A 72089-nucleotide genomic window follows, 5' to 3' on the forward strand; every position below is an offset into this window, starting at 1 on the left:
TCTGGAGCAAAGGTTCAGTTCAAATTTCAAATTGAAATTAGAAGTAGTAGCAGTAGTAGTGTTCATCACATATGGTTGAAATAATGTCAGACATTTATGGAAAAAAACAAAACAAAACCTCCCACTTCAAATTTATTCCCAAGTAATATCAGGATTTTCCTGGGTAGCACTGAGCAATCTGCCAGAGCTACAAACCTGTTTACACATGGACAGGCTACTAACCATAAATGTTCAACAGGATGAATACACATTGCTTACTTTCTGTTTTGCAAGCCTTCCCTCTCTCCCCCACCCCGCCCCATTTTCCCCCCAGCAGAAGTGGGGATGGATTTGCTGTCATTTGCATAGCAGGTGCTTGATTCTTGTTCATTCTTAGTTAAAGAAGTTTTAATATGGGATAAATTGCTAGGAATTAGGAGGAGACTGGAGACAAGAAAAGGAACTGTATAGTCTCTCAGCCTAGCTTGAAGAGAAGAAAGCCTAGAGTGAAAGATTCTACTACTACTATTACTACTAATAAAAAATAAATAAATAGATAAACTATTTTGCACTTTTCTTTTGGAGTGCAGTAAAAGCAACATAACTGTCCTCTAGTAGGCTATGAAATTCAGTTTTGGACTGGGTAAAGCAATGATCCCAAAGAAGACAGTAATACGATTACTGTCCCACAGATCTTTGAGTCAGAAACTCTGGTAGAAGAGTTTAAAATGTTAATCCCTGGAATAATCCCTTCCTCTGGCATTGTACAAGTGCTGCAGCCACAAGAGATTTTCTTATTTTTTTTTTCCACTCTTGTTTTTAAAGAACAGGGGGGTGGGCAGAGGGCTTGAAATCAAGCGAGGCAAAATAGGTCTATTGCTTGGAATCATAATGAATTCTCTACTTCAATGGTTCAATTGTGTTTCATTGCAACTCACAATTCAGGGAGGATTCTCCTTCATCTTGGTAGGTGAGGAGCGGAGAGGTATCCTTTAGTATTGTTTGATTTTGATTGTAAGACACCTTGAATAATGTCATAAAATTAAGGTATTGACACAAAAATTAATAAACAATAAAAAGAGTGTACCCAGTAGTGGGGACATGATCTAAAACATCTATGCTTTTATGAAAATGATGGTTGCCAATTCCTAAGTAATTATTCAGAATCGACAGTCTCATGCACACTTGGCAATTCCTGGAAAGTTCCATGCAAATAGAGGCTTCTTAAAAGGTAATGGATTTGATCAGACGTTACTTCTTCCTCAGTCTCAACCATTGCATGGAAGAAAGCAAAGCCACACCTGTTTCTTCTGTTTCGGCTCACATTCACCTGGTGTGAGACCCGGCTTCACACATCCATGTAGAGATGAAATGTCCAAATATAGTCTGCAAATGTAAACTTGTACACATGTACAAGTTCACATGTGTGGGCCATATTTGGAGAGTCCAAATGTACATGTGTGAGTGATATTTGACCATATTTGGATGTTTCAAATGACACATGTATGTCAATCTCATGCAGTCCATTGTGGGATTTTTTTCCCCAGGATATTGATCAAGCACTTTTGACTTAGGCCCAACTGATTTCATGTTTGTAGGTCATATTTGGATGTTCAATCCCCATGTAGATGCATGGAAGTAAGGCCAACAGTACTAGGGTTTTTGCATCCTGGACAATTGTGTACTGGTCAAATGCACCCTGGTCATTGTATGCCAGGACACTTGCACCTGTTGTTTTTAATTTTTTTGCATCCCCATTATTTACATCCTAGTGTAACCAGACAACAAAAAACTATGACAGGGCAACAAACCCTATGGTATATATCCTAATCCTCTTACAGCCCAATCCTGAGCTGCCTGGCGCGCGGGGCTGCAGCGGCACCGAAAATGGCTGCCATCATATCCAGTGTTCTCCAGGCAGCCGCTGCCTCCTCCTTGGGAGAAGGGGACTTTTGTCCCCTTCCCCTGGGTAAACTGAGCCCCGCAATGAGGCTGCTTGATTCTACGTCAACCCAAAAGTTGGCCTATAATGAACAGCCTCCATATCGGTCAGCCTGCCCGACACAGAGACTCTGGATCCAATGGAGCAAAACTTCACCAGTCCCGCTTCCTCCCCATCCTCTCACCACACTCCCTTCGCCTACCCCCACCTTGGAATGCCTTCTCCCTGCCTCCCCCCACACCCCCACCTACCTCTCCGCTGCTTGGCAGTCCATGTGACCACCGAATGGTGGAGCTCTGGCACTCCACAGGTGCCAGCCCGGCTGGCATCATTGGAGCACCAGTGCTAGGACATGCAACAGTGCTTTATGGCACGTTTGTGACTGTGCACACTGGTGATGAGCCAGTGCACAAAGTTTAGGATTGGGCCCTTAGCTCTAACCCTACCTTTGCATTTTAAAAATAAAGAAGTACATCTAATATAAATACACACATATTGGGACACAAATGTCTGGGACAAAAAAAAAAGATGCAAATGTCCAACACTGGGGGTGCAATCCGAACCCCTTATGTCAGTGCTTTCCAGCAATAGCATAGCGGTGCCAATGGGACATGTGCTGCATCCTGCAGTTGGGTGTTGCTCACGGAGACCTCCTCAAAGTAAGGGAATACTTGTTCCCTTATCTCGGAGCTGCATTGCCCTTATACCCATGCTGGAAAGCACTGACATAAGGGGTTAGGATTGCACCCTCAGATGCATTTGGCTGGGACACGAGTTGTCTAGGACACCATGGTTCTGTCACCTTTTCAAAATCTAATGTGCTGGGAGAGGTCATCTTAAGGTTTGGGCCACTGTGTAATCAATATGCACCCAGTTCTACTTTTTATTTTCATCTGATTCCAGGTAGGCAATGAAGGCCATGAACCCATGTCTAGGCACAGTGATGGACTGGATATGGGTTAATTAGTTGAAACTTTATCCAGACATGACAGCGATGTAGGAGAGCTGATTTAAACTTGAATGTATAGCCAGTTCTGGTTGGGCTGGTGTTATGTATGCAAATTATGTAGGATTGAAATCCTGCATAACTGATTGGCCCAGTCTTATGGCTGGCCAATTGGGTGGTGGATTGAAATCCCACCGTCTGATTGGCCCTCTAGTTTAGTGTTTCAACAGCAGCAATGCTGGGGAAACTGGGGTATAAAGCCAGGGCTGTTTGCCTTGTGTTTTCATTGCCAGATTCTGTTCTGCAGATGAAATAAATGTGTTGAGCTGTTATCTGTATGCCTTCCTTTATTCGCATGGACCCAGTATTTAACAGGTGGAATCCCACTGAAAGGTGAGTGCACAGTTTGGGGATGCTCCTGGACCTGGCTTTGCTCCTGATAGTGAGATGGTGGCTGTGACCAGGAGTGATTTGACAGTTTTGGCTTGTGCACCATCTGTGCTCCTTCCTAAATGAGGCAGTTCTGGCCAATGTCGCACCTACTCTAGTTACATGAATGTCAGACTACTGCAGGGCTCCTCAGTACAAAGGTGGCACTCACCCACTGCTGACTCCTGCTCTACTGTCTCTGCTGATTTTCTGTTTTTTTCTGCTTCCTCCTTCCACATGCCTTGTGCTTCAGACTGCTGGACATGTGGAGAGCAGAGGGTGGAGTAGTTCCTTTTCCCCTCTCCCACACTTCCACTCCTCCTCTTTTCCTCACCAGGCAGGCAAGGACCTCCTTCATTATCCTCTGCCTTCCTAAGGGCACAATCCTGCCCTTCACTTGGGATGGTGCAAGTCTCTTGCGCCATCCCAGAAGGCTTGCAAATGTGCCATAAGGAGGAAGCTGGGCTGGCACTCAAAGAAGCACTGACCTGCGGAGACTGACGCAAGCCTCTGTGCCTGCTTCCTCCACATGGGTTGCGTTGGCCTGGCCAGGCCAACACAAGGAGAAAAGGCAGTCACAGGACAGGAGATAAATAAATAGACATTCTTTCTAGTCATAAATTGGGTTTGTCATATGCAGATTGTCTGGGCATCAAAACAGGCAGAGTGAGAAGGCAGGCCTGGGATCTGTGGTAGGAAGACCTGTGAGATGTTAACTTCCATGGATTCCAGAAGCCAAGGTTTTTACATGGCCCCATTCATTAAGGCAGCAGGAGAGTTCCTTGCTGTTGTTCAGTTACTCAACTCCATCTGCCCAAAGATTATTGTCCTCACCTACCCCCTGTGGCATTTTAATGTGGATGCCATCTTATTTCAGAACACAATAGCTTCACAGTCTCTGTGAATTCTTTGAATTCTGATCAGACAGAAACTAAATTCAACTGGGCCAACGTGTGAGTTTCCACAGGCCCAGCCCAAACTGAAGCAGCAACCAAAGTAGTGCATGAAGTAGTTGTCCAGATTTTCCAACCACCTGGGGGGGGGGTGGAGAGGTATGCACCATCTTCTGCTCCCAGGCTCCTCCTATTTACAAGGAGTGGGTGGGAGGAGGAGGATGCGGAAGAGGTGAGAGGAGTGCTCCTTTTCCCAGTTGCTCTTTTGAAGAATAATTATTGGGAGAGGGACAACAGCAGCCTCCTACTTTTCCTCTTCCAGTACCACCATGATTTTTGGAGCAGTACTGAAGGATGAAGGTTGCTACCACCCCAGTTAGGAAGGCAACTGGGTGAAATGGCCAGGCAGGCAACAGGCAAGAGGATTCAGGGCATCCCTACCAGTTTGCCATCTCCCCTTAAATTTTTTATATTTCTAGTTATAACATGCTTCTCGTTGATGAATTCTGTTTTTCAGATCCCTCAGAATTTCCAACAATGTTTGTCTCTGTGTGTGACTGCGTTGTGTGAGGTGTGGTTGTGTTCTGAGGGTCTGTCGGAATACAAATGCAAACATGCTAAAGCAACAAAAATCCAGCAGTTGGATCAAGTTTTGTGTTAGCAGTATGCTTCAATTTTCTTTAGGTGACGATAATGTTTTTATGATGCTCAAGGAAATGATTCATATCTCACCATAAATGAAGTCAAGCAGGCCTGATGGAGATGAGGGATGGGAAGTTATTTTGAATGATGGAATCTCCTAGTTCAGAGGTTCTCAAACTTCTCAGGAGTAAACCACCCAAGATAAGTCTTTGCAGGGGATAGGGCAAAAGGGGCTGTTTGTACTTACTGAGGGCTGCTGCATGATCCAGGAGTTTCAGGGAGCCCCACCCAGCCCTCTGCAGGGCTCCGACCTGTTGAAAAAAGTGATCAGAAACCATTTCTGGTTTTGCATCCAGGAAGTGGTTTCTGATTGCTTTTTTCAGCATTCCAACACTCAAGGAGCCCTGAGGACGGCTGAGAGGGGCTCCCCGCAACTCCTGGATAGTACAGCAGTAAGTACAAACAGCCCACTTTGCCTCCCTTTAGCAATGCGATCCTGGGGATTGCATTGCTACCTTCCTCCTTAAGGGGCGGGGGAAGGGGGACTGTGCCTGTTGTGTCTCTGTTCTGCTTCTCCCCTCTCTGTGCAGTCAGGGAATGTTAGCTCTGCACTTGCATTCTTGACTGAACATGGGAAGCAAGCAGGATAACAATATCCTCACAATAACCCTGTGAGGTGGAATAGGCGGAGAGAGGGTAACATAGCCCAAAGCCACCCAGTGAGATTTGAATCTAGGTCTTCCCAGCTAAAGGCCAGCTGACTCTTCTATGGTGAAATATCATAATTCTCTGCATAGTACTAATTGTGCTTTTGTGCATGATTGCATCTTGATAACAACAACAACAACCTTGAACCTCTGAAACCCCAACAGCAAAATAAGTTGGTTCAGTCAAACCAGCACTTTACCTGTTCCATATCACTGGAACCTTTATGGCATTCTGCAATGAATGGACCAAACTTACAGGCCTTTTATGACAGTGGGACTGCTGTCCTGATGGCATAAAAGACCCTGTGATGGCATAACGATTGCACCATTACTGGGCTATTTGAGATCACTGCCACAAGACAGCTGCAGCAGCAGATCCCCCTCGCCACAGACTCCAATGGTACCAGGGCAAGTAGGCTGGCACAGGGGACAGTTTGTGGTCTGAGGATACCCATACAATAACATAAGAACAGCCCCGCTGGATCAGGCCACAGGCCCATCTAGTCCAGCGTCCTGTATCTCACAGTGGCCCACCAGATACCTCAGGGAACACCCAAGACAACAAGGGACCTGCATCCTGGTGCCCTCCCTTGCCTCTGGCATTCTGATGTAGCCCATTTCTAAAATCAGGAGGTTGTACATCCACATCATGGCTTGTAACCCATAATGGATTTTTCCTCCAGAAGCTTGTCCAGTCCCCTTTTAAAGGCATCTAGGCCAAATACCATCAGTACATGCTGTGGCAAGGAGTTCCACAGACCAACTACATGATTGGCCAGAAGGTGAGTAAATATTTTTACTCACCTCCTGCAAGCTCTCTGATTGCCCTTCACCACAGCATAGAGCACACACTCTGTTTGCATGGCTCCATGCTATAATGTGGAGGAGGATAGGATTGGGCTGTAAAACTGGCATTTAAGAAGATGATAGACCAGCAAAAACGCTCTTGGAAATACGCACAGTTATGTGTTCTCACAGCAAGTGTGAGCTTACTTTATAAATGCATATGGGGGGGGAAGAATTCTTAGATGACTCTTCAGAATCTGAAATAGCTCTATTCCTGATGTCATCTGTACGATATCATACAGTAATAACTGTTATTATCAATAACAATAAAGATTTTTGTTATCTTTTAAACTTTTAAAGACAGTTTGCCCTTAAGATAGTGCTTGAGATAGTAATATGAGATATGCTTTGAGACAGTAATCTATGATGCAGTTTTTCTTCAGGAAGTTTTCAGACTTTGCAAGTGAAATCTATGGAAACATTTCAAGATTGCTTTGTGAATTACAGCCATAGGCTTCAGTTCTCCAAACCAAATATATTTATTCACTATTTGTACCTATTCACAGTCACTGTTTTCTCTTTTTCCACATTACAGGAGACCACGTTAATGATTTAAAGATATGAGCATCATGAGAGCCACTGAAATCAGCAGCCTTTTCTCCCTCATTCCCTCTCCCTTGTACTTGGTGCATCAAAAATGTGCCTTAGTGCACCCAAATCCATGTTGTGTTTGTTCAGTCTAGCTTGTCATCAGAACAAAAACTGGTATTTTTGTAAGGTGAATGATGATGGTGATGAAATATTAACCACTAAACATGACTATACTTGCTCTGCTGAACTCAAGCAAGGATATGGATCAGGTGGGTAGAAGGTGATAGTTATTGCTTTGCCGTTACAATGATTGAGGTTCATGTCCTATAAGACACAGGAGGGGTGGATCAAAAGAATGGACCCCCCACCCCCTCTGTCTTGAAGGATACCCAGATCTCTGTGTTTTGAGAGCATTTTCATACCCAAGCTGCATGTGAAAAGTTTGGAACGAACCCAATTCAGACAGCATGGATCTTTTTCGCTTTATACATTTTTTTTTTTAAGTTCAGCTGAACCATATGGTTTGGAGAGCAATAACCAGCAATGCACAAACAATAGGGAAATTGAGAAGGAGAGGTCAGTGGTGCTGAGCGGGTGGGGCTGCGAGCCCCCCTTCCAGTCTAATGAAGCCGTTGTCTGGGGGTAATGAGGCACACGCCTCAACCCCTCTGCTTGGTGCGAGAGTCTCTCTCCCTAGGACGTGATTTGTCATACAATCCCAAACTTTGCAAGGAAGGAAAACGCCCCCCTCAAGATGGAGATGAGCCATATGTCCACTTGCTTTGCATCTGAAGGGCAGAGAGAGGGAGAGGGAGAGGGCACCATTTCTGGCAAAGCTTCAGGCATACTCTCCATTATCTACTCAGATTTCACATATCCCTTATTTGTTTTAAATCTCAGCTCCTATTTGGATGTGTGAGGAGGAGGCATTTCTCACATTTATTGTTTTCATTTGTACGTTTCTACAATTGTGTGTGTTTTTAGAGATGCGTGTATGAATGTATATTGAACAGTTCCAGAATGTACTCTTTCCCATCTGCATTTTTTGAATGAACAAACATAGTCGGGGACCTGTCCTCACTCGAACCCATCTGTTTTTTTTCTTTTCTCAGCCTATTCATCACACTCTCTGTACTGAACCAAGCTGCCTGCTTGCATGAGCATTTCATATTTGAGTTTGAAACTGGTGTTTTACGTCTGGGGCTGAGTGAATCGCCCACAGTGGAAAACAACACAGCAGGGTTATGTGTTGCTGAGGTTAAAAGGGAAAAAAAAAAATCAATATTAACATGTTATCTGCTGGATATCTTTTTTTAAAATTGCCAATTGTTTTTTATTGTAATCTCCTATATTGTAAGCTGCCTCAAACATGTTTACAAAATGACAAAAAGGGCTATACATATTTTTTAAAAAGGAATAATCTAAGTTTTTTATTCCTTGTTTTTATCATTATCATCCTTAAAACTTACATAGTTCACTTCAGTTGTTCTGAGTGCTTTACATACATTATCACGTAGAAAGGGAAGAAAGGGTTGAAGAAAAACAGACCACCTCTAAATAAGGGCTGAATTTACTACCCTATAACCTTGCATTAACCACTACTAGAAGCATCTGTTGTGTAATTTATGGAAAATGATGAGCCTCAACCAGTTTTACAATGAAGTGGTAACTATTGCCTCTACTCATCCCAACCTATCTCCTTGTTTGCAGTCAGTGGTATAAATGTGTCATAAACAGTTCCATTGCCTCTGTGGTCTTTAAAAGGCTGGCTCCATTAGTCCCTGGTGAATAATAGTCAGCTGTTATTTGTATGTCACCTAACCAAAGAAAGCAGTCCTTTGTGGGGAAGGAAGAGAGAGTGATGATCTGCTTTCACCTCCCTTGTAAAGCTGTCCGGCTTCCTCGTGCACAGCTTAGGCCAGGGGTGCCCAAACTTTTTGGCAGGAGGGCCACATCATATCTCTGACACTGTTGGGGGCTAGGAAAAAAAGAATTCACATTTCAAATTTGAATAAATTTACATAAATGAATATATTTGAGGTGGAACTTATATGAATGAATGAAAGTCTTGCAATAGTTCACGGTCTATAAAAGGCCTTGCACAAAGCAAGGCCGGCCTTTCTGTCACTGCCACTGCTGCATCACAGATGTGAAACAGCAAGCAGTGGAAGGAGCCCTCATCCCACAGCTCATGCAAGAGGTCGAACAGTCGTCCTCACGCTGAGAGCAGTTGTATCGGGCCAGTATGTATGACAACAAGTCTCCGGAGGGAGACTGGGGGTTCCCCACGGTCCGGATTGGAAGTCCCCGAGGGCCGCAAATGGCCCCTGGCCGGGGTTGGGGCACAACTGGCTTAGGCAAAGGGCTCTGTACTTTTTGATTGCAGATCAACACAGCAGCCATGACTGGCTGACTACTCCTCTGACTTACTGACTAGAAGTTCTGCAAAAGAAAAGAGTTGTGGCCCAATCCTGTGCCGGCTGGGTCCTAGCAAAGGCTGTTTTATGGCAGCCGTAAAGCAGCCTCCACCAGTATTCGCTGCCAGGCTGCTGGCGGGTAAACTGGAAAAGAATGCAAAGTGATTGTCTTTCTTTCACATGTTCAGGTGGAAGGGAGGGGTCGTTTGCTTCAGAGTGAAGCTGTTCTAAGTGCCTGGAGAGAGAATTATTGATGAATTGTCAGTTGGCTGCCCTCTCTGGGTGAAGGGAGTGCTCTGGGTATGCTCTGGGTGAAGGGAGGGGTCGCTGGGTCAGAATGAAGTGCCTTTCTAAGTGCCTGGAGAGAGACTGATTAATGGATTGTCTACCTAATGACTCTGTCTTACATGACAAAGGTCAGCAAGGCTGTTTTTAAATTGCTGAGCAAAGGAACATTGTTTTTTAAATGGATTTGCTTTAATGCAGTTTTTGCCATCCATGTGAGTTCTGGGAACGGAACCCTTGCAAATAATGAGACTCACCTGGTACTTGCTCTGCCATATTACCATTAGAGTTACTAAAATAATGGAAATCAGGCTGATGGGTTTGACAACCCCAGTATTAAGCAAACTCTGCCTTACCACATCCAGAATGCTTTCAGAAAGCTTCCAGAGCAATTGCTTCTGAATGTTTCGGTGAGTCCCCCCCAAATAATTGCAATGTTCACTTTTTATTCTATTGTGAAATTTCTCGAAAACCCTATACAGTTCATCAGCAGAAGGTCAAGCCCCTTGCATTCCCAACATTGTCCCTGAATATATTCCTATGCATTCTTCCACAAAAATGAACAGTTGTCGTCATTCCTATTGTAAAAAGTAAAATACAGCACCAAGGAATACTTTTGTGATGGTGCAAATCCACACCTCCCTATTGGCTAAGTTTCCATTGACAGGGCATATTCCTACAATACAGAGCCTTTTCTCTGCCCACCCCCACTGCCCATCATCAGAAGAATGTTGCTAGTCTTATGACATTTGGAATAATCTATGAGTATTGATTACTTCAGATCAGAGGTGCCCAAACCCCGGCCCTGAGGCCACTTGCAGCCCTCGAGGACTCCCAATCCAGCCCACTGGGAGCCCCCAGTCTCCAATGAGCTCTGGCCCTCTGGAGACTTGCTGGAGCCCGTGATGGCCCAATGCAACTGCTCTCAGTGTGACGGCCAACTGTTCGACCTCTCGTGTGAGCTTTGGGACGAGGGCTCCCTCCACTGCTTGTTGTTTCATGTCTGTGATGCAGCAGTGGCAGCAAAGGAAAGGCCTTTTAAAGGCTATGAGCTATTGCAAGACCTTCATTCATTCATACACGTTCCATCTTTAATGTATTCATTTATGTACATTTATTCAAATTTGAAATGTAAACTAACTCTTTTGTTTCCTGGCCCCTGACACAGTATCAGAGAGATGATTTGGCCCTCCTGCCAAAAAGTTTGGACATCCCTGCTCCAGATCACTGAAAAATATAGCACTCTAGCAGTCATCCTCAACAAACCAGTAAGGTCTGAAGTCCCAGGTGTATGTGGACTGAAGGGAATCATGCTCAATATGAGCGTCTTGTTCCCCAAATAATTGTCATGTTGATGTTCCCTTGGTGTACAATGGCCCTTATGATTTACCTATTAAACATAATAGTTTCATTGTTGATCTCTCTCTGATAGGGCTGTCACCTCTCCAAAATGGAAATGTCAGTTAGGTTTATTTTAATATGTTGAATTAAAATTCATGTACTTTCAAACTTCCTTTGAAACAAAGCACTTGCTTTGATTTTACGATAAAATCAAAACAAGGAACTATATTATTCTTTTGTGAGTATTTATGTATAGCTGAGAAAGCACAACAGGAATAGTCTGCTTTATATTTTCAAGCTTTATGTTGTTCAGTTCTACTGCATTATACTTGTTTCATAATGTCCACTGATTGCTCCATCTAAACTTTGTTAGGGCCAGTATTCTGCTGTTGTAAACAAGCTCCATAGTTTTGAGTTTCTCCTATTTTCTTTTTATAGAAGATAGCGCCATCTGTTGGATTGAGAGTAATAAAAGCAGCTGGAGGTCTCCTCAGAGGAAGGAGATTTTTGTCCTCTTCCCTTGGGGAAAGCCCCAAGCCCCGCTATTTTGCTGACGCAGTCTTGGGAGACTCTGTGTCCGGCTTTTCAGAATTTGATAGTATTTGATTACAGATATATGAACATGGTTTGTTTCATTGCATTCTGCATTAAATTACCCATCAAATGATATATATCATGATATTATTAAGCTATACCAAGATTTTGACAATTTTGGCCAGTAGTGATGTAACCCCCCTAGTGTGTCACCTGGTGTGTTCCGCCCCCACCCATACCCCCTAGTGCAGGGGTGCTCAATAGGTGGATCGCGATCTACCGGTAGATCGCGAGGCAAAATGAGTAGATCTCGGAGTGCCGACCCCTCCCTTCAGGTGCCTCTGGGAGGAAACGCCGGGAGTAAGGCCCATTGTACTCAATGGGGCTTACTCCCAGGTAAGTGTGGCTAGGATTGCAGCCTCACAGCCTAATCCTAGGCATGTCTACTCAGGAGTAAGTCCTGTTATACTCAGTGGGGCTCAAGGTACACCAATATACATTGTACACATAAATGTTATATGTTATTATGGCACGAACATTGTAAAAACAACTCTGGTAGATCTCCGGGCCTTGCTGGGTTTCAAGGTAGCTCTCGAGCCAAAAAAGTGTGAGCACCCCTGCCCTAGTGATACTACTGCTTCCATCTAACCCTGATCGTCCACCAGGGAGTGGAGAGGAAAGAAAAACATTATCCTGATTCTGTGTGCTTCTGAAGAAAAGAAACTTTCACATCTGGCTTAGAAATAGAAACAATTTCACCAACATACAGTATATTTCTTTAGTATACAGTACTTCTTTCCTGAACACCATACAAGAACAAAATCATGAACAACAATACTGGTGGGTTTTCTTATACTTTTTTGATCTTTGCCTCCTGATTCCAAAGCAGAGAAAGCATTTTCTGTTTGTGGTAACAGAAAAAGTACAAGCTGTGTAATATGACTGGGTGGATAAATTCTGTAAAAAATGTGCTAAGAAGTTCAAATTATTTTGCCATCAGTTACCAAGTTTTTCTTATGGCCTAGTCCTAACAGGTCTATTCAATGGTAGAACAAGCATTCTGCCAGTTGAGATTGCTTTATAACAGTCACAAAAGGGCCTCTATGAGTGTGCAAAGCACGTATGTACCTATTTACTTTGGGAGGCCACACCACATTTCCAAGTGTTATTACCAGACCAATTATGAGAAAGATCAGATAGAGTTAAAAAAAAAAATGAAGCATGCACATGAAGGTGAGAGCAGACTGACTGAACACGCAGATTGAACAAATGTGGCTCTCAACTCAACTCATCACCTACTCAAAGTTCTAAAAGCTCCTCTCAGTGTGAAATGAAAAAAAAACTTAAAGAAATACAATAAGCTGAAAGTACAATAAGCTGGCACTGATTCAAAAATAGCTTGTGTATACAATTTTATGGTGTCTTCGGGTGTCGGTGAACTACAAACTCTGAGATATCAGACTGTATATTTCATGCTATTACAGTATTCTGGAAACTCAAAACTGTAACACTTCCAAACAATATGCTGTTCCAATGAAATGTACAATTCTGTTCTACAGGTAGTAAATGTCATCCATTCTTTATCAGTATCACAGTAAACTGGCAGGATGTACCTTTGTGAAAATTAAGAAAAAGATTGTATGCACTAGCCACTAGATGGCAACCTTGACCAGTTCTATGAAATACTGTATACTATTCCACCACCACCACCACCACCACCCCACTGGTAAAATACGTCATACTTCTACAAACAGCTACTGGGTTGACTGAGTTGTAAGTTAACCAGTCATCTAACACAAAATTTCTTGTTTGGCAATGGAACAATCTACAAATGCACTCAAGGTCTGTGTTTACTTAGTATCCCATACAGAAGTACCCTCATATCTCTGTTCTGTGTCAATATGGCATAGGCTTTCACCCACTAGTTGTCTATTTGCAGTTACTAACAGGAGGTGAAATGCAATCATGGCCATTAGGCCTTTTCAGCTTCTTATGCGCACCACCTTTTTGTGCAGCAAGGTAGAAAAACCAGAACAAAGAGGTGTGCGTACCTACTGTAGAATCCAGATAGAATATAATTGTACGAGTGTCAAGCAAGAAAGGGTGGGAATGACCAGCATATGTATGTGGAAAGGAACAGGATTGACAGTACATGTCACAGGCCTGAGTGCTAAAAGTTCCTGCCTCATAATACAGCAATGAAGAAGCTAAGTGTACATGCAGCTCCATGGGGGGAAGTAGCAGAATGCTACTCTTGTATATAGCACCACGTCTTAGGTCATCTAACATTGTGCATTTTTCTTTTAGTTTACAGAATGTATTCTGTGACATACTGTACTATGTAAATGGTATGGAACTGAGGCTTTACAGCCCAATCATATGCCTGCCTACTCAGAAGTAAGTCCCTCTAGAATCAATGGGGTTTACTCCCAGGTAAGTGGGGATAGGATTGGGCTGTTAATACACTATGAGCAGATTATCCATCCCTGTACTCTAATGGGGGGCAGGATCCTGCCTTCTGCGGAAACTTATCTGTTTGCTGAGTTATTGATCTGAGGCAGTCGCACCTTTTTAGGGAGGTTAACTGGGTGTCTAATCAGCAACATGGCCTTTCCTGTGCAGGCCCACTGATTTATGGAATTTCCTCCCCACCTGCCTATGTTAAGTGGTCTGCCTAACCCAAGGGTGAGATGAGAAGTCGTTTCACTGTGTGCCCAGGGAAACTAGGAGCCGGTTTGTATAGTAGCAGGCTGAGAGCAGGTGATCTAAAATGAGGTCATGCTAGAAAAATATATTCTGCCACGTGTTCAATCCTGAGTTTAAAAGACCCTCCTATCCCAGACACCCAATCCAAGTCCTGCACCAATTTCCCTCATCACACAGACTCGACATGACAGACAAAGCCACCTTCTCCCCAGCCGGACCTTTTGTGCCTCTAGCCCAGTTCTGTCTCCTCTGAATGACATCACAGCCCCTTTCCAAGGGTCTCAGAGGAGATCCTTCTCGGTCTGTTAACTTGAGATGCATAGCCAAAGCATATGTGCAAACCACTGAGCATGTCATTATTCAACAGAAGCTCTTCCTCTTGTTTGCTTTGGCATCAGAAGTGCTGGGTAAAATGCCACTGGGCAGAGGCGGAAAAAACCAGTCTGAGGAGACTCTAGGTTACTAGTTACTTCACAGTTAAAGAGTTAAAAATAAACTGTAGTATTTTTCTCAGCAACTGAGGGCCCAATCCTATCCAATTTTCCAGTGCTGGTGCAGCTATGCCAATGGGGTATGCATTGGTTCCTGTGTTGGGGGTGCAATCACAGAGGCCTCCTCAAGGTATGGGAACATTTGTTCCCTTACCTTGGGGCTGCATTGTGGCTGCACCAATACTGGAAAGTTGGATAGGATTAGGCCCTCCGTTGATATAGGAATTGGGGTGAGCATGGAGTTTCAGAATAGTAATTAGTTGGTAAAAAAAAAGTACTTTAAGAAAATTCTAATTTTTCATGTTAAAAAATTACTGTTACCCATTTCTTTAGATGCCTACAGTTTTTCTTTCCATTTTTTTCTCCTAATGCAGCTGGAAAGTGATGCTGCATTTTTCTAACTTAAAAAAAAGCATGGAAACAAAATTAAATGAGGGTAGCAGAAGGAAAATAAAGCTATGATGATGATAAGGAAAAAAACATTACGTAACACAGAGTAACAAACAACTGACGCAGAAACTGGAATTCCATATTTCTCTTGAGGATTCAAAGTGCGTTCCCAATTGCCAGAACTTTGTGGGGCAAATAGAGGCTGTTGTTTAGCCCTCAGTTTCTTTTTTGCAAACATCTTTTCTGGGGAGCGTCCAGTGTTCAGATATAGCACACAGTGCCTAGTAACCTAACAAAGCAGTGATTGGTGGCTGCACAGAAAGATTTCTTTTCCGTAGGTTTCTAACCGTGAAAAGACACAAAGTTCAACTGCTTTGGAATCCTTAATTAAATGCAACAAAGAAGGGCAATTAGAGCTGTTTTCTTTATTTCCACCATCCAACAGTCTTCCTGCAAGCCTTGAGAAACATTTCTCATTCCAAAGTTTACAAGCAGGCTAAATCATGATGACATTCCCCAATTATTAGCTATTAAATTTTAGGCAAACCAGAAGTTCTTTCCGAGGCATGTGCTCATATTCCACTTTTTGCTATGGAATGAAGAGCGGGGAGTCAGGGCCCACGCATTTCTTAGAAATTGCCTTTTGTCAAACTGGTCTTCATTCATAGAGCTGAATTATCAGAGCAGAACTGGAACGCGTTCAGTACCCAGAAGCACGTTATTTCAATAAGAAAGCGACCAAAAGCATCCGTCCCTGTACGAAAATTAAATGAAAGGCTGCTCCAGTTTGCATATTATTTGAATGCAAATAACAAAACTAGCTTAGCATTTGCTTGATTGTGGCAGGCACTGAGGCACAGGTTGTGTCTTTAAAGCTGCAGCTTCCGTCAGAAGGGATGACAGAGTTTTGCTGAAAATCATGCAGAGGGCTTTCAAACTATGAAGTCAAACATATAATTAACTTGGAAAATGTCAATTATGACTGGTGAGGAAGGGCCTGTATATTTCACGGACGCTGGGATGGGTGAGTTGCACTGTTTGCGTATGCTCTCAACACACAGGACACTGGTCCCATGCAGGCTCGATTAGGAGTGAAGGCATGTTTTGACCCCATTTGCATTCTTGACCCAAAGGAAAATCCATGTATTTACAGGGGAGAAGGTAAAGGAGTACACTGAGAAATCCTGTTCCTGGTGGCTAACCTAGCCTTCTGCTCCTTAAAGCTCCCATCTGTAGTGTGAGGTTCGAGCCCTCCAGCTGTGTTCTGTATTGCAGCAAACATTTACTTAGAAAGCAACATTATTCAACAGGAGCCATCAGAGACAATGACCAGCTCCACTCCAGCTGTACATCCCTGCCCTTTGAATTTTTGTTAGAAAAGTGAAGTAAAGTTGTTCTAAATCAATGAAGTTCTCAAGATGCCCATCGATGGCTGCAATCAGCAAAAGCTCTTGGGATGTCAATTCTACAAGTACTAAGTGTACTAGAGAAATACATCAGGCGTGTTCAAACCAACATTGTCCATTGCCTCCCTCCCAAACAGCTTATCAGCCTTCCTGTCTCATTTGTCTATCATTCTTGCAGAACCGGCACATTTTGTGTATGGTCTTCCTCTGCTTTTTCTTCCTCCTTTTTCTTTCCCCCTCCTACAGTCACTTTGCTTCTCTGCCTGTCTCTAACAACATGCAAGCAATCTTGTGTGTCAACCCAGCTCACAAAGAGAACAAAAATGGAGCCTCTGCAAACTCAGTGCAGCCATTAACCTGGAATGGTATTTCAAACATGTGGATTTTGATGATACTTATCAGTGCAGGGGGGGGGGGAGTCAGGGAGTCCACACAGTGGACACTGGATATTTTTCTTTTGGAGGAAACCATATTTGGCATCTTTAACAAAAAAAAAAACAGCTTACACCTGTGGTTTTCAAACTCACAGGGAGTTTGAATCCCACAGTAAGTCTTTGTGGGGGCGGGGGAGGCAGTGGCGTGATCCCCAGGATTGTGCCACTCAGGGGGGCTGCAGGGGCTTGGTGCACTTACCCAAGCCCCCTGCAGCAGCCCAGGGGTGTAGGGAGCCCTGTGCAACCTTCGGCAGGGCTCCCCAGGTCAGGGAAGGTGACAGCAGAGTGATCGCGCCCCGCTCTGCTAAACCAGAAGTGGTGCGCGATCGCTCCACGTTCCCTTTTGACCAGGCTGCAGGGACTGGGGTGCACCCTCCAGTCCCTGCAGCAGCCATCCGTGGCTGCGGGGAGCCAGGCGCAATCACCCCACTCTCACTTTCCCTGACCCAAGGAGCCCTGCAGGCATAAGAACATAAGAACAGCCCCACTGGATCAGGCCACAGGCCCATCTAGTCCAGCTTCCTGTATCTCACAGCGGCCCACCAAATGCCCCAGGGAGCACACCAGACAACAAGAGACCTCATCCTGGTGCCCTCCCTTGCATCTGGCACTCTGACATAGCCCAGTTCTAAAATCACGAGGTAGTACATGCACATCATGGCTTGTAACCCGTTGTGATGTCCATGTCCCCTCGGGGTATTGGCTCACCTGCCTCTTCTAGCCTGGCCCAGTCTTTCCAGGGTCGACGCGAGGAACGGGGAGCAAACAAAGAGGGCTTGCTTATTTTCTTTAATTTGGTGGTGGCCTTTACATTCATGGGGTGTTCTTGTTCCTTCACAAGAACCCCGTTCCCCCAAGTACAATCTCAATCACAGCCTCTCCACAATCCAGGACCCAAGTGGCCCATCGCCCCAAGACCCTTTATCTCCCCCCTTCAGTTCTCACCATGAAAGGTGCCTGGTGCGGGTGGTTCTTTGTAGTTCAGGTCTAGAGCTCTGGGGTTCTCTTGGTAAGGGGCTGGGTCCAGTGGTGATCCTCCTCTCCCCTTGGTTCTCAATGGTTGTTGGACTCAGCCAGGAGTTGTCCCTGACATCTTCCCCAGCCTATGGGTAGCCCCTTCCTCCAGGGGCTGGAGTATTGGGCTCCTCCCCACTCCTGGATCTCTCTCAGCTGGGAAGGCCTCTCCTCCCTTAGAGATACCTCCTTTCTCCCTTCTCTGCCCCTTCCCAACCCCCTCCCCCCATTCCAGGGAGCTCTGGAAGGTGCGTTGTCATCCTCCTCCTTCCACTGTCTCTTCCCTTCTTCTTATCCCTCTAGCCAGACCTCTTAGCCCTGCCCCTTCCTTCCCACACCTGGGACCTAGATCTCGAGGGATCTCCTCCTCCCTTCTCCCTGCCGGCCCCACCCTTTCTTTCCTCAAAGGTAGCTGCACCTGGGCTCTGAGAAGGCCTCTGCCTTGTCCCAGAGGAGAGGGGCCTGCTTGCAGCCAAGACTTAGGTGTCTCACCCTCTTTGCCTGGTTCGTCACTCTTCCCTGGTCTTCCAGGGGTCTGTATACCCCTTTTCTCTACTTTCCACCCCTTTTCCTCCTGTTCCCCTGATGGGTTTTGCTTCTCCTGGAACCCCCCCCCCCCATGACACCCGTAATGGATTTTTCCTCCAGAAACTTGTCCAATCCCCTTTTAAAGGCGTCCAGGCCAGACACCATCACCACATCCTGTGGCAAGGAGTTCCACAGACCAACCACAAGCTGAGTAAAGAAATATTTTCTCTTGTCTGTTCTAACTCTCCCAACATTCAATTTTAGTGGATGTGCCCTGGTTCTGGTGTTATGTGAGAGTGTAAAGAGCATCTCCTTGTCCACTCTGTCCATCTCCTGCATAATTTTGTATGTCTCAATCATGTCCCCCCTCAGACACCTCTTTTCTAGGCTGAAGAGGCCCAAACGCTGTAGCCTTTCCTCATAAGGAAGGTGCCCCAGCCCCGTAATCATCTTAGTCACTCTCTTTTGCACCGTTTGTGCCCAGCTCCCCGCAGCCAAGGACGGCTGCTGCAGGGACTGGAGGGTGCACCCCCGTCCCTGCAGCCTGGTCAAAAGGGAACATGGAGCTGCAGGGGGGCTGCAGGGGGCAAGTGCACCAAGCCCCTGCAGCCCCCCTGAGCGGTACGATCCTGGGGATCGCGCCGCTGCCTCCCCCCACCCCCATAAAGACTTACTGCGGGATTCAAACTCCCTGCGAGTTTGAAAATCGCATCTTTTTTTAAAGATGCCAAATATGGTTTCCCCCAAAAGAAAAATATCCAATGTCCACTGTGTGCAGTTACTTGAGTTCAGGTACAAGACACTGTACAGGTATGTGCCACTTAACAACAGAGATATGTTTTCCGATCCCCGTTGTTATGCAATCAGAAGCAAACATTCATCCCAATCTAGTGCCTTTGTTGTGTAATCAGACACTCCCTGCCAGACACTAGCTGGCTGCACAGGCTACTAGAGACTGACTGTTTCTTCTTTGCATTAAGAGCCTTTATGTTGTGTAAACAGAAACTCTGTTTCAGGCTATGATAGACCTGATTGCCTCATTAAGAGACTTTTTGATGTGTTTTGACCACCGTCATATATGTGGTCCATCATTAAGCAGAAGGTCATTAAGCAGCACATGTCTGTATTTGAACAACAGTGCATAGGTTCTTGGAAAAAAGAATTCATAGAGAAAATAATTATGGAGAAACATACCCTGTATTTTAAAGAGAACGTGCAGATGCTCAAATGTGCCACTAGGTGTCGCCTTTGCTCTTAATCTAGGAAATTTAAGTATAGAATAGATACTTAGCCAAAGTTAGTTCTGATAACTGATAGAAAAGCAGTACCCAGTTGTTATTGTGACCCAAGCCCAGCTCATGTATTTGCTGGAGGTTCTTTTTCTCACATACTATACATTTCCAAATAGAAATATCTCTATACTTCACAATTCCACTCATATTCTAAGCATGATGACTCAGAAGTAATATGATTTCAGTATTAAATTCAAATAGACATTATTAGATTTCAGTCTTGATTAAAATTCATATTTAGGTTCCAGTTATTGAATTTAGCTGTGGTCCCTAGCTGCTGGAAAAATCAAGTCTTTTTTTCTGGAAAAAGAATAGCAATGGAAAAATGGAAGGGCAGAAGTATTTGTTTTGAACAGCTGCATGGAAGAAATTTAACAAAAATAGTTTTGACAATCATGTAGTATTGGAATGCTTCACCTGTTGAATTGCTGCCTGTTCTGTGACCATTAAAAGTGCAGGAGTCTTGGCAGCAAAATGTGGTGACTACAGATAGTAAACTGCCACAGAGGTGCCTTGAGAAAGGGTTTGGTGAAGCAAGCCATACAGTGCAGACCCTCGCCTATAGATCCCACAGATAAGTCGAGGGCAGGTTTTGAGCCAACAATCATGGAATTTTCTATGACCCTCTGACAAGTCGGGGGTTAAACTTAGGGGGGTGTCTGACTATAGTTTTGTCTGATTTTACCAAAGGCCAGATCCTGAAAAATATCCTACCACTAATTGTTACCTAAGAACTGTAGTCTTTAATTTATTTAAAACATAGTAAAAGATCCTAAGATACATTTTTATTCTTTTAAAATTCTGGTCTTCACCACCTTTTTGTAAACACTATCAGAGTAAGTGCACTGTAAACAACATACCAGTAAAACAGTGGTTCCCAACCTGGTATTCATGTACTCCCAGGGACACTCAACAGGACCTTTAGGGGTACTTGAAAAAGAATGCAATAATGGCAGAAAAAGGCAGGTCATGCTCCAGAATGCCTTGCAAGACAGGAATGCCTTGCAAGGACCAGCAAGGCAGGAAGGGAAGTAGCTAGTTGACTGTGAAAGCCCCACCAATAGTTAGTTTTTGGTCATCAATTCATATATGAACCATATTGAAAACCAGCACAGTAAAAAAGCTGAAACATAATATGGAAAGTGATCAATCACCCAGAATTTCTCAGCACACTTCTGGTGCAAAACAGTGCAAAGGCAGAGTCTTCTGTTCTTCAAACAGATGAAAAGGGAAAATATGTGATGAATACATGAAGTCTGGGTTTTCATAGAGAGGAGATGAGGGCTTGTATTATTAATTACAAACATTTTGCTAATTTGAAGGGTACAATTTATGGAAATGGGCTGCCAAGGGATATGCCAGTGAAAAAGGTTGGGAACCCCTGCAGGAGATCCATGAATCAAATCCACCTTTAAGGTGTCTGGTGTGTTAAGCCAGAAGCTCTACGCACAACATACAACCTATAACCCGTAACACATAACTGAGAGTGTGCAATTCAATTCACAGCAGAAAGATGCGGCTGCATATATTTGCAACCCTTTTTACTCAGAAGTAGACCCACTGCTTTCCATGGGTGTTATTCTTAAGTAATGGTGCATTTAATTGTAGCCTGGGACTTTGCTTCAAATGGAAAGCAAAACTTTGCTACTGAATCTTCATGGCCGGATTCAGGCCCCACAAGGTTGGTGGAAAGTGCTGGACAGTGTTGGTAAACTGATAGTAATGTCACAAGTTTATAAAGTTCTGTCCAGTTCACTGGAAGGGGCACGGCTGGCCCAAGACCTCCTGTCATCTGATGTGGCTGCCCCCTATGCCAGCTTCTGGCTCTCCTTCCCTTCACATTTCCTCTTCCTTTGATGTCTTCCTCCTCCACCTTTCCAATTCAAGCAGTGAAAGGAGGAGGAGAAGGAATGGAGCCAAAGAGGCAGTCAGAGATGGGCATCCCCCACCAACCTGCCACCTGAGGCGACCGTTTCAGTTGGCCTCATGTGTGGGCAGGCCCTGCTAAGGGGGCATCATAGCGGGAGGTCGGGTTCGATAGGATCAGGCTGTTAGTGAGTCACATATTTACCTCACATCTTTATGTGTACAAATACCTGGAGAGACTGGATTACTTTGGAATGTTGGTGGTTTTGAACCAGCCTAGGCAGTCTACCCCTAACGCAGTAAGTGGAAGGGAGAGGAGGGTATCTTGAACCATTGTTTCTGTGAAAGTTTTATACACTGTCTTTGTATATTTTTATTGGTTAAAGTATAAATTATTACCAATGAATTGTGCATATTCACATATCAAATCAACTGTATTGCCTCCTCACCACAAAGAAAACAAATGGTTGGGTTGAACATTGTCCTGAAAATTACTTGGGTATATGATAAGTGAATTTGTTTTTTGGTAAACTGATCTGTCATGGCAGTTTGGGATATTATTACCTTGGCAGCAGCTGAGCCTTCTCTTCCCCATTGCCTCAAGCTAGTCTATGCTTCATTCTCTGCTCCAGTGATTTTCAACCTTTTTCATCTCACGGCAAACTGGCAAGGAGCTAAAATTGTCGAGGCACACCATCCGTTTTTGGACCATTGATAAGGCACACCATGCTGCTGGCAGAGGGCCCGCATCCTCCAATGGCCCTCCCCCAAATTCCTATGGCACACCTATGGGCCATTCGCAGCACACCAGTGTGGCACAGCACAGTAGTTTAAAATTGCTGCTCTTATCAAACAGAATGTACCAAGACATGTATGAGGAAGTGGCTTGGCCACTTCACTGTTATTTCACTTATTACCTTCAGCCAGAGTTCCAGCAGTGCCTTGAGAGCCATCTTGATTAGTTGGGACAGAAGCAGAGTGTACCAAGAAGTGTATCAGGAAAGGTTAATCCCTTCCTTTGTGTTCTATACAAGACTTTCTTCTTTTTCTTCTTTTTTTCAAGTGTGTGTGTTTTATGCTGTCTCAAGGTATGAATGGATGAACAAATAAATTGGAGTGCAGTGCGATGGAGCAGGAGAGTGTACAATAGAGTGCTCTACTTTTCTTCTTCCTCGTCTATTCTTCTCCCTGAGTTAAGTTGTGAGCCCAGTCCTTGAATAAAGGATTGAGTTCTGGAAGATTCTACAGGAGACAAATGCACATACTTCCTTTATAAGGCTTCACTGACACCTAAGTAGTCAAATGCACATACTTCCTTTATAAGGCTTCACTGACACCTAAGTAGTTTGTTCTCCGAACACACAGCTATGGTCACGCGCAAATGGGTGATGCTCTGAATGTTTTAATATTTCTCTTTTATTTCCCCAGAAAACCCCAGCTTCCTTTTGTACCCTTCCTTCTTAACCCACCAGTTTGGCTGAATGGAAAATGCTAGACGCCTAATTTGATCTACTTGGTTCAAAGTCACATCAGTCAGGAAGTGAAGTGTCATGGAATCAAATAAAATTTCTTTACTACTATTTCATAATGTTGTCCTAAGTTATAACCCAAATTGTGGGCAATGTGTAGGTAGCATTTATGCAGAAATAATGTTTGGAAATGGGACCCTGCTGAGATTTGCTACTGTTCTATGTTGCTTGACAGCTTTTAACAATTGTAAATACTTAAAGGAAATAAGAAGCACTGGGAGAAGGTTCACAAAATATTAATAAAAGCAACTGAGACTAATTAGCCAGCCAGAAGCAGAGAAGTGCAATTTATAATTTCACCAGATGTTCAGTAAGAGAAAACTGTAGGGAGCAAGTGTGATCCAGAAGGGCTGAAAATCATAAGCTGTGGCCAGGAATAGAGACTATATTTTGAATAGGGGTGGATTTGTTTTGGAGCTCAGGCTGTATATGGAGATGAAAGGCTGCTTCTCCTGTACTTTAGTATAGAGAGCAGGTGTTCAAATTCTAAAAATGCTTAAGGACTAAACATAAGACAAAAAGGTGTGGGAAGAGGGCTTGGGTTGCTGATTGCTAGTGATTTTTCAGGCGTTGTACAATAGGTGCCAATAACACTCATGTAATCACATTTTGCTGTTGAAGCACTGGAGGGAGGGAGGGAGAGAGGGAGGGAGATGTGGAATTGTATTTTCTAAGTTACAAAATATTGCAAATTGTCCTCTGGGAAAACTAAGATATGCCCTGAACAGATGTGTTACCTTCAGAAAAGATCTCTGGATTTGCGCAATCAATGAGGAAGAACTGTGCATTCGTTGCTAAAAACTGACCATCTGCAATGGCACTGAAAAGGTCAAATATACAGTGTGTCCCATGCAGAGTATCTTGGACCATGAAAAATGTACTGCACAATGAAATCTATTCAAATACCAAACATCTAGGTACCTAAAGATTCTGATCAGTAGACTGCCGATGTGATTTTCTAGGGCTTAGGAAAGGGTAACCCCTTCGCCAAATGTTGATAAAATTTCCAAGATCTTCACAGTTATATAAACATATCTACATAATTTAGGTTTCAATCCTATATTCACATACCTGGAAGTAAATCCCATTGAACTCAATGCGACTTACTTCTGCAAACACATGCATAGGAATGTGCTGTTGCAGCCTAACCTTATCTGGGGCTTATAGCAGCATATTGTGCACATCTAGAGGCCCCATGCGTGTGACAGTGGTTTGCAGAAAACTTGCCAGAGCAGGTAGTAGCAGGGGTGCTTTGGGGGAGGACTGGGGTCAATCTTGATCAGGGGTGAGAGGAGGCAGGAGGTGGAGATCTTGGTGGTAAACATGCACACTACTTTCCCCTTCTTAACTCCTCTCCCCCAAGTCTTTTCAGACTTAGGCCAGGTAATAAGGGAGAAATCCTAGAATGCACTTGGGCAGACGCAAGTCCCATGCGCTGGCCCGGAAGTGTAGCAAAAGTGCCCTAAAGCACTTTTGCGCCACTCAAAGGGGAGATAGGCCAGCACACAGATGTGAGGAGCCTCTCCATGCTGCTGAGGGCTCCAGGGTGAGAGTGAGCTGTGTTGGCCAAGCTCGGCCAACGCAGGGTCTGGGGGTCATAGGGAGGGTGGGGAGGGAGGTGTTGTGGGGTGGGGGAGGGTGGGTGGCAGGTGGGGCAATGGGCAGGTGGGGAGTGGGAGTCAGGGCTAGGACCTGGCAGTTATGCCAGATCCTGACCCCGTTATGTTTTGCCAAATCCAAATCCACTGGGCCTTGTAAACCAGTCCAATCAATCAGAGTTGCCAATAAGCCAAGTTACTGTTCAAAGTCAGGTTCCAGGTAGGTCAGTCCAATCCGTCAGGATATCCAAATCAAAGGCCAAAGTCCAGTCACAATCCACATTCCCAATTCCATAAACCAAGTCAGTCTCCTCTCCAACCTACACTCCACCAAAACCTTTCTGCCTCAGGTGCTCCCTATATACCTGAGGCATCTCCTTATGCTCTAGTGGCTGCAGCTGTGCAGCACACCTCCAGCTACCACCTGGGCTGTAATCCTGCATTTACTCAGAGCAAGGGGCACTGTGGACACCACACCCTATCTCCTCGGTAATATCTTCCGCAATTCCAATACACGTTCCCAGGCGGCCCAGGGCAGTCCTGGGCTGCTTGGATTTGTGTCATCTAGTTAGTTGGTGCAGATCCAAGTAGACCCATTGGGGTCGTTGCAGTACAACATGGGGTAAGGGGAAACATTTCCCCTTGCCTCGTGTTGTGGCACTTTTGGCCCCAAACTTGTGCTGAACGCAGCGCAGGCCCTCTGACCTGCCTGCTTCCAGGGCAAGTTAGCATTGCGCTCTATGTGGTGTAGGTCTGAGAAATCCCATTGAAGGCTAAGAGGCATACATTGAAGGCCAAGAGGCCTAAGTTTACTGACCTCTCTTGGGTAGTCTGGTTGCTCCCCATAGCATGTAGCATGCGCTTAATGGCATTGCATGGTATGGCTGGCAGGGTATAGGAAGGGGCCCTCAGTTAAGTGTGCCTAAAATGACTGGGGTTTGTAGATGTGACTGGAGTGTGTTATTTCCTCAGGTAATTGCAGTTTCTATTCTAGTCTTTGTTATGTCTGGTTTCTGTTGATTATGTAATGAGATTGAGATTGGATTTTTATTTGTGTTGTTTTAAGAGAAAGATTAAAAGAAAGAAAAAAAGAAAAGAAAGCAATCTCCCTCTCTGACAAACACTGGGTATAGACATAGCTTCTTACAGGTAATTTGAAGGTTAAATGAGGTCAATTCAGGTTATGCCATATGTTCAGTAATGAACACTTTTTAGGGAAACCTGCTTTAGTGGGTGGGGGTTGAAATATTTCATCTAACATCTTTGTCTTTTGTCTTTTTGGTTTTCTTTTCAGCCATTCTTCTCCCAGGCTGCTTCTGTAGCACCATTTCCCCCTCTGCTCTCTATTTCATGATCTCAGGAAATCAGAAACCACACAGCAATGTGTGATGATGTCACTGAGAGCAAATGTAGCAAAACTGTAGTGAGGGCAATGCTTCCAAGGCTATTCACATGGTAGAGCCTAGCCAGTTAGGGAAGCATTGCTCCTCTAAGAAGACAACGTACTTGTGAACTGAGGAGAGAATGAGAGGGACCACATGATATAGTGCAGAGGTACCAACACTTGGCTGTGATAGAAGACAAAGGGTATACCCATAGGGAATGACCAAAATGTATTCTATAACTTTCACACCACATAACCAAGTCCTTTTTTAGAACATAAGAACAGCCCCACTGGATCAGGCCATAGGCCCATCTAGTCCAGCTTCCTGTATCTCACAGTGGCCCACCAAATGCCCCAGGGAGCACCCCAGCTAACAAGAAACCTCATTCTGATGCCCTCCCTTACATCTGGCATTCTGACATAGCCCATTTCTAAAATCAGGAGGTTGCACAAACACATCATGGCTTGTAACCTGTAATGGATTTTTCCTCCAGAAACTTGTCCAATCCCCTTTTAAAGGCGTCCAGGCCAGACGCCATCACCACATCCTGTGGCAAGGAGTTCCACAGACCTACCACACACTGAGTAAAGAAATATTTTCTTTTGTCTGTTCTAACTCTCCCAACACTCAATTTTAGTGGATGTCCCCTGGTTCTGGTGTTATGTGAGAGTGTAAAGAACATCTCTCTATCCACTCTACCCATCCCCTGCATAATTTTGTATGTCTCAATCATGTCCCCCCTCAGGCACCTCTTTGCTAGGCTGAAGAGGCCCAAACGCCGTACCCTTTCCTCATAAGGTGCCCAGCCCAGTAATCATCTTAGTCGCTCTCTTTTGCACCTTTTCCATTTCCACAATGTACTTTTTGAGATGTGGTGACCAGAACTGGACACAATACTCCAGGTGTGGCCTTACCATCGATTTGTACAACGGCATTATAATATTAGCTGTTTTGTTCTCAATACCTTTTCTAATGATCCCAAGCATAGAATTGGCCTTCTTTACTGCCGCCGCACATTAGGTCAACACTTTCATCGACCTGTCCACCACCACCCCAAGATCTCTCTCCTGATCTGTCACAGACATCTCAGAACCCATTAGCCTATACGTGAAGTTTTGATTTTTTGCCCCAATGAGCATGGCCTTACACTTACTGACATTGAAGCGCATTTGCCATTTTGCTGCCCATTCTGCCAGTCTGGAGAGATCCTTCTGGAGCTCTTCACAATCACTTCTGGTCTTCACCACTCTGAAAAGTTTGGTGTCATCTGGAAACTTTGCCACCTCACTGCTCAACCCTGTCTCCAGGTCATTTATGAAGAGGTTGAAAAGCTCTGGTCCCAGGATAGATCCTTGGGGCACACTGCTTTTCTCTTCTCTCCATTGTGAAAATTGCCCATTGACACCCACTCTCTGTTTCCTGGTCTTCAATCAGTTCTCAATCCATGAGAGGACCTATCCTCTAATTCCCTGACTGTGGAGTTTTTTTAGTAGCCTTTGGTGAGGGACCGTGTCGAACGCCTTCTGAAAGTTCAGATATATAATGTCTACGGGTTCTCCCACATCCACATGCCTGTTGACCTTTTCAAAGAATTCTAAAAGGTTCATGAAGCAAGACTTACCCTTACAGAAGCCATGCTGATTCTCCCTCAGCAAGGCCTGTTGGTCTATGTGTTTTGAGATTCTATCTTTGATGAGGCATTCCACCATCTTACCCGGTATAGATGTTAGGCTGACCGGCCTATAGTTTCCCAGGTTCCCCCTCTTTCCCTTTTTAAAGATTGGTATGACATTTGCTATCCTCCAATCCTCTGGCACCGTGGCCATTTTGAGGGACAAGTTGCATATTTTAGTGAAGAGATCAGCAACTTCATTCTTCAATTCCTTAATAACTCTTGGGTGGATGCCATCAGGGCCCGGTGACTTATTGATCTTTAATTTATCAATGAGGTCTGAAACATCTTGTCTTTTAACCTCTATCTGACTTAATTCCTTGGTCAGGGGGGGCCATACGGGCAGCGGTATCTGCCCGTGGTCTTCTGCCATGAAGACAGATGCAAAGAACTCAGTTAATTTCTCTGCCATCTCTAAGTCTCCTTTTATCTCCCCTTTCCCTGCCTCACCATCCAGAGGGCCAACCGCTTCTCTGGCGGGTTTCCTGCTTCTAACATATTTGGAGAAGCTTTTATTATTCCCCTTAATATTGCTGGCCATGCGTTCCTCATAGTCTCTCTTGGCCTCCCTTATCACCTTCTTATATTTCTTTTGCCACAGTTTCTGTTCCTTTTTATTCTCCTCATTAGGGCAAGACTTCCATTTACGGAGGGAAGCTTCCTTGCCCTTTACAGCCTCTCTAACTTGGCTGGTTAGCCATGCGGGCACCCTCCTGGATTTAGTGGAACCCTTCTTACTTTGTGGTATACACCTCTGCTGGGCCTCTATTACTGTTGTTTTAAGCAGCCTCCATGCACTCTGATTGGACTCTTTTTACCTTCCCTTTCAACCTCCTTCTAACCAGCCTCCTCATTTGAGGGAAGTCCGCCAGTCGGAAGTCAAGGGTTTTTGTGAGAGATTTGCCCGGTATTCTTCCCCTGACGTGCATGTCGAAACGGATCGCAACATGATCACTGTTCCCCAATGGCTCCATAACATTGACATCTCTAACCAGGTCCTGTGTACCACACAATATTAAATCCAGAGTCACCTGACCTCTGGTGGGCTCCATGACTAGCTGCTCTAAGGCACAGTCATTTAGCATGTCAAGGAATCCGGTCTCCTTTTCTTGACCAGAACACAATTGACCCATTCTATATGAGGATAATTGAAGTCCCCCATGATTACAACCCTGTCCCTCCTTGTCACCTCCGTGATCTATTTCCTCATTTCAAGGTCCCCTTCCGGTTTCTGGTCTGGAGAACGAGAGTATGCCCCAGTATTACAGCTTAACCCACAGTTAAGCTCCTGGAGTGAGCCCCCTGCTGGAGGCTGTGGGTTAAGTCCTACCTGGGACTTAAAAAAAAAAAAAAGGTCAAAAAAGAGCCTGCCTGGGACTGAACTTTCAGGAGTTTTGCAGCCTCAGCTGGCCCCCCTTTTGGCAACTGGTAACCAACCTTTATATTTTGCAGCCATGGAGCACCTTCCCACCTAAAAATAAAAAAAAATTATTCCTCATAGGGATTTGAACCCCTCAGAACAACACTTTAGCCATTGAGCTATAAGAGCTCTCAGGCTAAAAGTGTTTGGAACTAATACTTAAGGCACTGATGGCCACCAGCTGGGCTCAAGACCTTATATATTAGTTCTGAACACTTTAACTATAGGCTTTCCTATAGCCCAATGGAGAGAGTTTCCTATAGCCCAATGGAGCCCCTCCCCACCTAAAAAAAATGGGGTGTTTCACTCCAGCTGTGGCAGGAGTGCTTTTGCTATCAGGGAGCTCACACGGGATGGACGTGTGTGTGTGTGTGTGTGTGTGTGCGCGCGCGCGCTGCGCGAGCGTGTGCATAAAAATGGTTTAAAAATAAATAAATAAATAAATAAAAGAAGTTGTGAGTTCCTACACTTTTTTTTTTTTTAAACAAAAAAAGCACTGCTGCTCCTTATCTGGAGCATATATTTCATCTGTGAGCCTTTTTTTATGCAGTTGCTTCCTTGTGGGTATGATTATTTATGTTAATATACTATAGTTCTGTCCCAAATTATAGTTTTGATATTAAAAAAACAAAACAGTTTTTTTGTTTTGTTTCATCATGTCACTTTGCACTGTTTTCTATTTTATTCTAAAAAGAAATTGTTTAAGAAACTTCAGAGGGATAAGCAACATGCAGTCAAACAAATGATTTGAAAAGAGGTACAAAGAAGAGTGTACAGGTTCAGCCTATTTATACACGGATTTTTTATACACAGATTTGACTCAACACAAATGGCCCCTGCAAATGAGAAGGAATGTGCTGATTCCTGGAGAAGGGGAAAAATGCATCCCTTTAAAATCAGTTTAAAAAACTGAACAGTCCTTTAACAATAGCCTCCTTAATGGGGGGGGAGGCAGCTGGCTGACAATCCATCAATCCTTCTCTCTTCAGCAGACCCCTCCCTTCCCCCTGAGCAGGTGAAAGAAAGGTGATCATTTTGCATTGGTGAAGGGAGGGGCAACGTGCCTTTCTAAGCCTTGGAAGAGGACTGATTGAGGATTGTCTTCTTAATGACTCTTATCTTACATCACAAAGGTCAGCAAGGCTGTTTTTAAATCACCAAAGCAAAGAAACTTTGTTTTTTAAATTGATTTGCTGTAGTGCATTTTTTGCCATCCATGTGAGTGCATGGAATGGAACCCATGAATGACAGTGAATAATAGTGAATAATTAGTCTCAACCTGTATATGCTTTTACTAGGGCCCAGCAGTTAGTGCAGTTAGTGCTTTAGATCAGGGGTGTCAAACTCATTTTAAATAGAGAGCCAAATAGCATTCATGATTCCTGCTGAGGGCCAGAAGTTATATCATTAGGCAGGAAGTGATGTCATTAAACAGGTCATAACCAAAAATAAACACTTTTTCTCAGTTAGGAACTCATTAGCTGCAAATGACAGAAGAGAAAATATGCAAATCTTGATTATATTTCAAGTTATGGGAGAGTCCAATTTCATGTGGGTTGCTCTTTTAGCAGTAACACCTCAGCACTGTTCAGTAGCTGAGAGCCTGAGGACTGGATAAAAAGCTTCTGCGGGCCACATCTGGCCCCCGGGCCTTATGTTTGAAACCCCTGCTTGAGATCATGGGGGTCCAACACGTGGTCCATGGGCCGCATGCAGCCTGTGAGGCCCTTTTTGGCAGCCCCTGAAAGCTTGGCCACAGGCCCCCCCCCGGCCCTGCCTCCTCCTGCTTCAGGAGCTTTTCTGTCTCCCTGCTGCGCCATTCAGCTTCTCCTTTGGAGAAGGAGAAGCCGGAACGGTGTGTCAGGGAGATCAAAAAGCCCTGCTGCACCCACTTCTGCCTCCGCTGCTTGTGTCCTGAGTTTACCAAACCACTTTCACAGGCTCGGAAGTAATTGGTGGTGATGTCATCATATCACCACCAATAACTTCCAGGTCAGCACAGCTGGAGGTTTTGCAAGGGTCATGTGCCCAAAAGTTGGACTGCTCTGCTTTAGATAAATGAACAGGAAGTAGGGAAACAGTTGGGTTGAAGGCTAAAGCAGAAGAGATTTGCTAAAAGGATTCTTAGAAAGGATAACTTTTGCTTCTATGCAGTTGTGCTGTGCATTTGACCTCTCTATAACATGAGTTAAGTTGGCCCTAAATAATTCAAGGAATTTCTCTGTACCCTATTTCCAAGGCACATACACACATGTGCGCATGTGAGATTATGAAGTAGATTCACTAGACGTACTGCTAACATGGTCATTGTTCTTCACAATACCTTATGTTTTTGAGAGTGCTTGGAAATTGTCCAGTTGCAGCCAGTTCTGTTAGATAGACTTCCTTTTTCCCCTTCTTCGAGATTCCTTTCGTAGATTCTTGTCTGCTATTTTGGTATGGACCATTGGATTAACACCAATGGACCGTGCAAAGCTAATAAGCAAAATGAAGACTGTCCAGTGCTGCTTAATGAATTCCTAGTGCTACATAAACCTCACAACTGGGTCCCAGTGGCTTCCCAGTAAGTTGAGGCATGGTGGACATCTGGATAGGAAGAGTAAAACTTGGAGCACTAACGTAGATCACTAGGCAGTTGTTAATAAAATGTTGGCCACTCCTGCCCTAGACCATATAAGAACAAGTGACATGCAAGTGGTGACAGGTTCTGTATCCCATTACTAATTCCATGTAGTACTTAAACTTGACAAAAGGCAAGAAAATGTGTTTCCCCCCCCCCCCGTACTGTAGTGTACTTTTAGCACAGCTGCATGAGTTACTCTGGCACACTTATTAAGAACCTGATGTAGTGTAATTACAAAATGAATGTAGCCCAGATCATATGTAATACTAAAATTAAAGGGGGGCGGATGAGAGAGAGAGAGAGAGAGAGAGAGAGAGAGAGAGAGAGAGAGAGAGAATGATGAGCCTTTAGAGAATTATTGAATGGGGGAGTGGTGGAGAAGGGGGACCAACTGTGTTCAGACAGAGGCATACTTCGAGGTTGTGGCTCTGTCTGCTCTCCTTGCCAAGGTGAACTTGGGATGATGAATATATGAAATGGAAACAAAGTTTGAAGAATGTGCACACTAGCCATACAATGTTATGTTCCTGTTTTATTTTTAAAAAATGAGAATTGATTTTAATACATTTTACCATGATAACAGTGAATTGTGGGACTGCATTTGGAAATGTAATTCCCACAAATGGACTGTAATGTACTGGGCAAATGCCAACCAAAATCCCCCTCCCCAGTTGGTTTTGTCCCACCTTCCACCCCTTGGTTCCTACTTGCTGCCTTAGGGTGCAGTCCTACCCTGCGCTGAAACAGGCAAGTCAAGAGGCTTGCTCTGTATCCAGCGCAGGATAGGGGCCCAAGGTGGCTCAGCCAGAGGCAAGGGGAAACTTTTTCCTTACCCCTGAGTAAGGTGCCCTTGCCCCAATGGATCTCTCCTGAGGTGGCACAAGTCAGAGGAGAGTGGAGTGGCTTGAAGCTGCTCCAATCTCCCCTGGAATGGGGGTTGGGATCCACATTTAAGAACAATAAAACTTGGATCCTGATTAAAATACATTCATAAAAAGCGCCATGCCCCCTGGTGTCAGCATAAAAAGGTTTCCCTAAAGAAAAAGGTCTTAAGACCCTGCCAAAAGGACTCTCAACAAAGTTGGCCAAGCTGGGTGCTCTAAAAAAAACTAAGATTTCCGAGCTTGGGTTTGGGGATGCCACAAGGCTGCTAAGCCCCTCAAAAAAAGGGGGAAATTCAAAGAGTTTGCTGGAACTCTGTTAAAGGGGCACCCCCAAAATGGCCTGAAATTAGCCTTTGCTACTTGTCCACTTGAGTCAAAAAGAAAAAGGTTAGAGAAACAGGTCATTTTGGGCAAGCTAGCAACCTGCTTGAAATCCTCCTCTTCGAACCTTGCTTCTCCAAGTCCTGTACCAAGTTCTCAAACAGAAGTCGTGCTGGGTGTTCATCCTATCTGTAACATCTGTAAGTTTTTTCACCTTTTTGTTACTAGGACTGTTAAGCATGATTAGTCTTTGACCCTTTAGGGAGAAGGGCGGGATAGAAATAAAGTTGTTTATTATTATTATTATTATTATTATTATTATTATTATTATTATTATTATTATTATTATTATTTCGTTATTGTGAAATGCTTTGCTTGTTTCTAGCTAGGCATATAAATAGGTCTGAGATCAAGTCACAAAGGTACAGATATCCCAAAATAGAGGAAAGAGCTGAAAGAACTGACATTCCTTTCAGGTCCAAGAGGGACAGGCATTTCTAGGGCCCTTCTTTGAACCCTCAAACTGCAGGTTTCCCAAATTTGGCTTTTGGCTTCCTAACAGTGATCCAATATCCTGCCTACACCAAGTAGGAGAAGAAGGTGGATGGACAGATTGAGGCTGCAATACTGTGCACACTTTCCTGGGAGTGAATCTCATTGAATAGGACTTACCTCTGAGTAGACATGCAGAGGATTGCACTCTCATAGAGATTGATTTTTCTGATCAAAAACATTTGATCGAAAAGGTTTCTTTTCAGCTCCCCAGAATTCACTTTTGTAGGCTCCATCTCTCATTTTAGCTAAATACTTGCTTTCCAAAGCCCAAAAGGTAAGATATGTCACATGGATTTATGTCAAATAGCATTGAAATATGCAGAGTAGCAGCTCCTACAATCTTACTTCCACTGAACTAACTCCATGCAGTCCTTAAAGTTACCTTTAAGAAAATTGCAGTGGCAGGCTTATGACATGGTGAACATAATTCTAGACTTAGGAATCCCTTCAATTGATCTGAGAAATAAAACTTGGATTTGAATACAGCCCTGTCACACTTTTCACAACACAGCGTGACTTTGGTTGAGCTGTGAAGGGGCATTGTCCTCACCACCATCTGGAGAAGAGAGGTGGAGCAAGATCAGCCAGGAGAAGCCTAATGTCCCTGAACCTTCCCTGGACCTTCCTGGAGATACAGGAAGCTGGACTAGATGGGCCTATGGCCTGATCCAGTGGGGCTGTTCTTATGACCTTACAAAAGGCTATTTATTGGCAGATCCTTAATTGAGTAAAGACATCTTTCACCATGCCCTAGAGCCCTGTTTCAATTCACCATGGTGGCCTTTGGGCTACAGGGGGCCATATTTGTCTTTCAGTACCTGGTTGATGGAAACCTGGCTCTGATCCAGGTCGTCTCCATAGCATATCAATGACAGTATACATCACCTCATGGGAGACCCATCTGGCTCTCCTGTGGAAAGTGCTGCATCCCTCCAGAAGGATGGCTCTGGGAAAACTCCAAAAAGAGTTGGTTGGTGGCTATGGAACGGAGATATTTAATATACCTGGGTGGTTAAGTAGTATTCCACCTCAAAACCGACCAAGTGTTAACTCTGGCCATCCCAGAGTGAACTGCAGTGATTGTAACCATAGAAGAAGGGCTCCACAAAATAGAAAGAAGTCTTGGCTTTCAAATGGGCCATATTGATTCTCTAAAATCCTATTTCTCATAATCCTTTGGTTTTGGTCACAGATCATACTGCCTGAGTCCTAAGATGGTATCTGTCTTTATTGTATTTTAGGTTCAAAATTCAACACCGGACGGGAACTGCACATATAAACAACATGTATTTGTGCTGGGGCATGACAAGAGCCACCAGCGCATCAGGTAGTTAACTGGAGGTGTTGTGTATTATGATTCACCTTTCACAGTACAACATGACTCCAAGTAGGTTAGGGAGGGGACAAGGTCCACATTGCCCATTAGGAGCAAAGGAGGCTGCAGGGCAATGCTGCTGTTATAACCACACCACAGCCATCATGGCTGGGATATAATGCCAACTGTGGCCACATTGGAGGACCACTCTCTTGATACCATTCAGCTTGTCACACCTATTTAGGAAGCAGAAGGTCAAGGAGAAGGAGATATCAGGGATAGTTAGTTTGAGGAGGTTGACATCTCTGAAGGAGGAGATTGGACAGGATGTTGGGTAACCTGCTCCCCTCTTGCTCAAGGTGGGGTGTGAGTAGATGTAGCACACAAACTTAAACTACTGTTCAGAACAGAATGGAATGCTTTGGAAATAACTGTATTTATCATTAGATCAGGAATTAAGGTATGTATTTGGGGGGAACCACAGCTTTTTGAAATGACACTTATTCTTATATCTACAATAACAGGCATCCAATAAAGCTTGATCATATTGTGCATGATAGTCCTCTTAAGTAAAGACAGTCTCTAGCATACAACTGGAGCAGATGCCAATAATGTGTGAAATGTTAGCTATTCCCTAGTGGCCACAATCTAGTGTATAGTTATCCACATTTAATAATTAATTAAATTATACAGGCAATTTTTCTGGGTGTGGCCTTGTATTTGGTTCCTAATGAGAGGTGAACTCCCTCGGTCAACTTTAGATGTGCTTGAGTGCAAAGATTTATTTTTAAAAGCAGAAGACCTAATCAATAAATACAAAGAAATGGAGAAGAAACTGTTCTTAGTTCAAGCCCATTTTGAAGTCAAAATACCACCCTGTTGCTGATGTTACTGAGAGCACAACAGCACCTGGAGGCCACTCCATCCCCAAAATGTCAGTCCCCCATTTCCCCTTCTTTTTCCCAAACTTATTTGGCAGTGCTCAGGAGAACTGGGGGGGGGGGCTGGGCTCAATTGGGCTCAATTTTGCTGTGATATGTGTAGTAGTGTCTGGGCCTACCCAAGTCTCTACCATGAGCATTCCCTTCCATCACCAGGTCAGTTTGGGTCAGAGCAAGAGAAGACCGCAGCACAGATGCTCATGGTGGTTAAATAAAATGAATTCCTGTTGAGCAGAGCCTGAACTCCAAATTGGCCTAGGCCCACATCTGTGGTGCCATCAGCAGTTAGCCATGTCAGGTACTGGCTGGGGGCCCACACTCATCAGTGAGCCCACCTGACCGGGTTGACCCTTGAACTCTCAGTACTGATGGTACTGCTAGCACATCCGAGGTGGGCTGTAGGGCCAGTGCAGAGTTTTGCCCCAGCTCTCCGAACAACTTGGTACCAACTCAAAATCCACCCCATTATTACTGGTTATGCTCCAAGCAAGCTCTTTGAATTCAGCAGGAGTCCCACACGTGCAGATAGGTGCAAGTTTCTGTCCTCTGAATCTGAGGTCTTTTCCTGAATGAAAGGTTTGCATGACTATTTTGTTACTTACATCTTATTTCACTGGCATGAATCCTAAGATGAGCTCACTCCATGTGTTCTGTGTGCACTTTTAGCACCAAGGCAAGCATAATTCAGAAATTATTACATCCAGGTTCCCAAACTCTTAATCAAATGAAAAATGGCATTCAGCCTTTTTAAATGTCTTTTATTCCTTATTTTCCCATTTGTCATAGAAAGAAATATGAAACCTGCATGCAACGTCCTAGATATTTCAAACATTTAAATAGCATATGATAATTTAGCAGTACAATACATTATACTGAAAGATAATATAGGGAAATCTCCTATAGTATATTTACAATTGAAAAGGTAGTTTTGTTATTCATGATTTTAAAAAGAGGAATGCACTGCTTACCACTGAAAGTATTACATTCAAAATAATAAAGATGTTGCTTTGTGACTAAAACATTTATATCCATTCCCCTATCAGAGGTTTTTTGTTTGTTTCATAAAAAGATATATTTGAGAGTCCCCACCTACAAATCTAAGGAACCGTACACAATATTCCTGAAGCTTATACTAACCCTATACTGAAGCTGCAAATGTTTCATAAGAACCTCAGGTGGGAAAAAAAGATGTGCTTTCTTTGTATTAAAAATGGCTTCAGAAATATTTTTTCCAATACGGAAAAAAGAGAAAAGGATAGCATATGTTACACACTCTGCAAGGATTAACAGGTGGAACAGCTTATAACCAGTTCTATTTTACTTATTTATGAAATTTTACTGTATCATTATACACAGCAAACTGCACTTCAGCCCCTCTGTTGTGCTACAGAAAAGAATGTACTATTGGAAATCTTCACAAAGGCATACATATTTTCCCCAATGCCAAAGAAGAGAATACCTCTTTACAAATTATGGTTTACTGAATGAGCTTATAAAGCCCAATTTCCAATCATAGAGATATATGAACAGCTATCAAAGACATTTAAAAACAAAATTTAACATGAAGATTATGTCTCAAGAGATTTCTCACTCTATATGGGGCATGTATGAAGTCTAATATGTAAAAGACACATGAAATCTGGCAGTTTTTTTTATAGCTATAAAATGTAAAAAGTGATCCTTGGTAGAAAGTGCTTTATAACAATATAGAATTTGTGTCAGGTCTTGTGAGAAGTCAACTCCCCGTTGTCCTTTTCCCCCCTCCTTATGCCACTATCATTTTGTTTCTTGTATTAGGCTTTGAACTTCTTACTCTTCATAAACTCTGGGGAAATAAAAACAAAGAACTAGCTTTTCAGCCAATGTATTAAAAAGCAAACAACCCCACCCAGTCAATCCACTTGGAAACTAAACATCAAAGTATCAATTTGCCACTTCTAAAAGCCAATAGCTGCTACCGAAGTCTGGTTTCAGTGTTATTTTTCTCAAACATAAGAGAGTGGTAGAGCACCTGCTTTGCAGACAGAAGGTCCCAGGTTCAGTCTTGGGTAGTTCCCAAGCTTTTTCGACTGGCAGCTTCCTTGACCTACTGGGCCATTGGCCACGGCTCCCCATTAGGGCTACAATCCTATACATGGCATGAGGTACAGGAAGCTGGACTAGATGGGCCTATGGCCTGATCCAGTGGGGCTGTTCTTATGTTCTTATGTTAGGTGGCAGGCTATTTACAAGAATTCTGGGCTCACCTGGCTCGTTTTTGGCTTCCTGGGAAGCCATGGCTCACAGTTTTGGAACTACAGGTCTTGGCCATTGCCAGGTAGAGTTTTGAAAGACCTTATCTGAAACCTGGAGAGCCACTCATCTTTAAGCATCTATTAAACACCTCCCCTCCTCCCCCATAAAAATAGTCTGCAGGGAAAGGAGCTTCAGTTAGGATTGAAGCTGAGAGGGGGACAAAGTACAGCAACCCCCTTCTCCTGCCATGGTTTTGACCTGCTTCATCACCCTTTCCTGAAAATAAACAAACTTCAAAATTTAACTAAGCGTTTAGGGTGATGTCTATCTATCAGTAGCTTATAGATGAGTTCTTCTGACGTAGCAATTACATTCATATTTAGATAGGTATTTCAAGTTACATGTTCAATAAATGGTAAGTTATTGGCTGGTTGGAAGGAAAGTCATGTGGCAAGAGGAGGTATGTGTGAAACCCTGTGTTTCAGACCACATGCAATTCCTCCATACTGGTTTTATGTACTGAGTGACAATGGCTATAAATAATGAAATGAGCCTGTGCAACAGATATGCTTGTAACAGATCAAGTTATAGGTGTGAACAAGCCACCCTTGATGCATCCATTAATCTTGACTTCAACTACAACACTCTGAATTTAAACTGGTACAAGTGAGAATAGAATACACAACAATTGTGGAGTTAGCCTTCCCTAAGTGCCAGCTGAAAAGACGTTGGAGATTTTAGAATATATATCCAGCCACACGTTTTTGCCTACTGAAAAGCCCTGGAACAATTTATGAAACTAAGGGCGCAATCCTAACTTGTGCTGGAACAGGCAAGTCAGGAGGTCTGCGCTGTATCCAGCACAGGATTGTGGCCAGAAGCGACTTAGCCAGAGGCAAGGGGAAACTCTACCCCTTACCCCTGGGTAAGAGCTGCTGGCCCCAATGGGTCTCCTCGGACTTGCGCCACCTCCTGAGGTGGCACAAGTCAGAGGAGAGAGGAGTGGCTTCAAGCCGCTCCGTTCTCCCCAGGAATAGGGATTGGGATCCGTCATAACTACTGGATCCCAGCCTCTCCTCCTACTCCCTGCCCACCCCCCCGGGGCTGCCCATTGCCCTCCCTCCCCCCACCCAGGAACGCCTCCCTCCCTACTCCTCCCCGCCCCCCCATGCCTACCCTTTTTGCTTGTGTCGGCCCTGTGGGGCGATGCAAGCACTGGAGCGGAAGCCAGCGCAGAGGCATCTGTCAGCCTCTGTTAGCCGGTGCTTCTCTGAGCACCAGCCTGGCTTCCCCTCGAGGAGGCGAAGGAACTTGGGCCAGCCTATCTACAGGTTTGGATTGTGCCCTAAGTCTCTGGTTTAAATATCTTAATAAATGAACGACTTAAGATTTCCTCTGTAAAAACTGTTGAAAAATTCCTGATACTGCCAATGAACTAAAGTAGTGTCATTATTGTTAAAATCAGTATTACGCCTGGGAAGGAGGAATGCAAACATTCATTGCATTTGCAGTACTGTGAAAAGTCTCTAATACATAATTAAAAAACTAATTTGTGGGCTCTGTCCAGCTTCTGTTGGCAAAATTCCCATTGACCTTTATAGCAGCAGAATTTGATTCTGTGGATCGCATGCTCAGTGTTTTGTCTGTTTTCTAAGCTTGTATTACACGGGAAGATTGCATGCAATCAGTCTCTTTGTTCTTAATAGTTCATCTGCTTCTGCTGTTTCACCCTGGGGCAGGTGCGCTGAAGTTCAATGAGCCCTGATGCTGAAGAGAATAGCTCTTTACATAAGCCTCTATTCTTCCACAAGTACTAAGCTACATAGAGAAGCAAGGGTGTTTCATCAATATTCTAGCATTCTAATGTGGGAAATAGAAGTTTGCATTCCTATGTTACCGCAAGCCTCTTCTGTGATCCCTGGGTAAGTCATTCAGGATAAGGTTTTTGAGGAATGCTTGCTTTACAAGCAAAAGACTTTGCAGGTTTAATTGGAAGTAAGTTTCATTATGCTTGATTACACCATTAAGATCCCAAGGTTTGCTTGCACAAGTGCTCTGCCAGAGACACAGGAGGCACTATGTCCACGCAACACTGGAAATAGCCTTACTCTGGAATTGCAGGTACAACAAGGCAAATACAGAAGGTGAAATGTTTATTCCCAGAAGCAGTTAGGCTTGCCAAGGATGTGAAGGCTAATCTTAAACCATTGTGATTGGCGGCTGCTTTTGTGGACTGATTCAAAGATCAGAGATTTTTGGTTTGGATCAGAGATCTCAGGGTTACGTTGACATTTAGCAGTAAGAACCATTTCCTCTTCAGCTCCTAAGGAGCTGCCACAAGAACACTGGCAGGTCATTAGACAAATCTGTCACTATAATGCGGGCAGAGGAGAGAATGTAAGATTTACTGGGACAGGCCCAATCCGATCCAACTTTCCGGTGCTGATGCAGCCATGCCAATGGGGCGTGTGCTGCACGCTGAAGTGGGGGCCAGTCATGGAGTCCTCATCAAGGTAAGGGAACATTTCCCTTAACTCACGGCTGCATTGTGACTGCGTTGGTGGTGGAAAGTTGGATAGGATTGAGCCCTAAGTCTTATTGAATTTCACAGAAGTGCTTCTGAGTAAACAGATTTGGGTCACAGAAAGTCTCAGTCACCATTCTGGAATTCGAGTCACTGCTTACCAAGATGTTGCAGCAGAACTCCTTGTCACCTTTGTTGGTCTTGAGGATGTTTCTGATATTTATTTATTTCCTTGCCCTAAGGAGCTCAGAGCAGCATACATGTGAGTTATACCACTTCTTCTTCACAGTAACCCTGGGAAGTGGATTAGGTTGAGAATGTGTGACTGGGCCAAGGTTACTGAGTGACCGTTGTGACTGAGTGGTGATTTGAACCCCAGCCATGCCACTCAGATTCTAGCCACCACGCCACACTGGGTCTCTCAAGAACTATTTTCCCCCCTCAAGTAGGATGGCTACTGCTAGCTGCTGCTGCTGCTGCCTTCAGTCATGCTATGTACATGCAACAGCTGCTCACTTGTGGTACAGTTCAAGAGGGTAAACTCCATGCTGCCCATTCAACGACAGACATAAAGACCTCCATTCAAGTCAGTCAACAATGTGGAAAAGAGAGTGAGCTGTTTGTTTCCACTCACTCATTTTAGTCCATCCCCAACACAAATACTTTAGGAACCTTAGCCTGACTTTAGTCTGAGTCTGACTATTTTTATCTAGCTGTTGACGCTGACTGGTGGTGGCTCTCCAGACTGGAGATGCCAAGGATTGAATCTGGTATCGTTTACACGCAAAGCAGGTAGTCCATCACTGAGCTACAGCCCTTTCCCAGGTTGTTGAAGCTGGCAGTTCAGTCCTTATAACCCTAAATGGAATTACCTTTATTTACCATTTACTTCAAAGTACACCCATAGGCTTAAAAAGAACCCAGTTCAGTCAAAATATAGTGGTTTAACTAAATTGAAATATTGTACCTCCTTAAATTTAAGATGAAGCAGGAAAGAAACACTTTTCCCTTCCAGTTGTATTGAACTCATACTTCCAAACAGAAAGCAAGCAGACATTATCACACTTGTCATTGTAATTGTGAACAATCACTGAAGTTCGATGGAGACATTTTTCCTAAATGAACACAGCTGATTACCAAAAATCCCTCTTCTCCACAAAGGAATCTACCCCATACTAGGTATGATTAATACCTACATCTTATCTTTCTCTTTCTCTTTCCATATTGCGTACCACTTAAGTAGTCTTTTTGTACTTGGGAGCTTAGGATGCAAGCAGTACTGATGACCTCCTCTGAATCGTGATTTCATTGTGACGCTGAAACGAAAGACAAGTTGTCAGTATGGCGCAATTGTTACAAATGCAGATATGTAAAAAGTATTGTACTACATGTTTTCACAGCATAATAGGTCACAATCTAACCCTAAGAACTGTTGTATAAGACTTCAAATGCATAGATTTGGTGTCCTCCCCATATTTAAGCCTGTATTGTATTGTATTGTATTGTATTGTATTGTATTGTATTTGTAGCAGGGAAACTTCTGTTCCCATTTGGCTGGTTTGGTATGACTATGGTATAGTCATGAACATTTCAACTGTGAACAAAGCAGTCTTGCCTGTCATCCAGCTCACAGTCCATGCACTGCTAAGCGGATGGCTAGTATCATCAGCTCTGACAGCAACAGTCACCGGTTGGCCACTGCAGGAGACGAAGGGGGAGCCTAGCTTCTGTCCTTGTGAAGCTGGCAATCTCAATACTGATAGCTGAGTGTATGACCATTTGTTGGGGGATGTTCACAAGTAGGCCTCATTGAGCATGGATCACCATAGATACAGCTTCTGGTGGTAGATGGAGTGAATTTTTTCCCTGATGTAGTGACTTTTTATTCATGCTGACCATCCTTGGTAGATCGGGGTCCTAGTATCCATCAGAAGCTGCTAGAAATGAGGCTAGAAATGGGAAACTTGTTTGTTTCCTTGGGAAACTTCTGACTTGTTGTCTGCTGCTCAACTGAACAGCCATAGAAGGCAGCAGTGCAGAAGATTCTGTGAGTGGTCTGAGTGGTCATCTTCTTGAGTATGATTCCTCAGACACACAGGTGGCCCATTTGTGTCCCCTGAACTGATGGAGCTACAAAGGTTTCCAGGTCAAGTTTGACCACAATTAGGGTCCTATCCAACTTTCCAGAACTGATACAGCTGTGCCAATGTGGCTTGTACTATATTGTGGAGGGGTGGGCAGTCATGGAGGCCTCCTCAAGATAAGGGAACATTTGTTTCTTTACCTCAGGGGTGCATTGCGGCTGCATTGGCACTGGAAAGGATTGGGCCCTTAGTTTTGACTATGTCTTTAAGGCCTAATTCTGGTTTGCCTGTACCCTGCCTGGCTGTCTGCTCACCTGCTTGCTGGATTTTTCTCAAGCACAAGGTCCAATCATGCCATCTGTTTTCTTACCCAACTTTTATCTCTAAAGCTGTTTATGGTCCACTAGCATCACTACACACCCTTACACTAAGCCAGCTACTCACTACATTACTTTCACACCTGATTAGCAGCAGTTTTTATATCAGCTCTGCAGATCTCAAACGGATATGTTTTCCAGCTGTAGGAAAATATAGGCCTTGCCTGGGAGCAATGGAATCTTAATGGCAAATCAGTGCACACTTGACCTGAACTTCAGTGTCTCATTCTTGACAAAGTACAAGGTTCTAAATGGGTATATTCTGAGAAAATTGTATACAATTTTTGTTCCTTGGTTATACCACTTCTTGATTTTTTAACTTACCACAGTTATTGTAGAAAACCTACCATTTATTTACAAATCTGAACATTTTTAAAAGAAGAAAAATTCCAGTCAACATGAGGAAAATAATTCAGCCACTCTTCTTCATGGAATGTTTGTTTCTGAACTACTGTAATAGCTTTATAAGCAAAAGAGTGGTGATGAGACGGGGGAATCAATCAGAAAGGGTGCCACAAACTTGAGAGTCAGGGTGGTGTGGTTGTTTGGGAGTTAGACCTGGAAGAAACAGGTTCAAATCCCTGTTCAGCCATGAAGCTTCCTGGGTGACCTTGGACCAGTCACTATCTCTTAGCCTCACCAACTCACAGGGTTGTTGTGAGGACAAAAGGTGGGGTGGACAAAAGGTGGGGTACACACTACCCTGAGCTTCCTTGGAGGAGCGAAGGTATAAAAATATGAATAAATAAATAAAATAAACTTGAACACTGGTAATAATATCAATGGCAATATGGTAATAATACTAATAATTGAACTACAATGCAGTTCCTCATACCAGTTGGCTCTTGGAGTAATTCACAAATTAAATCAAAACACACCTCTCATGATATAACAAATGACAACAAAATACATTTAGAAAAATTCAAAATATGAACAAAAAACAAGCAAAGGTACACTAAGAAGAAACCAAGAAGAGATCACCTAAACGTTAGCTAGAAAATATTCAGATACTTTTTGGAAAGACTGTAAGTCAGAGATGTGTGCCATGCTTTTTTATTCATACAGAGTCCCAGCACTGAACAGATATCTCAGCAAAGGCTTAATTGTGTGTTTTCTTGATGATTTTCACAGAGAGTGCAAAGTTTCCCTAATGGGCATTTCATTTACATTTGTACCTCACGGCTTCTGCCTTTTTTTCCTTCGACTGCCAAATCTGGCTGAGCTTCTAAAGGTCTGGAGCACACGTCTCCCTCATACCCATCCTAGAAAAGCTTGTTATTGTTTTCTTGACAGCCTTTCAACACCCAGCTTCTGCTGGCATCTTGTTTGTGAGAGCATACTGCTGTTTGGTTTTCCCATCAGGCAAGCAAGCTCCAAGGCCCAGACTTAAGTCCTTGGCAGCCAATGCTTAGGCAGGAAAACCTCACACGGCTTTTGTTATGTTGATGCACGTTTCTGAACTCTTTGTCAGCCTTGGGTTACTGATGTAATGGAGACATAACTGTGGATGCAAGTGGACTGGGAATGGGCTACCTCCATACCTTCTGGGAGTTTGCTCATTTGTAAAGACCTGTCAGGAAAGGAGGTCACTGGCACACTGGACAGCATGGAGGGGGATTGGAACACGCATTTCCTGGTCTTCACACTGTAGCTTTGGCTCGTATTTTTGTGCTGGGGAGGGGGAACAGCCTCCTTTCTTGGCCAGGGAGCTGCGTTCTGAGCTTGTATTCTACTAGAAGGTAACACAAATAGCCTCCCTGCCTGCCTCCCACTGGCTGACTAAGCCACCACTTGTCCTGCCCAAAATTTCACACTATGCTCTTGAGGAGTAGATACCAACGTCCCAATGACTTTCTGTCCTGAGCTAGCAAGTTCTTCTTTCTGAACATAACATTCTCATTTTTTAAAAAGTCTCTTGAGCAGTTTCGTGCCTACCATAGACCTGCCGGCCCCTGGGATCCCGCAGAAGCCTCTCTGAGGCTCCCGACAGGGGCAGAAACTGTGCTTCCAGTTTGCTGGAAGCACAGTTTATAGCTCTGGGGAACCTCACAGAGGTTTCCCCTGCATGGGAGAAGGTCGTGCGAGGCTTCGTGAGCCTCTGGTGAGTAGGGGGGGGTGGATTTCTGCACAGGCATGGCGGTGATGGCCCGCAGGGGGGGGGCCATTGTGGAGCTTTGCTCCGGGCACGGGGCTGCGGAGGTCCGTGGCTGCTCTTGCGCACACATTCTCAGCTCTTTGACCTCTAGGATTTTGTATATAGTATTAGGAAAGGAAGATCAGAAATTAAGCTTCTCCTGTTGCTCAGCCACCATCACCTGGTAGCTATGTACTTCCAACCTTCCCACTTGTGCTACCATTTTGAATGTAATGTGAATGCCTGTACGGGCATTTTAATGGTACTCACAAATGTACACTGCATTCAAGAAGGTGCTGAGGCAATAATATGGAGATATTGGTGTAACCAGAAGCAATGAGCTCAAATAGGGAGGAAAGGGCTAAATAATGGAGCACAGAGCACTTGGTAGCAATATGAAGTGTCATGCCCAAAGGCTGTATAGCCCTGAACACCACTTGCTGGAGACAAAAAACTTCTTAAAGTGAAAGAGGATGGATCTTAGTCTGATACACCAAAAACAACCTGTGTTTTTGTGAACACTCTCTTCATGGAAGCCCACCTAGTGATATCACTGACTTCATTTTTTATCAGCAGGCAAAGATGTTTGGAAAGCATTCTGACTATGGAGCTACTAGTTCTATAGCACTCTGATTCTGCCACACTGATGCTTTTAATTTATGCTGCTGTTGCTGGATCAGGTGCATGTTTAGTTATGACTAATGAGAGACCTGTCTGTTCACTTTGTGTAAAGCAACATAGGCGTGGATAGTATTATATAAATAATGATTATAATAATTATTATAATGACGGTATCAGATTTTATAGTTATTATAGGCATTTTAAATTATCCTTTGTGGATTTTGATGATTTATTACTTGTAGATAGCATGTTTACAGAGCATGTGCCTCTGATTGATTGATTGATTGATTGATTGATTGATTGATTGATTGATTGATTGATTGACCAGGGAGTTATCTTGACACTCTGAATCCTCCCTGCCTCTGAATGCAACTTTGTTCTCTGGCTCAGTCCTAGTCAACCCCAGTTTACAACTGTGTCACATGTTTATGGCAGATCCATTCAACAAGAATGAGTTAAAGAGCCATAAAGTATATTGCTCAAGGATTCAGAGTACAGTGGAAAAAGTTCATTGCCTCAAAATGTGTTGTTTCCTGGCTAAGAAGGCTTATGAAGTTTTCCCCAACTCCCTAGATTCTGGAGTTCCAAATCACCTGATTTTGTTTGCCAAGCAGACTAACAGCCAAAATTGAGCAGTCTGGCATGCAAGGCTGCTGGGGTGCCAAAATGGCTGCCGCAGCATCCTAAGCATGCCGGTCAGCCACAGTCAGCTCCTGTGGAGGAGGAAAAGGACTTTCGTCCTTTTCCCCAGAGTAAGGGAAGTAGCCCTGCAATGGGGCTACTTGATTCTGCAGCAGCTCTTTAGCTGACGCAGAATCAAGGAATCCCACGTCGGGCCGCACAGCTCGACACAAGGCCCCAAATCCGACAGAGCTGAGCTCTGTTGGTTTCACACCTCCTGCCCCACTCCTTCCTCTGCCACACTTTCCACTTGCCTTCCACCCGCCCCAGAACACCCCATCCCTGCCTGTCCCTGCCCTGTCTTACCTCTCTGCCACCCGGCGCTTTGCACGGAGTGCCAGGTGGTGGAACACAGGCCCAGCATGGGCTTGTACTGGGCTCACAGTAAGGCTCACAAACATGCCTTATGGCACATTTGATACAGTGCATACTGGCAGTGAGCTGGCACGTGAAGGTCTGGAATGGACCCCTAATGCATAAGCTACCTACTATTCTTTTGTTTTTTATTTCGGGATTCTGTTGCATGCACAGCTGTTGTAATTTTCTTCACACACCCACACCCACTGCATATGCATACATATCTTGATTAAAACATGGAGCAAAAAGGAATCCTCAATGTACAATCACATCAAGTTTTATTTTTGTGTAATATTTTAATCTATGCTTCAAAAATAATTCACCTCTATTATTGTTCAGTCAGGTCACCCTTCCTTCTTTAATTCCTTTGCTGGCTTGCTGTTTGCTTCTGAATCCAGCACAAGCTCCTTGTCCTTACCTTCAAAACTGTCCATAGCTTCACTCTTCCCCACCTCTCAGTTCTCATGTTGCACTACATTCCAGCTCATTATCTTTCCAATTTTACCCCCCCCGGCCCATTGTCTGAAGGTCTATACCGTCTCCCTTGTTATACCTATACCTATACCATTCTCCCTTGTTGCCCCTTATGCCTGGAACACTGGTGCAATGTCTTCTCCCTTACTTCCTTTGTTGTTGTTTTAAGTAAAAAACCTTTCTCAAAAATACTTTGACATGATGCCCTTAGACCACTTTTCCAATGGCAATTAAGGAGTTAATGTAAATCCCTGCTTCTCCCTGTCTCCTTTCCCTTTTCTTTCTTTGTTGTTTTCTGTCTAGATTGCAAGCACCTTGCAACAGGGACCTATCTTTTCACCCACATCTGCTGATGGTGCACTATGCATGAGAATCTAGTCCTGCACATTGGTAAACTGTAAGAAAAAGGGTGTTAATTTGAAGTGGTGGCAAACATGTTCTAATTCCTAAATAAGTTTTAGGAATTCTCTAAACTAAAATAGAGTAAACCACCATGCAGAGCCACCCATGAAATGGAACAAGGAGACACTTACTCATCACAATTGCTCAAGTGCTGGGAGTCAACTGACATGCAAAGAACAATTATTCTGAAGAACAAGGCAGAGGAAGAAGCCAAGCAATCCCAAATAACCAGCGTATGGGGCAATCCCACATTTTCCTAATCTAAAAGGGTATGATCACTGAAGTCTTACTAATGAGTGTCTACTACAGACAGTATCTACTACTTCACCTTCGTTAGGGAAAGTAATAGTAAAAGATAGTGGATCTCATATGAAGAGACTGACCTGAAACATGCAGCTTGTGTTTGGTCACAGTTACTGAAACTGGGAGACTACACATGATCTCTGGATATGTAGTTTGGAAACCTGCCCCATATAATGTTTTGAGTTTTGAACTCCCTTTAGCAATATCAAAATGGATAACAAATTAGTGTCTGAAACATTATAGCTCTTTCTCTGAGGAAAGTCTGACAATATAATCCTATGCATATCTACATAGAAGTAGCCCCATTGTGTTCATTGAGGCTTACTCCCAGGTAAATGTGTATATGATTGCAGCCTAAGAGCCCAAGCCTATGCACATCTACTCAGAAGTAAGTCCCAGAATAGTCAATGGGGCTTACTGCCAAGTAAATGTGGATAGGATTGCAGCATAAGATTGCTATCTTAAGCACACTTCACTAGGGAGTAAACCCCAGTAAACCCAATGGGGTGTACTTCTGGGAAAGCATTATAGGACTGCAGTGTGTAACTCTTCCACAAAAAGAGTAATCAAAACCTCCAAAATAAGGACAATAAAGTAATATAGTTTAAAATGATTTGTAGGAGAAAAACTGAGATGATGCGATTCTATATGCTTGTAAGAAGGCAGTGGCATATTTAAAAATGTTTTAAAAAGTGATTGGGAAGCAGAGCTTAACTAGGCAAACCCACCTTTTGTAGGCTTGGAAGATATACAACTTCTATTGGAGTAAAAACATCTTGGAGAGCCATTTCCAACAGAAAATAAAGGGAAAGTCACACTGCTCCCAAAAGCCACACTGGCCTTCTGCATTGTTGTAGATACTGTAGCCATTCTGGTCAATGGGACTTTTTCCCAGGTAAGTGTGGCTAGGATTGCATCTTTAGTTATATGGCTGCATTATAAACTTTTTTTAAAAAGCCTGGAAAAAGAATAGTTAAACTACATGTAATGTGTAGTTTTGCCCTGATAAGGATCTGATGAGTTGATGATGATTTACTTGGATGTTCAATAGGATCCAAAGGTAAACTGTTCTCACAGGTCAAGCAGATTAGGTTGTGAAGTCTCATTTGGACAGTTGTCATCTTCAAAAACATTGCCATAAAATAGAAGTGTCTGCTTCACCTGCAGAACATTAGACAGGTCACTGCTGTGAGCCATCATGAATAAAACAAAGACTCGGAAAGGCTACTGGAAAAGAAATTCTAAACACGTATAACGGTCTGTTCTGGGCACACAGTTAGCTTCAGTGCAAGGATGACTGCTGAGATATACGGAACTGGCCCAATCTCTCACTGAGTATTTTTCATGTTCCTGGACAACTGACAATTTCAGTTACTGTAACCATAGAGAGACAGCAATCAATGGACAGACTGCTTTTGGTGAAAGTGATCTATACTGTGGAAATCAACCAGTGGCAAACTTGTAGAAAGAAGATACCATTCTGTTCAGATGAATTTCTTTTATTACCTTCTTCAGCTTTCTACCAAGCATGCAACAATAATTTCAAACACTATGATCTTTTTTCATTTCTAGGACCAAAAGATCTCATTTGGTTATAGCTGAAGCCAAATGAGAATCTGAGCTGAATATGATGGAATAATTATGGACCTTTATTTGCTGCCTACAAAGTGAGAATCTGCAGGTTCTTAATTTGGGATAATTTTTCAATCATGTTGTCTTTTTCAAACCTGTTGATAGGTCCTGCGCCACAAGTAACATCACTTGTGCATGCCCAAGACACTATAAGACACTGTTGTTTGCCATTTCATCCTTTAGCCAGACAACAATTTTTCAGAACATTTCAGTGGACCACAAAGGAATCAGCACAGTCCCAATGATGATAAATATGCTCTTGGATCTGAAAATAGCCCCTCCTTGTTTGTCCCCCATTTTATTTACCATTTGGAACAAGCTTATGTTCTTGCCAAGAGGGTTTAAATGCCTAACCAAGGATGGCTGTGTCTCTAAGATTATGCAAAACAGAGCTGTGATGGAGAATTGCTTTCTCTGTCTTTCTATGTAGAGAACAAGCTGCTTACCCGTTATGTAATTAGTTCCGAAGGCAGCATGCTGAGAAGGAATTTTAATGGTTTTACTTTAAAATGTTTGCTTGGTACATTTCTGACAAATGACGTAACAGTGCAAAAAAGTTATGCCTTTCTCTCTGTGTTTTCTTTTAAATTTGGCATGTCTCACAATGAATCTCTAAACCGAAAGAATCTCATTCAAGGTAGTGCAAGTTACAACTTGTCCCCAAAGAGATCGATGTAATGCTCATACTGAGACTCTCAGTATAAGAGTAAGCCTATGCATGTTTACTCAGAAGTAAGCCCCACTGTATCTAATAGGGCTTACTCCCAGGTAAGCGTTCCTAGAACTGCAGCCCTTATTCATTGATACCAGTTGCTCCACTGTGCTAAGGGAAACTCATCATTTACAGTCCTATACATATCTACTTGGAATTAAGTCCTGCTCAGTTTAATGGGGCTTACTCCTAAATGAGCATGCATAGGAATCCAGACCCAGGTGGCAATCCTGCATATATTAAAACTGCTTTTGTCCTATTGAAGATAATGGGATTTAAGCACTCTGCCCCAGATTGCAGCCTACTACAGTAGATATTAAAGTTATGCAAATAATAATCTATGCAAATAAGAGTAAGCTTCATTGAATCACTCCTGATTTTTTTTAAAGCAACCAAAGAACATAGCAAGAGTCGTTATATTTATTATGATCGCTATCCAGACTGAAGGTTGCCAACACCCCACACAAACCTCATATTGCTTTCTAACAATTTACCGATTAAACAGATTTACAGTTCAAAAGACATATGGGACATTTTGAATATAATCGGCAAATATGTCACGCCTAACATGTTAGCTTATAGTAACATACATATTCATTTACTGCATTTAAAAATTATAGAAAGATGGCATTTGATCAATGCAAACATAGTTCTTTGGATAATTCCCACCGCATGACTTACATGATCATTCTTTCCTTGCAATACGGATACTTTGGCTTCTCTTCAAGTCTCTGTATATCAGAGAATCTTATCTTAGGACCCTTTCTGGAGCATTTGCATTTTGATCCTAGAAGAAAAAGTATACCTATGCTCATTCATTTATGAGATTCACTGCCTATCATACAACCATATCATTCTCTGCCCCTGCTTCTCTTAAACATGTGCAAATGTGTCAGGTATTCAAACATGTAAAGAAAATAAGTTTGTATGTAGTTTAATGTAAAAGAAGGAATCATTTTTAACCTTGGTTTGAGGCCTTTTAAAGAACAGTTTTCACTGAGAAAGGTTGCTGAAAGCTGAAAGTCTCATACATGGTTAGGCTGCTTAAATTCCATCCATCCATGAAATTGCAACTTGCTGATATGTGTCTACTCAGAAGTAAGACCATTAAGTTCAATACAACCAACTCCTGAGTAAGTGTACACAGTATCACAGCCTTTGTGTATGAAGCCATGTGGGAAAGTTATCTATCAAAACACTACCTGCTGTGTTCAAAATGTGAAAACTTATAAAAAGAATCAAACCAGTAAAACCATGCTAGAAAGCTGAAACTTAATAATGACTTGCACTGCTATTTATTTACCTCTTCTCCTTCAATAAAATTTTTGAAAGAATTTAAGGAATTCTTCAGCAGTTCTTATATCTATTGTAAATACAAGTTTTAAACTTGGCAAAATCCAGCCATCAAACCAAGCCCCAAGAAATTCAAACAATCACAGAGAATATGGCATCAAAACTTTATGTGCTACTAAATCTAGCTATAACCACACCAGTTTCTATTCCGCTTTCTCCGCTGTGCACTAATGTGTATAAATTTACCTGTTCCAGAGGAGTTCATGCCACAATAAGGGCCAGGGAAGTAAAAAAATGAATATATTCCCTTTAGCTCAGCAGCTAAAATTCTAGCTGGGGACACCGGTTGACCATCCCAGTGTTTTAAATTTTACACATCTTTATTTTCCAAGTTATTTGGTCCCTCCTTTGTAAGTAAGTTCTGTGCATCAGTTTGTCTGTGTACAGAAACACATTGCAAGTAGCTCTTTGAATAAGCAGAGAAAGTGAAAGGAAATGAAAGGAAGAGATGGTGAAACTGGTGGTTAGTGAATAACCTGTAACTTACCTTCTATGCTGGTAAAGCAGACTACAATGAGCAGCAGTAGGAAAACTGCTGTCAAGAGCTTCATGATAAAAAGAGAAACCTCTGGCAACTAAAGATACGTTCACTTAGATCTCACTTTAGGCTTTTGCTCCTTGCCTCTAATCAGATGCTGTGGTCAGGCTGAGCCTTGAAGTTGCCAGGCTATGGATTTTTAATGTGTCTGCCTATGATCTGCTCTCTTGGTTACTGCTGCTGCTGCTGCCCTATTGCAGTCCCGTCAGTTTCAGCTGCTTTCTGTCTGAGCACTGCTGCTTGCCTCCTCTTTTAAAACAGCTCCTGCTGCCCTTTCCTCATTAATATGCAGAGAGACTCAATTACTTACAGCAATTTCGCAATCCAGAAAAGGAGGAGGGACTTCCAGAGAGCTAAAATAACTGATTCTGCTGAACGCACTGAAGTATTTTGAGGATAACACTATGTAGAGAGAATTATGTCCAAAGCGACTGTGAGGGAGGGGTGGGGAGCAGCTCTCCTTTTTTCTCACCACTGGATCTTGGAGGTAGCAGGCTCTGCACTTTACAAGGTGTTGTCGAGAATGATGTAGTCAGTCCTGTGAGGTCGGTGTATGCACACAAAGTCAGTTTTATTTGATCACACCCTGTTTTAAAAATGTGAACAAGCCTTGAAAAAATGTGCCAGAACTTCCAGGAAAAGTATTTAGATCATTGCCACATTATATTGTAGTTATATGGACACCTGAGTTGAACCTTGATACAACGTGATGATCCCCTAACCTTGGGGTCAAAGCGTGGAGCAACAAGTTATATTATTTGTAGGATTTTTTTCACCATAATCGGTATAAAATAAATGTGTCATTTTTGTCATTTACCACAGAACATTCGCAGTCCACAGAACATAAAGACCATTCCTTATTTTAGAATAGCCTTGACCCTTTGAATGGCATGGAAACTTCACTAGAAATCTATACTATTCTTTAGTTTTAATATTTTGACAGGACTATCCATTAAATTGCTGTTTGCCCTCTCAGAACTATTACTTGGGCCTTGACACAGGACTATTTCCAGTTTCAAGTGTTATTTGGTGATAATTTGCTTCTGTGTCCATGTAGTCTCTCATCAGACTCTTCTGTAATCAGTAATATAGCATCTCCTGATTTAAACTGGAGGCCCAAGCTCAGTTCACATATGCATTCAATGGCACGGTAGTTTCTAGAAAGTGCAACCACATTGAAGCTGTTCGTAAGTACTTAGTTTCTGTGCAGTAGCTCCCTATGTGGTTCTAACAACCTATGTTTACTGTTTTATCGCACCACAACAAAAAATGTTTAGAATCGCGTGGACCATGGTGAGAATCAGTGACTTGTAATACGAACCAGCCTCCATGCAGTCATGTTTTCACAACTACCACACCATCAGTGACAACCACACTCAACGGCATAAATGAATCAGGCGTGAACGAGACAGATTGTGATATGGCTCTGTGATGGCTCTTAAGAGAAATGATGATCAGGGCATTCTTGGGGAGAAAAGAAAATAACATCTTTTAATGGGTACACCTTATCCTGGACATCGTGCAGACCCTGCATGCGTGCACACACACAGAGTACACATGTTACAGCATCTCCCCCTCATTATTTTCCCGTTTTCCATACCTCCTTTACCTCTATTTTGTATACCTCCAAATATTCCTATTCTATAACTGCTTGATTTTCAGGGGTGCATACTCAAGATTATTAAATGTGTACTAATTACTTCCTTTGTTGCTCTTGAACTGTCCTGTGATACATTAGACTGAACTGCTGGGTTTTTTTACTCATGAAAAAGCATGTTTGTAAATGAACTAGTGATTCTGGTCTCCATTAGTGAATGTCAGTGAAAGTTGTGGTGGGGGGCGGGGATATAATTCCAGAGTGGTTCAACAAATACAAATCCAGTAGAACCAAGCCAGAAGACTAACCCCACTTGTAAATTCATTTCATTAATACAAACGGTTTCCTCGCATAGAGTTTGCATCTGGTATTGTTTCCAACGTCTGGGTGTTGGCAAGTTGAGAAGTACATGCATACCACACGCACAAAGACTATGCTGAACAATGTTTCCATTTCCCCCCCCCCTGCATGCTATACCATTCATGTGAGACGTGCGGCCGACATGCCTGGAACATCCTGAATATCCTTGAGGCTTACTGAGGCAAATGTCTGTGTTTGCTTCCTTTCCAAGACGTGCGTCTTGTGTACCAGCATGTGCTTGTGTGTGCTTATGTATGCGTGTGTCACCCAGAAAATAAGGGCTTGCAAGTCAAAGTAAACATGCAAAATGAAAAACATTCGACAGGCAAGCCTATTGAAATGTGCTTTATTATAGCTTTTTATTACACCTTTTTTTTTTTTTAAACCAATCCCAAAACAGGAACATAAAAAGTATTAGGTTGGCAGTTTGGAAGGATTCTTTTATGGATGGAAAAATTAAGACAACATCATGCTTTGTTTCTCAAATGAACCTTTGAGTTAAGAGGGAGTTTAGAGTGTGGGGTGATAACAGACTGTTCTATTTAATATTTCTTTAAACTTCACTGTCGATTGGAATTTAAATACACTGAGTTATAGTTGATTGAGCTTCTTGCCATAAGTTACAAGTTGAAATCAATATTTATTTCAGTTTTTGTGTTAAAAGATTTCTATCCTGTTTTCCTCCTCAACAGAGGGACCAAGCTGGTTCACATCAACAAATTACAACACAAGCAAAACAGTAAAATAGCTGCACTAAAAAGCACACGGAGAGCTAAAACCAAAACATTTAAAGGAGTTCAGAGCTGCCTGATGAAGCAGCAGCATCTTTAGCACTAGAATACTGCACAACGTTGGAGAGAGCCCATCTCACCTCACATGACAGGGAGTTCCACATGGAGGGTGCAACCACCAAGAAGGCCTGCTCAGGTTTCATCAGCTGAAATCAGAGAGCAAGGGAATGTACAACTGTGTCTCTCCCCTGAAGATCATAAGGGGTGGGCAGACTCGTATAGAAGCAGGCAGTCCTTGAAGTAGATTAATGTCCAACATAAATGCTGTATGAATGGGGAAATAGCCATTCAGGTCTAAGTAAGCACTGTTCATAAGATGATATAATTGGAAGTTTAACTGAGGGTGCTTTTTTAAAAGCCCAGAACCACATCAGGCCTGCCACACAGGGCCTCTAAGAGGAATTTGATCAGGGGGTACAAAGTTTCTTTTGGACCCCTTTCCAAATGGGGAGGGGGCAATGGAGGCAGGCAGAATGGGGGCAAAATAGGGCAGGAGGAGGGTGCTGACAGCCAGAATAGCCTTTGGAGCTCAGATCTACCAGACTTCTTGATGCGGAACCCGGGTCTACCCAACCATGTGGCGCTGACACACTCCAGTCTCTCTAAAACCTTTGAAATATAGAAAATCCATTGCATAAAATTAGCATCATCATAGTTAGGCTCACACCAGAACGGACAGTGTCCTGTGTGCACCAAAACAAACTTCTGCAGCAGCTTTAGTCCCACAACTGTGTCCCTGAGCGCCGATACACTCCTTCATGGTTATTGGATCCACAAGCCAAAGAGCTACTGTAGCAGACCGGTTTGCTCCAAGATTTGTCAGTATGTTAAGGAGGGTCATGGATGCATTCCTAGGCCCAGTGTGCATGGCTTGCAGCAGCAGTTGCCACTACATGCCTGTGGTTGTGCCCCCAGCATCATGCGCAGGCAGGAAGTTTGGTTGAGATTGGAAAATGTAAGAACCCAGGAACGTTCTGTGCCCCCTCCTTTGGTTCCTGGGGCCCCTTTCTGACCCTGGGCCCAGGTACAAATTACCCCCTTTACCCCCCCCCCCGCCCTGCTGCCACAGGTCCTTTCCTCACAGTGCTAAATCCATTACAGATTGTGTCAGTCCCTGCTGTCATATGCACACACACCTGGTCAAAGCCAGACCAGTGCCTAAAGCACTGAAGACATCCCTCCATACCTTGTTCCCCATTGCTGTCGCCTCTGCCTTCACAGCCCCCAACTCCTCCACCATGCAGCACTTCAAAACAAGCTAGGCTGGGAGGATCTTCGGAGCAGATGTTCTTTCACTCCCAGGATCCTCCATGCCTGGCTTTTTTTTTTAGAAGTGCTGGGCTGCAGAAGAGAGTGGTAATGATGGCAAGAACAATGATCCTCTTCTGCCCCTTCCAACCACCATTGTCTCCTTACCGCAGAGGTTTTCAAACTCTCAGGGAGAGTTTGAGCTGCTGTAAGTTCTTGCGAGGGTGGGGGGAGGCAGTGGGGGGCTGCAGAGGCTTGAGTCCACTTTCCCGAACCTCCTGCAGCCTCCAGGGGGTGCAGAGAGCCCTGCGCAACCTTCTGCAGAGCTCCCCGCAGCTTCGAAAGCGAAAGTGGAGCGATCGCGCCCCACCTCTGCTAAAGCGGGAGTAGAGCGCGATCGCTCCGCTTTCACTTCTGAAGCTGCGGGGAGCCCTGCAGAAGGTCGCGCAGGGCTCCCCCCTGAGCGGTGCAATCCTGGGGATCGCACCGCTGCCTCCCCCCTGCCTCCAGGCTGCCCCCGCCCTTTAAGGGGAAACAGGCCAGGGCCCACAGTTTGAAAAGCCTTGCCTTATCTCCTCCACCCAGGAGGTTTTCAAAACTGGCTGACTCCCATGATCTCTGCAGGATCCTGCTTTGCTGGGTGACAAAGGGAATAAAGAGACAGTCATCCGCTTTCTTATGGTTCTCATTCCAGGGAAGCCATTGTGAAAAGGAATATAGCTCCAAGCTCTTCCTCTAGCTCTTCTGCTGGAAGAGGACAAGCAAGAAGGGGCTGGGTCAGGGGTTGGACCAAGAAAGGCCAGCAAGCAGCAGGATGGGGTGGAAGCAAGTTTGTTGCCTCCCTCCAGCTCACCACTCAAAGTAGCAGCTTCATCCGGCTTCATGGTGGGTCTGTCCTCCATATACAGTTTAATCTATTTGTTTCCCATCTCTCAAAAGGAGGTTGGGCACCATCCAATGATTAAAATCATAAATGTATAAAACTGTTAAAAACTCTAAAAATACAAGAAACCAGTAAAAATGAAAAAGAACAATTAACTGGAACATTAACTGAAAACAATTAAAAACTGTGCCATCATAACCCCAAATAACTGCTAAAACACACGGGTCTTTCGCCTTGTTCTAAATACCAGCAGGGAAGTGAACTAAGTACCTGCTTTGATAACTCATCCCACAGCAGGTTATCCAATAGAACTTCTCCTGACACGTTTCCCAGTGAAGGAATTTTGATGAAGGTGTAGTCGTTAAGGGATGTTGTTGAGGCAAATTAGCTTGTAAGAACTTGGGCTCTCACCAAACACAGGTGATTTTGACACCAAAATAACCAAGTTGGAGGCCTTCAGCATACCTCCCCACAAGCTCATTTTAGGGGTCTACTTCCTTTTCTTACATGAATCTCTGTGGTGCTTCTAGCAGAGGAACACATGAACATTTATTATAAGGCAACAATAGGAAGATCCGTGGACCATAACTGGTAGTCCAAAAAGGGAACTCTGTTTGTTTAGTTTTATTTCCTACCCTATTCGAAGGTTTCAGAGTGGGTTTCTCACATATTATCCCAACAACCTGGTAAAGCCAAGTTGGCTGAGAGATTGTGCCCAAACACTGTCATTACCAGATGTAAAACAAAATGTTTTACAGAGGAAAAAAATGTTAGTGGTTTTGTCTGCTTTTGAGGCTCCCAGAGGCAGCTGTCAGGCCCATAACAGAATGTGGAATGTTGGGTGAGATCAATTTTTGGCCTGATCCAGCAAACTAATTATAATTTTTTAAAAATGCTTTAATTATAGACTTGCCAAAACAAAACAAAAATACTAGGAAGCCATTTTGTTATTTTTTGCCTAACATCACTTTCAATTAGTGAAATAGTATTTTCAGGGGTGAGGACTATCATGGTATTCAATGATGGGGCTCTCTCGCCATACTCCAGCATCCTATTCAGTGAAAAGTGTGGTGTCCTTCCCCCCCCCTTTCAGGACACTGAGTTTTGTATGAGACATAAAGTTGTATATTCAATGTTCCTGCCACCCACCCCCCACCCCCCGTAAGCACAGTACAGCATTCTTTTAACCTGGGTGATATTGACAGATGTTGGCAACACTCACTTTTGTCTGGAGTATTGTTCTTGCAATGATACCAGACAATGCTTCAGCCAATGGCTGTATCACTTACCCTTGGCCGCCATGGTTTTCTCGGAGAAGAAAAGCACCATACAAATTTTAGAATAGGTAAAAATACCCTGTTTGTCTCCCACATTGAGATGGATGACAGGCTGAACACTTATTCTCATTAAACATTCTTTTCAGCTTTTCTTTTCAGAGTTTGTCCTCAAGATAGTTTCTTGGCCACAGTGTCCAAATGGCGAAAATTAAACCTCTAAATGGACTAGACACAGCTTTGCAAATGAATGGCTGTTTGATGCAATGGATCATGTGACCAAGGGCACTCATTCATTTCCCTATGACTTGAGTCTACAGAGTGGCTGAAGAACTGTTTCAGCGTTTCTAGCACATGGTGGTGCTAACCAGGAATGTAAAGCAGATACTTCATATGCAGCTACTGACTTGTTGTGATCCGACAAGAGAGTATATACAGTAAACCAATATCAGCATCTAACTATTCTTTTTTAAATTCTCAGAGGAAATGAGACAGACAGAGAGAGAGAGAGAGAGAGAGAGAGAGAGAGAGAGAGAGAGAGAGAGAGAGAGAGAGAGCACTAAGGCACATGCAACCCATAAAACAGCATGGAGATCATAGTTGCTGTCATCTGTCATCACGAGTTAATGAAAACAGTGTTGCTAGGGACTTGTTGGCCCCTACCACTTTGCATCACATTAGTCTCAGTATGTTGGGAATTTATTATGCCTCCAAGATAGTAAGGGTGCCTGCCTTTGCAAGGAACATGTAAATAAAACTTGGAGACATGGGACTTTGTTCTAAGTTGAGGACACCACCAAATCCTCTTCTACCATCACATTTGACTTTATTGACTTTCTGCTTAAGCATTGGTTATGCCAAAATAATAAAAACTGAGACCAGAATCAGGAAATTCATTACAAACATGTCATGCTTTCCAGTTCCTGTATTTCTGAAGTTAAATACATATTAATGGAACGCTTTATTATACACAATGTATTTTATAATGTATTCCTCTCCTCAAAGTAATCCAGTTAACAAAGAGAATGTGGGCGGGAGAGCAGGGAGTGGGGCCAGGATCCGGCACAAGTGCCAGGTTCTGACCCTGTTCCCAGGCAGCGCAGCATGGCACCGGGCTGTTCGGATCTGCGCCGCCTCTTTAGGTGGCACAGATCTGGGAAGACCCATTGGAACTGCTGTGGCTCTCCCAAGGGTAAGGGGAAGCATTTCCCCTTGCCCCGAGCTGAGTCGCTTGCAGCCCGAAACTTGCACTGGATACAGGATATGCCTGCTGTCCTCCCAGCTCAAGTTAGGATTGCACTGTAAGTGCTCTGGGATGCACCCATGTGCTCATACGTGTCTATTCAAACCTGTGTGTTTACCGAATCTTTGAACTGTCGCACATGGCACATCACAAACGAAATGACCATCATGGAAGAATCAGACCAAATCTCCTATACATTATTATTTATTGAGAGGACAATTGTATAATCAGAGGGAGAGGGAATTAGAGGCAAATTGTAATAAAAAATAACTAAACTATAAATCTATATATTACATATATATTTATTGCTCACATGCAGACAAACCAACATGCTTAAATTCAGGAGGTATGGAGGGATGGGAAGGGAGAAGTTTGGGTGCTTTGAAGGAAGAAGAAACATAGAGAGCCAAATTAAGGAGGTCATAGACATGGAGGGAAATGAGGGGATTACCCAGAGGCATAACGGATTAGAGAGGTAAAGAGGAGAAGAGAAACAGGCAGAGCAGGGATTAAGCATATTTGGGACTAAACAAAAGTTAGCTGGGGCACCAGCCAAGTCCAATGTAGCAGTGATGTGGCCCTCTATACTTTGGAGGAAGGTTGAAAAGAGTGGCTTAAGCCTGTTATGTCAATCAAAAATCAGCCATGGTGGGGAATCATAGAACCAAGGAATCATGGTTGGGAATGACCGATAAGATCATCCAACCCCTGCCAATGCAGGCTGTTTACAACTACATCATTCATGGCCATCCAGCCTCTCCTTCCATCACACTTCTATGCATGTCTACTCAATTTATTTCAGTGGGCTTAATCCCAGGTGTGAAAGTTTACTACCTACTGAGGCAGACTTTCCACTGCCGAACACTTTGTACTGTCAGCGTGTTCTACGTTCATTCAAAGTCTCCCTTGTAATTATAAATCCATTTGTCCTGGTCCGGCCTTCCAGAGCAACTGTAAACAAACCTGCACCAACTAAATACACCCAACTGCTTCAGCTTGTCCTCATAGGATACGGTCTCCAGCCCCTCACCATCCCAGTCGCCCTCCTCTGGACCCTTTTCCAATGGCTCTATTTTGCCAACAAGTTGTATTTTGTATATTGGCTTAATAAAATGGACAACAGTAGAATAATCTGCTATTTTGTATGTCTTGTTCTTCCAATGCAGATCCTGTATGGAATGAAGAAAAGCAATGTGAAGCTGAAAAAGATTGTGCTACCAAAAAAATGTTGTTTGCAGTCACTTTAACTGTATAACTGTTTATTAGGAGCTTCCTTCCGTCCTAAGAAGCTGACGGAACATACCAAGATCCAGGTCTACAGAGCTTGCATCCTGAGTACACTTCTGTACTGCAGCGAGTCATGGACTCTTCGCTCACAACAGGAAACTGGATGCTTTCCACATGCGCTGCCTCCGATGCATCCTCGGCATCACCTGGCAGGATAGAGTTCCAAACAACACAGTCCTGGAATGAGCTGGAATCCCTAGCATGTTTGCACTGCTGAAACAGAGACACCTGCGTTGGCTCGGTCATGTTGTGAAAATGGATGATGGCTGGATCCCAAAGGATCTGCTCTATGGAGAATTCGTGCAAGGAAAGCGCCCTACAGGTAGACCACAGCTGCGATACAAGGACATCTGCAAGAGGGATCTGAAGGCCTTAGGAGTGAACCTCAACAGGTGGGAAACCCTGGCCTCTGAGTGGCCCACTTGGAGGCAGGCTGTGCAGCATGGCCTTTCCCAGTTTGAAGAGACACTTGGCCAACAGTCTGAGGCAAAGAGGCAAAGAAGGAAGGCCCATAGCCAGGGAGACAGACCAGGGACAGACTGCACTTGCTCCCAGTGTGGAAGGGATTGTCACTCCTGAATCGGCCTTTTCAGCCACACTAGACGCTGTTCCAGAACCACCATTCAGAGCGTGATACCATAGTCTTTCGAGACTGAAGGTTGCCAACAGGAGCTTCCTTCTGTGCTGGTTTTTATTTTGTATTTTATAACAGTTTGGGGAAATGATGTTGTGTTTATAGAAAAGTACATCTCTCAAAATACTTTCTGGTGGAAATGTTGCAGTATTTGTTCCTCTCACTGCTGAGCTAAAAATCAGTTTGAAAGATGAGGCATGAGAAACCCACTGAGTTTGATTAAATTTTAGCTATTTCTTTCATATCTACAACTTGTAAATCGTGACGTTGTAGTTAAATAAGATGATGAAAGATCTGCAATTGGCTGCCCTGTGTGTGCTTTTCTTTTTAAAATAGCAATCAAAAGCACAATGTGGGAGGGAGGAAAGAATTCTGATGGGTCCTTGTAACTATCCCAGTTCATCCCAGTCTAGAGACTTTTCCAGTGGTGGTGTCTTCTTTGCATTTTAGGACAGGGAACCATTTATTTACTTATTTAGCTAGGTAAACTATTATTATTATTATTATTATTATTATTATTATTATTATTATTATTATTATTATTATTATTGCTACAGAAGTGAAGGTAACTGTGGGCAGTGTCCATAGTTACTGTATGAATGGGAGTGTGTCAGCAAGCCCCGCCTCTGGCACCAGTGTGCTCAGTAGCTCCACCCCTTGCTCTTCCTGAGGACAGACTGTGCCTGAAGACACAAATGCTGTACACACACAGAGTTCCATCCCATTATCTAGAATCCTGGATCAAAAGCACAGGAAGTATCTCACCATGAGTTTAGCATCTGCCTTATTCCTGGGGAGGAGATACAGAGTGTGTTGGTGGGGCTTGTCAGTATGCTCAGGTAACAACAGGGCTGGAAGCACCCCTTTACAGATCAATCCTATACATGTTTAATCAGAAGTAAGTTCCATTGGATTCAGTGGGGCTTACTCTCAAGTAAGCGCACACAGAATTGCAGTCCTAATTTTACATGGTGCTGCTTTTGGAATTTCCACAAGCTTCAAAACTGCCTTGCCAAGTAAAAGAAAGTGCTGCAGTAACTTGATGCATACAGCTACTTTCCCTGTTCTTTAGGTTATGTCCTTACAGCCCAATCCTCACCTGTGCTGAAAAAGCAGGCTGGCTTGGAGGTGGACCCGCTTCCCAGGCCCGGCCTGCTTGCTACCCGCCCTCCCCATCCCCAGAACATCCCCAAAAACACCCTCTCTCCACCCTCCCCAAACCCCCACCCTCTGCCAGCACTTTCTTACTGGCCAAAGTCCAGGAATCAGTATGGGGAGGCCACTGTGCATCCTTATGCCTGCCTCCCCAACTTGAAAGGACGCGCAAACGTGCCTTATGGCATGTTAGCAACACTCCTCAGCTGGCACAAGCATCTTGCGCTGTCCGATTGAGCAGTCCGGATTGTGATCAGAGTCTCTTAGCACACACAAGCATGCCTGCAAACGGCTATATTCAGGCACACTGAAGTCAGCCCAGACCAGTCTCAAGCCCAGCTCCTTCTGCTCTTGCCTTGGTCCAGGAGAACCTCTGTTTCAGGCCTTCCATAGAGTTGTATAGAACTCTGTATACAAACCAGTTAAATTACAATTACCTGTGTGAATCCTGAATTTAGTAGTTCACCTGCAATGACTTCACAGCAACAGCTTGCACTTAGTCCATGTGTGTTCTGAATTGTGAGTGAATGGGCAAATTGCCCCTTAGCAGAGAACTATATAAGGCCTAAGCATTGCTTCATTCTCATTATTCCAGTGTATGTTGATTCCTTGATCATGGATACATTCCAGACTTCATGAATAAGTCTGGAAAAATGTGAAAACACACAGAGAGGCTTTTCGATTGTACCCAAACATAAGGAGATCAACAGTCAGAGTCTGCAGATGACGTGATAGATGACTGTGGCTTTCGTGCTCAGAATTTACTGTTGACCATATTGGGAGGTGGATGCATTTTTCTTTTTCCCCAGTTCTGACCGTCTGGTGACCTCGTCTTTCTGAAATGGCTGGCTAAGTTGCTTGCCCTGTCCAGGCAGGAATCAATAACACTTATGCTTTATTTGTATAATGTGACTTTTGTTTAACAAACTTTAGGGAAGTTTCATATTCATTCTTCATCCAAGGTTTCCACATCTATTTGCACAGCATCAGCCACTCAAACATCAGTTGAGAGTCTGGTCAACTAGGAACTTCAACAAACCCGGGAAATCACGTTACTAATTCATACTACATTCAAATTTATTTACATTCATCAATAATGTGTCCAAACCGATAAGATTAATGTGGGCAATCTGAAGCAGAAGCATTAATTCTGTCAAATCATCAGTGCATTAATGCAGCATTGAAAGAAGGTGCAGATCAATTGCAGCACTGGTTAGAAAGCATAGGGAAAAAATGGGCATTGTCCACATGTTATATGATCACACAGTAGTTACCGCATCTATAGAACTGTTTTATGGAGGCCTCAAGGGAAACTGGAGATTCCAGCACTATTTGGCCAGAATCAGGTCCATGCATAAAGCATGGTGTTTGGACCAGGATGAATCAAAGCCAATGCAGAAGTATGCACGATTTGGTTTGAAGAACAAAAGGCAGGCGGTCCCTGGCAAGTCAGGGGAAAAAACAAACCTAACTGCAAGGGATGTTCAGAAGCCTCAAACAGCTTCCAGCTGTGTCAGAGGTTGGCCAAGCAGGCTTGGGCCCACACCTGCCAGAAGGTCCACTGGGCCTGGCATACCTCTGAAACCAAGAATAACAGATGAAGGGAAGAACTGTGTTTAACACTGGTAAATACAAAAAGATTAAAGCCTTTGAGAAAATGGAGACTGGGCTCAAACGTCATGTGACGGTGGCAGACCTGGGTCTTTTACACATGGATCTGTCCTGGTTACATTCAAAATAGTGAACAGATAGTGAATGTGCAAAAGTGGGAATGGGAAAGGGCTAAGCCCTTCCCTAGCTCACTGCTGTTCCCCTGCAGCCTGCCCTCATAGCTGCTTTTCTCTCTGCCAAGTACACTTCTGGCATTTGATTATGAGGAGGAGAAAAATGATATGTGGGATATATTAGAGGAGGGGATTGAGTGAGCCCAGTTGAGTGAGCAAATCTGGTTGACTGAGAGAGTGTTCAAAGCACACTCCTATTATGCTTTAAAATGTTCCAGCTCTCACTTGGTGTGGCTAAAACAAATCTACATTTATAGACATGGATATGTGACTGTCACATGTCATCTGGCTCTGAAGACCAAACTAGGCATTACCTTATACCCATCATTAAAACTGATGGTGGAAGGCCTCACTTTTTTTTTAAAATAGCACTAGGGGGAACCCTATGTGGATCAAGACTCTAGCAGGGAAGGAGTACCTTAACTCTTTGCCTCTGGCCCTGATCAGGGTATCCTCACCCACCCCCTGCTGCTGCTAACTGATAAGGAAAGGAAGCTCCCATTGGTACCAACTTGACCCAAAGTAACTGCAGAAGTCCATGTCAGAACCAGGAGAAATCTTGCTTCCATCAGAATGGAATATTTGATTGTAGTGATTCACATTCATTGTTCAGTTTGAAACAGTTTTCTGTGGAAGGAAAATGGCCGCCTAGTAGGTTATCTCTGCCGGCCGCTCCTAGTCGTTTCTTCATTCTTTTCCTTCCCTAGATAGGACCTCTGGTTTACTTCTTCTCTGGGAGGTCTCAGTAATTGTCCCTGAACCGAAAGGCACTGGCAGCTCCTGTTTTTGCTTACAATTACGCGTGGATTACAGTGGATGGTTATTCCAAATCTTGAAACGTGGAGATCATGGGGAAAAAGAGGAGACAGAGAAACCATTCAGAACATGGTAACTCCCCCGGCAAGTCCTCAAAACAGAGATGCCTGGATGAACTCTCCTGGATGCAGCATGTGAGTGAGCCTAATTTTATCTCCTCTGATAAGTTTTCTGTCCTTGATGTCCAAGACACTGCCGTGGAGTCAGAAGGGGGAGACCAACTGCCCCCCTCCCCGCAGCTGGGAGATATCTGCAACTCACAGTCACCACATTTCCCCGCTCTACAAGACAAGCTCTCGTTACAGGAAGAGAGTGCTACTAGTGATCAGTTTTTAACTGTTTTAGGAGATTGTTCCATAACAATGGGGAATACGATTGTATACATCTGCCAGCAGTTCAACTCTGTTTTATCAAAGCTGGACTTGCTTCATAAGGATATCCAGAGCCCTCCTCTCTCACCCCCCCATCCTGCACAGCATTTGGACACTCACTTCAGACATCCAAGAAACCCACTCCTGTCTGTAGAAGGGGTGAGCCCAGAACCCCATGTGAACTCGGCCTGTCATTTGCTGAGAAACCAACTGATGTTAGTGATCTGGCACACGCCCCTTAACTGGGGGAAATGGACAAATAAACCATGAGCACTCGACTCACTATCCAGGCTACTCTGTCTCGACGCACACAACATTGATTTAATTGAATTGATTAGGCTCCCTCGGTGGCACCAAATGCCACAATGTTCCCGCATCATGTTGAAATTCAAGACTCACAGGATTCCTCACTTGCTTCATGAGAGGAAGTACATTCTCGAAAAATACAATATTTTCCAAAACCGGGTGTTTCGTGAAACACATACTACTCCACTACTCCAGAGAAATTATTTGAAGCCTCCATTATCAGCCTCTTCTACAGTCCCAAGGCCAGCCAATTTTGGCCAGATGCCCAGCCCTCAGTCAGGTGATAAGTGTAATCAGCTTGCTGAAAACACAGCTGATCCCTGGTCCTCATTACACTTGGATGTTATGTCAACAGTCTCTGATCTAAAAGCGGCCACTGACAGCTTTGCTAGTCTACTACTGAAGTTAAAAGCCTCGCTCCCAGTGCAACAAGGCAAAGCACCCAAGGATGCATACAGCCCACCTAATGTCCAGCACTCAAAAGCTGGGAAAGGAATGCCTAAAAGGAAGAGCCCAGCATCTAGCAGCAGCTCCCAGGCTCAATCGCTGGTTCCCAAGCCTCCACCCAAGGTACCAGTAAATTTGCCATCACGGAAGAAGACCTTCAGACCCCAAGAGGATGTGCACGGCTCTCTGAACGGACAGAGTACAACTGGAGCTGCTGTATCCTTGGAGCCAATTGCACCAGTAGTCCGAAATGGCCTTCTTTGCAAAGCATGTGCACCTTCGGACATCAGCAGTGCACACACAGAAACAGACTGCCCAATGGAGACAATGCCTGCCATTCCTATTTGCCCTGTGAGGATTACAAACTCATCCACAGAGGTGCAGGATGAGTTGCCTGCCTCAGACACAGTGTGTGTCAGGAATCATCTTCTGAGGAATTCTGTGTTCAGCTCAGAGATCTCAGACACTGGTGATATCACTCAGTGTTTGCCCAATGCTTCTTCACAAGCTACAACGTCTCCTCAGAATACTAGTCCTCACAGCAGTGTTACAAGCTCCCAGTCCATGGACCTGCTGCTCCAACTGGATATAGACGAGGACGCGCTAACCAGAGAGGCTCTGGAGGCATACAGAGCTCTCCCTCAACAAAAGCAGTTACAGATGGTCAAAAAAATTGAGATGGTTTGGCAGGAATTAACAAACATTATTCTGACCCAGTGTTCTTCTACATCTTTGGAGAGTTCATCTCCACGAGACCCTCAAGCATCATCTCTGGAAGCAGACCCCCTTCGGAAGCTGCCCATTCAGGCTGAGATCCATCAGGAGCCTCCAGGTGGAGGAAATTTGCCTCCCTCCCCTTCTCCAGAAGAAGATGAGATTGTGGAAGGAGCTATAAATGCCTTCAAGAGCTTTCCAAGGATGGAACAAGCAAACATAATAAAATGCCTGAATAAAGTTAGAGCAGAACTTATTAGTCTTAATGAGGAAGCCCTGACTGGCAGAACGCATCCTTCGGTTCCTCCAGAGCAAGCTTTGGGTCATCAATTTGAATCAGAAACTACTTCACCCAGGGAACATGTTACTAATTCAAGAGATTCTGTGTTACTCATGGAGGCAAACTTAGCCTCATCTAGCTGTGTGTCTCATGCCCCCCTGGAAATTGAGAACCTGACCGTGAATGAAGCTTGACTGATCAACCCTTCTCCTGACTTGGTCTCTCCCTTTTTGAGAATCCTTTCCTGGAATATTGCAGGAAGGAAGAGCAAGGAAAATGACACCGATTTTCTAAGTTATCTTAGAACTTTTGATGTAATTATGTTGCAAGAGACATGGGTTCAGGGCCAATTGCATCTTAATGGATATAAAGCTTTTTTGCTCCCTGCTATTAAACCTAATTCTAGTGGGCGCCCATCAGCAGGTTTAGCCATACTGGTGGCAGAGCATCTTAAATCTTGCCCCCTAGTCACAACTTCGGGGTGTTGTAAGATGCAAGCTTTAATGACATCCTGTGAAGCTTTTGACTTATTATGTATTAATGTCTATATCCCCCCTGTACTTAACAGTTCTCAGAGATCCCAGCTCTGGAGTGACCTCTTGACTGGTATAGATGACCTCAAGAGGAATCATCCTCTAGCTGAGGTTGTTTTGCTGGGCAACCTGAATTCCAGGGTTGGAAGCTCTAATCAAATCTATTCTAGAGCATGGATGGTGGATGAAGAAGATTCTTTCCCCTCATTTTGTAAGTTAGATAGATGGTCAAAGGATCCTCATTACAATGCTAATGGCTTGGCCCTTGCAAGATTTTCTGTTATTTCTAACCTGCTCTGGCTTAATGGGCTAAAGGAGTACCCCAATGCTGGTGAATTTACATACATGTCCCCCCATGGGTCAAGCGTCATAGACTATCCTCTCTTGTCCATGTCTTTGAAACCACATGTGAAAGAGTTTGACATCGGGGATCTGACTATTAGTGATCACTTCCCTCTAACCCTGGTGCTTGATCTACACTCGGGGAGAACACCAGCACACCCAGGGGTTGAAGTAAACACAGAGAGGAGTGGCAAAATCATAGTGAACAACACCCTTTCTTTAAATTTCCATCAGTTAATTAGGGAATCAACAAGTATAGATTCATTATCATCCATTTTGAAGGAGCCTGACCCCTTTGCCCAAATCCAGTCATTTGAATGCCTAATTGACCACATCCTTAGGACCCTGGGTTCCAACCCTAAGCGGAGCACTGTACATGGTGTATCCAATAAAAAGGACTGGTTTGACAAAGAATGCAGAGACCTCAAGGCATTGATCAGAGCAACTTATTTGGCCTTCAGAAAGTCTAACGCTCCATGTGAGGCAGTTAAATATTTTTTCTACAAAAAACAATTTAATGCCTTACTGGTAGATAAAAAGCAGAAGTACACCCATGCTCAATGGATCAAGTTGTTGCAAGCGATACAGCAAAAAAATAACAAACAATTTTGGGCCGTGGTATCAGGCTCTCTCAGCTCCAAAATGGATGACTCAGTTGTAATCTCTTCTTCTGTATGGATTAAACATTTTTCAGAACTATTTTTTTGATAAGTGGAAATCCCCAGATACCCAACCCGACTTCAATTCATCTGATCTACCTACCTGGCCCCCTGTGATGCCCATGGAGATTATACAGATAATAGATGAATTGAAATCAGGGAAAGCTGCCGGACCGGATCTAATACCTCCTGAACTCTTAAAATGTGACCCTGAGTGGTGGGCTCACTTGCTTGCACCCCTCTTCACAATGATCGATAGGACTGGCTTAGTTCCCAAAGATTGGGTCTCGGCAACAATCATCCCAGTTTTTAAAAAGGGTGACCCTAAGCTCCCTGCAAATTACCGGCCTATCAGCTTGCTCTCTGTAATAGGCAAAATTTATGCAAAATACCTAAATAATAAGCTTTTTACCTGGACCAACTCTAAGGATATCCTAGGTCCTGAGCAATCAGGATTTTGTCGGGGCAAATCAACAATGGATAACTGTTTAATTCTATCTCACCTAGTCTATAAACAGATTAAGAAAGCCAAGGCAAGACTCTACGTGGCTTTCCTTGATCTAAGAGCTGCGTTTGATTCCATTGATAGAGATCTTCTTTGGTCTAAATTAGCCAACATGGGGATAAAAGACTATTGATGTTAATTAAGATCTTATACTCTAACACATCATGTAAAGTTAGATATACCAGGAGTGGTAGCCTCACACACCCCATTGCCATAAACAAAGGGGTTAAGCAGGGATGCATTTTGGCTCCCATGCTATTTAACCTGTTCCTGAATGATTTAGCCCCAGCCTTGAAGACAGTGGATGGTCACTGCCCGATACTTGGGTCCCATCCAGTGCCGCTATTACTGTATGCGGATGATGCGGCTCTTATTTCTCGAACAAGAATTGGCTTAAAACGTCTACTTAATCAATCTATAGAGTATTTTACATCCAACAAGTTACAGATTAACTACTCTAAATCTAAAATCATGGTGTTTGCCAATAATTGGAAACCATTTAAATGGTCATTTATGGGCAACAAAATGGAACAGGTAAAGACATTCAGATATTTAGGCATTAATTTCCACTATAAGCATTCGTGGGTTTCTTATCGTAATGCAGTCCTAAATGCATCAAAAATCTCATCCCTTGTAATTTCCCGGGTTTTTTTTAGCCAAGGTAACAGATATGTCCCGGCTGCTCTAGAGGTATTCAAGGCTAAGGTACTCTCGCAAGTTCTTTATGGCTGTCCAATCTGGCATAAGGCCTTGAATCATTCAACTGAGAGCATACAGGCCTCCTTCCTGTGGAGGATCTTGGGTTTTCCCAGATGTGTTCCATATTCTGCTATGTGTCTTGAAGTGGGTTTTATTAGACTCAAAACATTGGCTTGGTTGAGATCAGTAAAATTTTGGTTTGCAATCCTCTTCAGTGCTGCCCCGTATGGGCTAATGTACCAGCTTCTGGCTGATCCAGTACTGCCTGTGGAGGTTGCGGATTTACTCTCCAAGCTTAAATTGATAGGACTAGACACAGCGAGCCTGGGTATGATTGGTTTAAGCGAAGCCTACAGGACTATCAAAGAAAGATTGCTCGATATTGAGCGTCAAGAGCTACTCTGTGCAGCTAACACCATTTGCTCCTCTCTCCATCTGCACATCCCAGTCAGCTTTGGGAAGCCGGCTTCTTTCCTTTATCATCTGCAGTGCCCACAGTCTCGCAGAGCATTCTCCTTGCGAGATGCAATGCCTTTCCATCAGCTCTGCTAGCGGGCAGGTTTTGTGGCATTCCCTACTCAGAAAGAAGATGTACCTGTGACAGGAATTGTGTGGAGACATTACGTCATATATTTTTTTACTGCCCACTCCATGATACCCTTCGTAAGATCTATCTCTCCACTGCTGAACAAAATGCAGGGCTGGCAGGATTCATTTAAATTACAAACTCTTCTTTCCATAGAGGAAACTGAATGCTTCTAAATGTTCAAAAACAGTGGAGCTGGGAGCAATCCAGGGTCAGCCCAAGTGGGCCTCAGGAGCACGTGACTGAGCTGAACCAGACTTCAAGGAGAACACGAGCCATGTTCACCTCAGTGAGCATTTTCACAGAACCACAAGGTACTGACACTCCAGAAGGGCTTTTAGATGAGAGTCTGGTGTTGACAGACAGATGTGAGCCCCCAAGTGTCTCATTTTCTGTAAGTGAAGTACAGGGAAACACTTGAGGACAATTTAGCCAGATAGAGCCTTGCTGAGAAAAAAAAAAAAGACTGGCACTTAAATCAATATTTCAGTAAATCACCCCTCAGCTGCTGTAGCTCAGGACTAGATGATGACGAGATGATGATGTTTAGGGAAATCAGAGCACTCTTGAAGATGTGAAAATCAGTCCCAGTTTACTGTACTGTCTGCAATCAATTTGACAGCCTATTACTGAGCACATTAAATGTTATCCTCATTTAATTTAAGCATTTACCATTTACCCCTTGACTAGCCAATTAAGATCTTATCAAGAGCTGTATCTGCTAAACTGTTGGCAGCTCTGTTCATGTTCTAATTTTGCGCACAAGACATGACTCAGCACCCCTTCTTGTTGCAATGTGATTTCATTTAACATGGTAATATAATCACATTGAGCTGAAATTTAGAGCTTACATGTCTCACAAGAGAGAGAAATTGTGCAGTATTCCTTAAGAGAGGTTCAGGATGCTAAGGACTTGGATAAAACAAGCATCAGCCATGCCCCTTCCTCAGCACAAGTACTGTACAGCATTTGTCTAAAGTGATACATGTACCCAGGAAATGATCTTCACCATGATCTGGAAATCTGAGCACTCTCACCATTTGTACAGGGCTTGTATTTTTCAACATTATAAGACTGAAGGATAAAAGAGTCAGGCCTGTCTCGTTTCCTGCCTAAGATATGACTGCTGCTAGAATTACTACATAGGCATGAGTGGTCTGATATTTTCTTTGGATGAAATAGGGCAGGAGGAGGAGCCCAAGGTGGTTCTGCCCGTTAGCACTCTTTTTTGAGTAGAGTCGTGGGGGGCAGACACTCGTGACTTGACTCGAGTCAAGCCATGTTGG

The 72089-nt window shown here is 43.7% G+C and overlaps 1 protein-coding gene across 1 annotated transcript; it reads right to left on the reverse strand.

The window, feature by feature from the left end:
- Positions 1-37400: 37400 nt before the first annotated feature.
- On the reverse strand, positions 37401-52302 carry CXCL14 (C-X-C motif chemokine ligand 14). The gene is made up of 4 exons (XM_066617739.1): positions 52239-52302; positions 51080-51185; positions 41818-41937; positions 37401-37687 (listed from the first exon to the last, which is right to left on the reverse strand). The coding sequence occupies exons 1-4, from the start codon at positions 52300-52302 to the stop codon at positions 37672-37674; spliced, it is 306 nt and encodes a 101-aa protein (XP_066473836.1). The 3' UTR covers positions 37401-37671.
- Between the last annotated feature and the right edge of the window lie 19787 nt (positions 52303-72089).

Source organism: Tiliqua scincoides, chromosome 2 (genome assembly GCF_035046505.1).
Source record: "Tiliqua scincoides isolate rTilSci1 chromosome 2, rTilSci1.hap2, whole genome shotgun sequence".
In the NCBI taxonomy this organism is placed as follows: domain Eukaryota; kingdom Metazoa; phylum Chordata; class Lepidosauria; order Squamata; family Scincidae; genus Tiliqua; species Tiliqua scincoides.

Bases quoted from the DNA above. Each gene is read 5' to 3' on its own strand.
- CXCL14 (XM_066617739.1), bottom strand. From the start codon at position 52,302: ATGAAGCTCTTGACAGCAGTTTTCCTACTGCTGCTCATTGTAGTCTGC. The intron at 51,186-52,238 runs GTAAGTTACAGG...TTTTTCTTCTAG, and splicing joins CTGCTTTACCAGCATAGAAG to GATCAAAATGCAAATGCTCC. The intron at 41,938-51,079 runs GTAAGTCATGCG...CTTTCGTTTCAG, and splicing joins TGCAAGGAAAGAATGATCAT to CGTCACAATGAAATCACGAT.